The sequence below is a fragment of the Oncorhynchus gorbuscha genome, linkage group LG02, assembly GCF_021184085.1.
Source record: "Oncorhynchus gorbuscha isolate QuinsamMale2020 ecotype Even-year linkage group LG02, OgorEven_v1.0, whole genome shotgun sequence".
Lineage (NCBI taxonomy): Eukaryota > Metazoa > Chordata > Actinopteri > Salmoniformes > Salmonidae > Oncorhynchus > Oncorhynchus gorbuscha.
This window is the reverse complement of record NC_060174.1, coordinates 103,378,064-103,450,152: the sequence shown is the minus strand read 5'-3', so window position 1 is coordinate 103,450,152 and position 72,089 is coordinate 103,378,064. Positions and strand designations below refer to the sequence as shown.

Sequence of the window (72,089 nt, the reverse complement as noted above, 5' to 3'; positions counted from 1 at the left end):
GCAACAGCAAAGGGGGAAGATAATGGAGCACAATGCCCAATATCAGTAATGCCTTGGATAGTGCTCACCTGACCACAAACATATCCCAATGAATATCTGACGAAAAACTGAGTATTGCAAAGTGAATCGACAAGTGGCTGTTTATGCCTTGTCCTTATCCAGGGAGCTACTTATTTGAGTTTTTAACTGAAATAACATGCCCATGCAACCAATCCAAGACATGTTCTGATATTTATATAGTTCTCCTACCTAGAATCCTTGGTCTTGCTTGGTAAAATCTGTCATGGTTTAGCCATGAAGTATTATTTTTATATACAGAACTAGAAACAAATTTTTTTAATTTTACAGTGGCAGGCACATTATTAGTAGCCTTATTTTTGTATGAATTTTGTATGAATTATTCTGATAGCAGTACCTCCTTTTTGTTATTTAGCCTTCTGCCACACCGTATCACATCTCCATAAATGCTGACCAGTATTATTCTATTATCATTTCAAGAAACCCAGTAAACTTGGCAGTGTTAAAACTGAACGAGCAGGGCCTGTTGGACAAATTGAAAAACAAATGGTGGTACGACAAGGGGGAGTGCGGCAGCGGAGGAGGTGACTCCAAGGTCAGCCCCAGTATGAGAAACCTAGTGGGTAACCACGACGATGGGGGGTAACCGGCAACCAACCTTAAAAAAAAAAAAAAAAAAAACACATCGGCTGCAATACCACAAATCCCCCTTCGTCCTTGTTGACGTTAGTTGGTGTAAGATTACAACTATATCGTATGAGGAATTCAAAAAACGTGCCGTTTCCTTTCAAATTAGTAGCATTAGCAATCGCCCCCCCCCCAACAAAAAAAAAATTTGCAGAGTTTCCTGTATGTTTTCTCAAGTACTGTCTTGTTAAAGCAACAATAATTGACAGGTTTGCATATCCGAGTGTTTACATTTTGCCGGTTACCCAAAGTGATATAGTAATACACATCTTGCAGTAGGGAAAAAGGACACAAAGCTAGATGGAGTATTAATGCATATCACTTTGGCAGTGACAGTTTCAAGTTGTGATTTGTGTTTTTTTTTCTTGTTTTTGTTTTTATCTGTCTAGACATGTACGTAGAACATATCTAGACATAATAATGGGTGTCTGTTTACTATGTACTGAATAACATAAGATAACATGGGTGATGTTATTTATGTCATTTCCTGGTTGAAGAATCCCCGTAAACCTAGCGGTGTTGAAACTCAATGAGCAAGCCATCTTAGACAAACTAAAGAACAAATGGTGGTACGATAAGGGAGAGTGTGGAAGCAAGGACTCCGGGAGAAAGGTCAGTCCATGTGTTGGTCCTATACTTAACACCAAGATTGAGTATTAGCAGTTCTGTACGGTCCCTCGTCCCCCCCCCCCCTCCCTAGCACTCAGCACTCTTTCTCTCCAATCTGCCATTTACACAAACTGGTGTCCTTATAACTGTGATTCATGTCAGCCCTGGAACTCAGACACCTTTAGTGATTAGTGATAATTGCTGTGTCCTCACATGCTATGGATGAGTCAGTGGCCCGTAATTAGATCTTGGTAAATGCTTGTTTCGTCTAAACCAAAAAAGTAGACCTAGGGTTGTATTCTATTCTCCAAAATGTGTGTAGCTAATGATGATGAACCAATTACAAGGATAACAATTGAAACTGTATAGTGTAGGAATAACACAGTTACTGTCAGTGATAATACCCTTTTGTTCCCTGTGTCTGGGATATTCTACAGACATCTACAGGCAAAGTATTCACAGTTTTCTGAATGAATAGAATTTAGATGTATTTGTGATTTTAACTTTCAAAGTCAAATGAAGAGACACGGGTAAATGACAGCGTGGAGAGAAAGGCCCTTTATACAAGACCTCCTCCAGAACTGGGATCTCCTCTCCTTTAGTGCTGTTTTCCTTGTCTCTGTCTTTAGACAGTGTGCATGCTATTGGTTGAGACCCAAGACACGGCCAATCTGCCACCAAACCAAGACTACGCATGTCACAGATGTGCGCAGCCCCTCTTGTGATGTCACGGCAACCACGGCTTGTCGAATCAATTGCCCTTCCCTTATCCGGTGCATTTGCTTAAAAATCTAATTATATTTTATAAAGATACCCCTACCCTATGACGTAAACCTAAAATAAAAGTTGACCTTTCCCTCTTGCATGGTTCAACTCTATAAAAAATTCAGTCTTGGGAATGTTTTAGAATGCACAACACCAACTACATAGCATTCTGATAGTGTGAAACGCTCTCCCTTGAAAAAGAGATTCTCATCTCAAGGGACTTCATGGTTTAGTAAATGATCAACAACACAACAAAAAAAACAGCGAAACGATATAGAATGGAATTAATGTAAGTGTTTTAATGCATATTTGATTTTGAATGACTGGACATTATGTCTGGTATAAAAGACACGTGTTAGCTGTAAGTGCACATTAGTCAGCTACTTTCTAAAGATATATTCACCCAAAACCTGTTACATGTGCATGACTCTGCATGTTTCTGTCAGGCTTAGATATGTACTGTATCAAGTATGTTGTTGATAGTACTCAGTTAAATTAGAAAGATATGTCAGGACCTCTCTAGGAGATATACAATGACCTGTTGATTTATCATTAAGGTACACTTACCAGTATGTGTCGTGTAAATTCGCTAGGACAGTAGTGAGACCAGTAGTTGAATGGTTAATTACACTATCTTTATCCTATAGAGACCAGTAGTTGAATGGTTAATTACACTATCTTTATCCTATAGAGACCAGTAGTTGAATGGTTAATTACACTATCTTTATCCTATAGAGACCAGTAGTTGAATGGTTAATTACACTATCTTTATCCTATAGAGACCAGTAGTTGAATGGTTAATTACACTATCTTTATCCTATAGAGACCAGTAGTTGAATGGTTAATTACACTATCTTTATCCTATAGAGACCAGTAGTTGAATGGTTAATTACACTATCTTTATCCTATAGAGACCAGTAGTTGAATGGTTAATTACACTATCTTTATCCTAGTGTGGTGTGTCTCTTGGACATGGTCCAGTGCGTCTCACCCTGTGTCTTTGTGTCTGTAGGACAAGACCAGCGCTCTGAGCCTCAGCAATGTGGCTGGGGTGTTCTACATCCTGATTGGAGGGCTGGGGCTGGCCATGCTCGTGGCCTTGGTCGAGTTCTGTTACAAGTCCAGGATCGAGTCGAGGAGGATGAAGGTTAGTTAAGTGGAGGACGGCAGGCCGCGACCCCGACTCTCCAAATGTGTCTCAGGGGGAGTTGTGGGGAAAAAATATGTTCTTATTAATTATTTAACACACTTGTACAGATGTAGGTTCTTAATTTGATCTCTCTTTTGTTGATGAGAATTTTCCTGCACAGCAGGAAATGCAAGCTAGTGTAATCAAGATTTGAAAAGGCTTCTAAAGTTTGTAAGTTACACATAAAAAAATCTGATTTGATTTCTCCTAACATAAAATGTATCAACCCTTACAAGAAAAGTCCATTCATTATAATCTGTAGCAAATTGGTTCAAATTAAGATCCTACATCTGTACATGTGTGAACTAAAACAAATATAAGCACCCTCTTAATTATTATTTTTTATATTATTTTAACTTTGAAGCAATGACGAAGGCTCTATAATATACAGTGGGGCAAAAAAAGTATTTAGTCAGCCACCAATTGTGCAAGTTCTCCCACTTAAAAAGATGAGAGAGGCCTGTAATTTTCATCATAGGTACACTTCAACTATGACAGACAAAATGAGAAAAAAAATCCAGAAAATCACATTGTAGGATTTTTAATGAATTGATTTGCAACTTATGGTGGTCTCCATTTTGGTTTGGTTAGGGTGTGATTTGGGTGGGCATTCTATGTTCTATTTTCTATGTTTTGGTATTTCTATGTTTTGGCCGGGTAGGGTTCTCAATCAGGGACAGCTGTCTATCCTTGTCTCTGATTGGGAACCATACTTACGTAGCCCTTTTTCCCCACCTGTCTTTGTGGGAAGTTCACTTTGTTTGTGGCACGTAGCCCGTAAGCTTCACGGTTGTTTTGTATTGTTTATTGTTTTTGTCTGCATCATTTCTCAATAAAAGGAACATGTACACTCACCACGCTGCGCTTTGGTCTAGTTCATTCGATGGGTGTGACAGAACTTCCCACCATCAAAGGACCAAGCAGCGTGGTAAGGAGGAATGGACGTGGGAGGACATTTTGAATGGCAAGGGATCCTGGATGTGGGAGGAGATCAATGACGGAAAGGATCACCTGCCGTAGGAGCAGGTAGAAGCAGAGAAGAAGGCGAAGGCAGCTGGTAAAGGGGCCCAGCGTTATGAGGGAACACAGCTAGCAACATTTTGGGGGAGGCACACGGAGAGTTTGACTGAGTCAGGTTGGAGACCTGAGCCAACTCCCCGTGCTTACCGTGGCGAGCGTCGTACTGGTCAGGCATTATGCGGTGGAGCACGGTGTCTCCAGTGCGCATTCACAGCCCGGTGCGCTACATCCCAACTCCCCGCATCTGCCGGGCTAGGGTGAGCATCCAGCCAGGACCGATGGTGCCGGCTCGGCGTGCCTGGTCTCCAGCGCGTCTCTTCGCCCCAGGATATCCTGTGCCAGCTCTGCACACTGTGTCTCCGGTACGTCTGCACAGCCCAGTGCGTCCTCTGCCAGCGCCCCACATTTGCAGGGCGACGATAACCACCCAGCCAAGACGGGTTGTGCAGGCTCTAAGCTCGAGAACTCCAGAGCGCCTCCACGGCCCAGTGTATCCGGTGCCTCTGCCAAGGACAAAGCCTCCTGTATGTCTCTCCAGCCTGGTGAGTCCTGTGCCTGCGCCCAGAACTAAGCCTCCAGTGATGATCCATGGCAAGAAGCCTCCAGTGATGATCCATGGCACGAGGCCTCCAGTGAATGTCCATGGCACGAAGCCTCCAGTGATGATCCATGGCACGAAGCCTCCAGTGATGATCCATGACAAGAAGCCTCCAGTGATGATCCATGGCATGAAGCCTCCAGTGAGGAGTCATGCACGAAGCCTCCAACGACGGCCTCCAGTCCGGAGCCTCCAGCGACGGCCTCCAGTCCGGAGCCTCCAGCGACGGCCTCCAGTCCGAAGCCTCCAGCGATGGACTCCAGTCCCGAGCATCCAACGAGGTTGCCCAGTCCAGGGCCCGAAGCGAGGGTACCCAGTCCGGGGCCCAAAGCGAGGGTCCCCAGTCCGGAGCCCACAGCGAGGGTCCCCATTCCGGGGCCAGCAACGAGGGTCCCTAGTCCGCGCTACCAAAGTGGGGTGAGCCAGAGGTGGAGCAGGGTCTACGTCCCGCACCAGAGCCGCCACCGCAGATAGATGCCCACCCAGACCCTCCCCTATAGGTTCAGGTTTTGCAGCCGGAGTCCTCATCCTTTGGGGGGGGGGGGGGACTGTCATGCCCTGACCTTATGAGAGCTTTTTATGTCTCTATTTTGGTTTGGTCAGGTGATTTGGGTGGGCATTCTATGTTCTATTTTCTATGTTTTGGTATTTCTTTGTTTTGGTTGGGTATGGTTGTCAATCAGGACAGCTGTATATCGTTGTCTCTGATTGGGAATCATACTTAGGTAGCCCTTTTTCCCTCCTTTCAGTGTGGGTAGTTGTCTTTGTTAGGGGCACTATATCCTTTGTAAGCTTCACGGTCGTTTTTGTTATTTCTTGTTTTTGTTGGCGACATTACAAATAAAAGAAAATGTACGCCCACCACGCTGCACCTTGGTCTCAATCCGGTGATGACCGTGACAAAACCCCTGAACTACAGAGCTACTGTTAAATCCCCTGAACTACAGAGCTACTGTTAAATCCCCTGAACTACAGAGCTACTGTTAAATCCCCTGAACTACAGAGATACTGTTAAATCCCCTGAACTACAGAAATACTGGTCATCCCCCTGAACCATCGGACAGAAGACTAAAGCACTTTGTCAGGCACAGAGCTGTTTCAATGAAGGGTCCATTTGTTCAGCTATTGACCCTACAGCTACTAGATTTTTATTTTATTTTACCTTTATTTTACTAGGCAAGTCAGTTAATTAAGAACAAATTCTTATTTTCAATGACGGCCTAGGAACAGTGGGTTAACTGCCTGTTCAGGGGCAGAACGACAGATTTGTACCTTGTCAAACTACGAACTTGCAACCTTTCGGTTACTAGTCCAACGCTCTAACCACTAGGCTACCCTGCCGCCCCGGGAGGGGGCACAGATGAGTTATGTGTGTAAGAAGAATATGTCACACTACGTCTTAGTTATACAGTATTTATTATTCTGTTGGGTACTGTATCGTCTGAGGTGTAAAGACCCCTGGCTTTTGTTTGTCATCTCCATCTTTGATGACGTGGGTTTGATTGAAAACAATGGCATACTAGCTGCCAGATGCATGTGATCATGCGTCACTATACAATAAGTTCCTATTTAGATCAAAGTTGTGTGTATCTTTTCATCTTATCAGATAATTAGTTACGATTTGTGTATGACTTTCATTTGCAACTTCTCATTAACCTCATGAAATTAATGCTTAATATTTCTTTTTCAATGTATCTATTTATTTATGATACATTTTCAAAAAAATGAATGTCCAAATATCAGTCGATTGCAATTAGACATGAAACCAGGGACTTTCTTTGCATATGTGCAACAGAAGTGATTTAATGTCCTGATGATATGTTAATGTGTTTAGAATACATCCCAGCTGTACAGTACACGTTTAGCTCCATCATAAACAGCCATTTTGTTGACAATGTTTACATGTCATGTCGACAGTGGAAGCACATAAGTCCTGTGTTTAAAGTATCTCAGCCACATATCGCTGCTGTGAGTAGACCAATTAGTCTGCATCAGCCGAAGAGCATAATCCTCGGGATCTATTGAAGTGTACTTGATTTAAATCATTTATACACTGAGGATGTACAAGCCAACATCCAGATCATTAGCTCCAGTTTCAAGCCTACGGGTGTTTCATTATGTTAAGCTAATGCACAAGAGAGTAGGCTGGGAGCTAGTGCCGCACGGTTCTGCTTGCGTTATTGTTACGGGGGTTCGGTCTCATATTTTGCATGGTACACTTATTGGCTCTCCACTGTGAGATAACCAGAGAGAAATGAGCAGAGCGAACGAGTGTCATCTTTCACAAGAGTTTACCGAGGAAGAAAATACATTGCGTGACTCATAGCACAGAAGTCAGGATTGTCTGTTTGCAAATTCCTGTTTTATACCAAGTAACTGAACCAATAATGACTTAATGGCTGTTTCAAGTACATTTTTGGTTATTATCTCAGGAGAGTTTAGTAGATTAACTCAGTAAAATTCAGCAGATTAACTCAGTAGAGTTCAGTAGATTAACTCAGTAGAGTTCAGTATATTCACTTGGTAGAGTTCGATAGATTAACTCGGTAGAGTTCAGTAGATTAACTCGGTAGAGTTCAGTAGATTAACTCGGTAGAGTTCAGTAAATTAACTCTGTATAGTAGATTAACTCTGTAAATTAACTCGATAGTGTTCAGTAGATTAACTCGATAGTGTTCAGTAGATTAACTCGATAGTGTTCAGTAGATTAACTCGATAGTGTTCAGTAGATTAACTCGATAGTGTTCAGTAGATTAACTCGATAGTGTTCAGTAGATTAACTCGATAGTGTTCAGTAGATTAACTCGATAGTGTTCAGTAGATTAACTCGATAGTGTTCAGTAGATTAACTCAGTAGAGTTCAGTGGATTAACTCAGTGGAGTTCAGTAGATTAACTCGATAGTGTTCAGTAGATTAACTCAGTAGAGTTCAGTAGATTAACTCGATAGTGTTCAGTAGATTAACTCGATAGTGTTCAGTAGATTAACTCGATAGTGTTCAGTAGATTAACTCAGTAGAGTTCAGTGGATTAACTCGATAGTGTTCAGTAGATTAACTCGATAGTGTTCAGTAGATTAACTCGATAGTGTTCAGTAGATTAACTCAGTAGAGTTCAGTGGATTAACTCAGTGGAGTTCAGTAAAATTAATGGGTGACTATCATGTATTGTTGTTGTGTAACTCTTTGTGTTATCCCATGCAGCAAATCATCGATGCAGCCATGCTGAGTTCCACCCTGAACCGCATGACCAGGACAGGGAGCGGGGGCGAGAATGGACGAGTGGTCGCCCATGACTTCCCCAAAGCGTCACAGACTCTCCCCTGCATGAGCCAGGCCGCGGGCATGTGATGGGGCAGTCCTTCCTCTGCACAGACCCCACCAAAAAGAGAAATGGAAAAGAGGAGGCCAATAGGATTCACTGACTACTGCCAATAGGATTCACTGACTGCTGCCAATAGGATTCACTGACTACAGCCAATAGGATTCACTGACTACAGCCAATAGGATTCACTGACTACAGCCAATAGGATTCACTGACTACTGCCAATAGGATTCACTGACTACAGCCAATAGGATTCACTGACTACAGCCAATAGGATTCACTGACTGCAGCCAATAGGATTCACTGACTACAGCCAATAGGATTCACTGACTACAGCCAATAGGATTCACTGACTACAGCCAATAGGATTCACTGACTACAGCCAATAGGATTCACTGACTACAGCCAATAGGATTCACTGACTGCTGCCAATAGGATTCACTGACTGCTGCCAATAGGATTCACTGACTACTGCCAATAGGATTCACTGACTACAGCCAATAGGATTCACTGACTGCAGCCAATAGGATTCACTGACTGCTGCCAATAGGATTCACTGACTACAGCCAATAGGATTCACTGACTACAGCCAATAGGATTCACTGACTACAGCCAATAGGATTCACTGACTACAGCCAATAGGATTCACTGACTGCTGCCAATAGGATTCACTGACTGCTGCCAATAGGATTCACTGACTACAGCCAATAGGATTCACTGACTACAGCCAATAGGATTCACTGACTACAGCCAATAAGATTCACTGACTACAGCCAATAGGATTCACTGACTGCTGCCAATAGGATTCACTGGCTACTGCCAATAGGATTCACTGACTACAGCCAATAGGATTCACTGACTGCAGCCAATAGGATTCACTGACTACAGCCAATAGGATTCACTGACTACAGCCAATAGGATTCACTGTCTACAGCCAATAGGATTCACTGACTGCAGCCAATAGGATTCACTGACTACGGCCAATAGGATTCACTGACTGCTCACTCTGAAGATAGTTGTTTCTAACAAAATCACTTTTGTAAAGAGACGGTATATTTGGATCTTTTCTGCTGCAATAAAGATGGCCGTCTTGGACTTTAATAGATGACATACTTTTGTGTATCAAAAAGAAAAGAAAAAGAGAAGTTCTTCCCCAACCCAATTAATAGTGACACTTTTTGCACTATGTCAGTTTTTCTGGTCGCAAATTCATTTTTTCTTGTCTACTACTATCATTAACAGTCATGAACAGCTACAGTGGAGCCTGAAATAATTGAACCCCTTGATAAAGATGAGCAATAATGTATCAAATAAAGAATTCAAATACTAAGCTATATTGTATGCAACAAAAATAATGAGGAAATTATATTATTTTACACTAATATCTTGGAGAAAGAGATTCTGTTTGATAAATTAACTACTTTTTTCCTCAGAAAAGGGAAGATTCTTATAAATAAAGTAGTAAAAAGCGTAGTATTTAGTTCCATATTCCCGGCACGCAATGACTACATCAAGCTTGTGACTCTACAAACTTGTTGGATGCATTTGCAGTTTGTTTTGGTTGTGTTTTAAATTATTTTTGGCCCAATATAAATGAATGGTAAATAATGTATTGTGTCATTTTGGTGTCATTTTTTAAATTAGAAATAAGTATAGAATATATTTCTAAACACTTTTACATTCATGTGGATGTTACCATGATTACAGATAATCCTGAATGAATCGTGAATAATGATTTGTGTGAAAGTTAGAGGGTCAAAGATCATTCGCCAAAGTCATGAGTTTAGCATGTTTTAGGGGTATGACCTTTTGAGTAAACAATATAGCTCAGCATTTCAATAATGTATATTATACTGTCATTAATGCTTAGCTGTATCAAGGGTGTCAATCATTTTGCCTTATACTGAACAGTGATTTTGTTTCTTGTGACACAAAAATGTCCAATTCCAAAACATTTGACTTTCAACCTATCTATAGGTGCATACAGTATGTTGAATAAAACTACTGCTGAATGTTTTCACACATCACATAGGAATGGATGATTTCTGTAATGTTTCTCACATGAGCCACTTGGTCAACGTCACTGCATTGCAATTTCAGTCCGACTTACAGATTTCCTCTCTAATATATATATATATATATATATATATATATATATAATTAGAGAGGAAATCTGGTGGTTTATAACATATTTACACAACAAGGGAACACAGTAGTAATTTCAAAATGTAAATTAATTATCCATGTCAGGTGTTGGGCAGGAAATATATATATATATATATATATATATATATATATATTTCCTGCCCAACACCTGACATGGAGAATTAATTTACATTTTGAAATTACTACTGTGTTCCCTTGTTGTGTAAATATGTTATAAACCACCAGTTTGTAGGTCATTACCATTTAGAGGAGTGAGTCATTTAACAGACACTCTTATCCAGAGCCACTACAGTAGTGAGTCATTTAACAGACTCTCTGATCCAGAGCCACTACAGTAGTGAGTCATTTAACAGACTCTCTGATCCAGAGCCACTACAGTAGTGAATCATTTAACAGACTCTCTGATCCAGAGCCACTACAGTAGTGAGTCATTTAACAGACTCTCTGATCCAGAGCCACTACAGTAGTGAGTCATTTAACAGACTCTCTGATCCAGGACCACTACAGTAGTGAGTCATTTAACACTCTCTGATCCACTACAGTAGTGAGTCATTTAACAGACTCTCTGATCCAGAGCCACTACAGTAGTGAGTCATTTAACAGACTCTCTGATCCAGGACCACTACAGTAGTGAGTCATTTAGCAGACTCTCTGATCCACTACAGTAGTGAGTCATTTAGCAGACTCTCTGATCCAGAGCCACTACAGTAGTGAGTCATTTAACAGACTCTCTGATCCAGGACCACTACAGTAGTGAGTCATTTAGCAGACTCTCTGATCCACTACAGTAGTGATTCATTTAACAGACTCTCTGATCCAGGACCACTACAGTAGTGAGTCATTTAGCAGACTCTCTGATCCACTACAGTAGTGATTCATTTAACAGACTCTCTGATCCAGAGCCACTACAGTAGTGAGTCATTTAGCAGACTCTCTGATCCAGAGTCACTACAGTAGTGAGTCATTTAACAGACTCTCTGATCCAGAGCCACTACAGTAGTGAGTCATTTAGCAGACTCTCTGATCCAGAGCCACTACAGTAGTGAGTCATTTAACAGACTCTCTGATCCAGAGTCACTACAGTAGTGAGTCATTTAACAGACTCTCTGATCCAGAGCCACTACAGTAGTGAGTCATTTAACAGACTCTCTGATCCAGAGTCACTACAGTAGTGAGTCATTTAGCAGACGTCCTTATTCAGAGATACTACAGTAGTGAGTCATTTAGCACATACTCTTATCCTTACAGTAGTGAGTGCATTTTTGTACTGTTTTTCATACTGGTCCGCAGTGGGAATCGAACCCACAACCCTGGCGTTGCAAGCGCCATGCTCTACCAAGTGAGGATTTAAAGGATTTAACAGAGTACAGATAGAACAGACAATATCATTTCTACCTGCTGTTTCATTCCGCATGTGTCCATTAATATCTCAGAGATGGCGTATGAGTCATTGATAAAGATAGGAACATGTTCCAATGGCACTAGAACATCTAGTGGTATAAAATCTTTGATTTTTTTTTTTTTTTTTTTTAAACCTTTATTTAACTAGGCAAGTTAAGAACAAATTCTTATTTACAATGATGGCCTACCAAAAGGCAAAAAGGCCTCCTGCAGGGGAAGGGGGCTGGGATTGAGAAATACAGGACATGAATGAGATGACTAATCGAGTGGCTTTAGCGTTGGAAATGAGATGGTATGAGAGGATGACACAATTAGCCCACAAATTAGGGTGTGCCATTTTCATTTTACTCTACAAATCCACTGATGATTCAGGCTTGTTAACCTACCAATGACCTAACCTACCAATGACCTAACCTACCAATGACCTAACCTACCAATGACCTAACCTACCAATGACCTAACCTACCAATGACCTAACCTACATCACCTAACCTCAGCTACCTAACCTACATCACCTAACCTACATCACCTAACCTACATCACCTAACCTACCAATGACCTAACCTACATCACCTAACCTCAGCTACCTAACCTACATCACCTAACCTACATCACCTAACCTACATCACCTAACCTACATCACCTAACCTACATCACCTAACCTCAGCTACCTAACCTACATCACCTAACCTACATCACCTAACCTACATCACCTAACCTACCAATGACCTAACCTCAGCTACCTATCTTCATGTGGACATGTGGATGGTGTTTCTGAAAAACAAAACAAAAAAGGCATATGATTTAAGACAACTGTACAATTTCACAACTTTTTTTTAGATCTACAGTACAAAGACAGTACAAGCACAAGAACACGCTTAAAATGTACACTGTACGGTGGTATTTGTACTGTAACGTGTTATTGTACTGTGAGGGACAGCATCTCATGGTCTGTTGAGCAGCCATCCATTGTATGTCACTATCCCAACACCCAATATGTTACTGTACGACTCAGAGGGTCATTCGTCTTCTATTCATTTTCTCCCTATTTGTTATCCTCTTTGGCATAGCACAGTGTCACACAACTAAAACTTATTTTGGTTTTCTACTGTACTTTAATCAATTTGTTTAAAAAAATATATAATAATAATAATAATATCCACATTTGTATGGTGAGAAATGTAATGTAAGAGACCTGGTGTTGAAATGATGTTCCATTCAGTTGAACAGGTGCAGATAGTTTTGTTCCAAGCTTTTCTCAGTCCAATATATTTTGTGCGTTTATAGTGAGATTACATTTATATTGTCCTTTTAAATAATATTTTGATCTGGCACTACTTTGTTTAATTTACTTCTCGAGGTGCAAGAGAAAATCTACCTTATGTCTTTGTGTGTTCACCTCTGTCTCAAGCGATATCTTTCGGAAAAAGACTAATGGACAATTTGGATTTCAATAGGTGGGGAGAGAACTTTGTTGAGTAACAGTGATCTCAATAAATTCCAAACTTTTGTAACCACGTGCTCTGGTTCTCTTTTTTTCTTATTCAGCGCTCTGCTTGGTCTGGAGAGAATAGGATGGTGAGACGAAGGAGTGAGAATAGTCCCGGGGAGATGGAGAGACAGAGAGAAAGAGAGGCTCCCCTTGTGTTTATTTCTACTGTGTCATTAAATCCGTGAACTGAAGAAGGATAATTGTTTGAAGATTGCCTTTTAGAATGTTCACAAATCATGCCTTGATGGAGTCTCTTGTATTGGGAGTTATCAAGTGGATCCATTACTTCGTAGAGTAAAACTTTGTCGTGACTCTTTTCTCCTCATTTCCCTCCTTTGATTTCCGCCTGTATGAGCCACTTTACAATTCCCACCGGGTGGGTTAACCCTATTGGCGTGATGCGTAGAGTGTTTGGCTAGGTATTCATCCCTGCCCCACAACCACCTTTCACTGCAATAGATACAGTATCCTCATGGTCTTCTTTTCACATGCTGTGAGTCTTGCTGTTGAACCAGAGTGGGGTTAGGGGACAAAGGGGTTAGTTGAACCAACCCTCGTTTCTAGGAAACCATTAACAAAAATAATCATGTGACCAAATATTTAGCAAGAGGTCATCATTTTATGGAGTCTCTCTGAGGGAAGAAACTACATGAAAAGTAGTAAGTCAGGTCCAAAAAGCTGATTTTCACCAGGTTTTGACAGAGTAGCAGAGACACCAGGTCTTATCTGATGACATAGAGTCTCAGCTTGATAAAGAGAGGTTATGACAGAGTAGCAGAGACACACCAGGTCTTATCTGATGACATGGAGTCTCAGCTTGATAAAGAGAGGTTATGACAGAGTAACAGAGACACCAGGTCTTATCTGATGACATGGAGTCTCAGCTTGATAAAGAGATGCTATGACAGAGTAACAGAGACACACCGGGTCTTATCTGATGACCTGGAGTCTCAGCTTGATAAAGAGAGGCTATGACAGAGTAGCAGAGACACACCAGGTCTTATCTGATGACATGGAGTCTCAGCTTGATAAAGAGAGGTTATGACAGAGTAGCAGAGACACACCAGGTCTTATCTGATGACATGGAGTCTCAGCTTGATAAAGAGAGGTTATGACAGAGTAGCAGAGACACACCAGGTCTTATCTGATGACATGGAGTCTCAGCTTGATAAAGAGAGGTTATGACAGAGTAGCAGAGACACACCAGGTCTTATCTGATGACATGGAGTCTCAGCTTGATAAAGAGAGGTTATGACAGAGTAGCAGAGACACACCAGGTCTTATCTGATGACATGGAGTCTCAGCTTGATAAAGAGAGGCTATGACAGAGTCTCAGCTTGATAAAGAGAGGTTAGCAGAGTAACAGAGACACCAGGTCTTATCTGATGACATGGAGTCTCAGCTTGATAAAGAGAGGCTATGACAGAGTAGCAGAGACACACCAGGTCCTATCTGATGACATGGAGTCTCAGCTTGTTAAACATATTTTGCTGGCCAGTTTCACGGGATTAGTAGCCTCAAATCCAAAGATCTTACCTAGGAATTGGCACATCGAAACATCAACCCTGTCCCAGAAAACTGGGAAAGAAATGGAACGGTAAGATATATAACAGAGATATCTACACTGAGTGTACAAAATATTAAGGACACCTTCCTAATATTGAGTTTGCATCCCTCTAAGGAGGCTTCCAAGAGACTACTTTTTCTTTAGACAAGCTATGTTTTCAAAAATGTTATGTTTTTATAAATTCTGATTATTTCCAGGGATACACAACATCCTGAAATGTATTTATATATCATTGTTAGAAAGAATACTAGATTTCCCTTGACGTAGGGACGCTGAACGTTTAAAAAAGAAAGGTACCCCATTCTTCCCCATTGTTCACAATAAATACCAAACACAGGAAATATCCTGAGGGATTCTTATGGTTTTAAAATGAGAGAAAAGGGTTCAGAGTCACAATGCAATCTTAGGGCTACCTAGAATCTAGACGGGTTCTTCAGTTGTCCCCATAGGAGAACCCTTTGAGGAACCTGTTTTGGTTCCAGCCCTTTTGGGCTCCCCTTTTGGGAACCCTTTCCACAGAGGGTTCTACATTGGACCCAAAAGGGTTCTCCCTGGAACCAAAAGGGATTCTGCTATGGGGATAGCCGAAGAGCCCCTTTGTCAGTGTCACGCTGGTATGAATGATTCAGGAGACAGGCGCAGGAATGCGTAATAAGGTTTTTTATTCAGGCCAAATTACGGCGTGCCGTGTAAAGGCACGGGGACGAAGATCAAACAGACACGTGTACAAAAACACAGGTTTGAAACCCAAACAGAAGAGTGAGGAGTACCTCAAATAAATACACACACGCACAATGATACCACACGGGTCGAGACCCGTAATCATCTGCACAATGATACCACACGGGTCAAGACCCGTAATCATCTGCACAATGATACCACACGGGTCAAGACCCGTAATCATCTGCACAATGATACCACATGGGTCAAGACCCGTAATCATCTGCACAATGATACCACACGGGTCGAGACCCGTAATCATCTGCACAATGATACCACACGGGTCAAGACCCGTAATCAGCTGCACAATGATACCACACGGGTCAAGACCCGTAATCATCTGCACAATGATACCACACGGGTCGAGACCCGTAATCATTTGCACAATGATACAACACGGGACGAGACCCGTAATCATTTGCACAATGATACAACACGGTTCGAGACCCGTAATCATCTGCACAATGATACCACACGGGTCGAGACCCGTAATCATTTGCACAATGATACAACACGGGACGAGACCCGTAATCATTTGCACAATGATACAACACGGTTCGAGACCCGTAATCATTTGCACAATGATACCACACGGGTCGAGACCCGTAATCATCTGCACAATGATACCACACGGGTCGAGACCCGTAATCATTTGCACAATGATACCACACGGGTCGAGACCCGTAATCATTTGCACAATGATACCACACGGGTCGAGACCCGTAATCATCTGCACAATCCGCAAGGGCACGAAAGCCCAAAACACACAGCACAGGTACTCACACGCACCAACGGACAATTGTAACAATAATAGACAAGACCACGGAAATCAAAGGGCACATATATACAGTAAACATACTAATCTGTGGGAATGGAGGACAGGTGTGCGTGATGAAAGTTCCCGGAAAAATCCGTGACAGGCAGGCTGTTTTAGAATTTCTCTCTCGGTGTTTGGTTCTTTCTGTTCTGTTTTCTGTGTGAGAGTTTTTACTCTTGAAACAAAATAAATAAACAAATTTGCCATATGCCTCAAAAAAAATGGCTGACCTTTGTTCTTTTTTTTTGTGAACTGTGGGCATCATAGAGCGTAACACATCATTAATCCCTGCACTAGCATCAGGTGGAGAGACACTAAAAAGGAGCTGGCAATTAGTTAAGAAGCCCCTAATTATGAATTATCGGCTCATTACATTACATAGTTACCTCATTAAAAGTCTTGTTGTGTCACAGGGCTAAGTCACTGGTTCAATCTGCTCTTGGCACTTAAATATTTTAATTAGATTGTCTGCTAATTTAGATTGTATTATTATCACGAGTTCTCTATTGAGTGAGGATGTTGCTTCATTCCTTGGTTCATTAGTGAAATCATCACCATTTATAGTATCTAAAAAGTAGTCTCTCTGGGGCGGCAGGTAGCCTAGTGGTTAGAGTGTAGGGGCTGCAGGTAGCCTAGTGGTTAGATTGTAGGGGCTGCAGGTAGCCTATTGGTTAGAGTGTATGGGCGGCAGGTAGCCTAGTGGTTAGAGTGTAGGGGCTGCAGGTAGCCTAGTGGTTAGAGTGTAGGGGCGGCAGGTAGCCTAGTGGTTAGAGTGTAGGGGTGGCAGGTAGCCTAGTGGTTAGAGTGTAGGGGTGGCAGGTAGCCTAGTGGTTACAGTGTAGGGGCGGCAGGTAGCCTAGTGGTTAGAGTGTAGGGGGGTGGCAGGTAGCCTAGTGGTTAGAGTGTGGGGGGGCAGGTAGCCTTGTGGTTAGAGTGTATGGGCGGCAGGTAGCCTAGTGGTTAGAGTGTAGGGGTGGCAGGTAGCCTAGTGGTTAGAGTGTAGGAGCGGTAGGTAGCCTAGTGGTTAGAGTGTAGGGGTGGCAGGTAGCCTAGTGGTTAGAGTGTAGGGGTGGCAGGTAGCCTAGTGGTTACAGTGTAGGGGTGGCAGGTAGCCTAGTGGTTACAGTGTAGGGGCGGCAGGTAGCCTAGTGGTTAGAGTGTAGGGGTGGCAGGTAGCCTAGTGGTTACAGTGTAGGGGCGGCAGGTAGCCTAGTGGTTAGAGTGTAGGGGGTGGCAGGTAGCCTAGTGGTTAGAGTGTGGGGGGCAGGTAGTCTAGTGGTTAGAGTGTGAGGGGGGCAGGTAGCCTAGTTGTTAGAGTGTAGGGGCGGCAGGTAGCCTAGTGGTTAGAGTGTAGGGGTGGCAGGTAGCCTAGTGGTTAGAGTGTAGGGGCGGCAGGTAGCCTAGTGGTTAGAGTGTAGGGGGGTGGCAGGTAGCCTAGTGGTTAGAGTGTGGGGGGGCAGGTAGTCTAGTGGTTAGAGTGTGAGGGGGGGGCAGGTAGCCTAGTGGTTAGAGTATAGGGAAGGGGGCAGGTAGCCTAGTGGTTAGAGCGTTGTGCCAGTAACCAAAAGGTTGCTGGATTGAATCCTTGAACTGACAAGGTAATCTGTTGTTCTGCCCCTGAACGAGGCAGTTAACCCACTGTTCCCCGGTAGGCCGTCATTGTAAGCAAGAATTTGTTCTTAATTAACTGACTTGCCTAGTTAAATAAAGGTTGCTTTTTCTTTTATTTTTAAGAATAATAATCAAATGCAACCTCTTAACTGTAAATAGTTTAGTTTCCTGCATGTCAGTGTTTCTTAGGCTTACTAGATAGGGTATTGTCTATCTACTCCACTCTGTGGAGAGAAAATAAATGCTACTAAATATAATTCAATGAGCCTGCAGTGTCTCTGCACACAGATAACGTACGTACCGGCTACACTGTCTGTATTGCTGCACTACATTATGAAAAGGTTTCTAAAATAGCCTCATCACATCTGAGGGAGAAATAGACAAAAATGGAAGGGTTTCAAATGAAACCATAGGAGATATATTGACCCTCCCAAGATGTTTCAGAAGATGAACGCTGATAACGCACTTCATCATCAGTATTGTAGATTCACCCAGATTCATATCTACCTGCCAGTGTGAAGAAGCGCCTGTATCCATGGCTACGGGATCAACCAATGTGCATTACAGATAGACTGGTGTCATCTAATGCACTAGGTCTAACATTAAATATTTTTCATTGACCTCACGTCAGAACACCTCAGATTAGATACACAGCATGTCATGATTCCTAATTTTAAATGGTATTTTTAATTAGGCAAGTCAGTTAAGACCAAATTCTTATTTACAATGACAGCCTAGGAACAGTGGGTTTAGCTGCCTTGTTCAAAGGGCAGAGAGACAGATTTTTACTTTGTCAGTTCGGGGATTTGATCCAGCAACCTTTCAGTTACTGGCCCAGTGCTTTAACCACTAGGCTAGCTGCCGCCCCATTATGGTATATAGTAGCAGCAGTTTTGTAACACAGGTGGCCTTAATACACACTGTAACCTACAAGGTTCCATGGTTCCTTGAGTGTATATAGTCATTGGGCTCCGTAGCCACGCCCATAGTCAATTCTTATGCTCCATTCATAACCAATTGGGAAGGAGGCCCATAGTCAATTCTTATGCTGCTTTCGTAACCAAGTGGGAAAGTGGTAATTACCAAATGTAAAGTCATAAATACCAGTTGAATGCATTCACATGTTTTGGCCAACAAGCTGTCGTCAACCATAAACTAAAAGTACAGCTATCATGTTTGTAAACGATGATGTCACCACTGCCCTTGACTCCAAGCACTGTTGTGCTGCTATCTTTACTGACTCGGACAAGTTTTCGATACGGTAGACCATTCCATTCTTGTAGGCCGGCTAAGGAGTTTTGGTGTCTCTAAGGGGTCTTCGGCCTGGTTTGCCAACGATCTCTCTCTGTCACATCCCCGGCTTGTCACTGGAAGGGAGGGGGCTTAAGGGTAGGCTTAGTCAAGGTGGGGCTTTACTTTGGCAATGTTGCGGAGGTGGAAGAATGAGGATTTGACAGTCTGTCTTATGTGGTGGTCAATAGAGAGCGTGGAGTCCAGGACCAAATCAAATCTAATTGTATTTGTCACATGCACCAAATGCAACCTTACCGTCAAATCCTTACTTACAAGTCCTTAACCAACAACGCACTTCAAGAAATAGAGTTAAGGAAATATTTACTAAATAAACGGAATACCTTATGGCCGGATGCCAAGCAGTTGCCATACCAGGCGGTGATGCAATCAGTCAAGATGCTCTAGATGGTGCAGCTGTAGAACTTTTTGAGGATCTGGGGAGCCATGCCAAATCTTCTCCTGAGGGGGAAAAGATGCTGTCGTGCCCTCTTCACAACTGCCTTGGTGTGTTTGGACCATGATAGTTTGTTGGTGATGTTGACACCAGGGAGCTTGAAACTCTCTACCAGCTTCACTACAGCCCCTGTCGATGTGAATGGGGGCGTGTTCAACCCTCCTTTTCCTGTAGTCCACGATCAGCTGTCAGCTGTTCACATTAAGGGAGAGGTTATTGTCCTGGCACCACACTGCCAGGTCGCTGACCTACTCTCTATGTGCTGTCTCATCGTTGTCGGTGATCAGGCCTACCACTGTTGTGTCATCAGCAAACTTAATGATGGTGTTTGAGTCGTGCCTGGCCATGCAGTCGTGGGTGAACAGGGAATACAGGAAGGGAATAAGCACACACCACTGAGGGGCCCCAGTGTTGAGGATCAGCATGGCGGATGTGTTGTTGCCTACCCTCACCACCTGGGGGCGGCCTGTCAGGAAATCCAGGGTCCAGTTGCAGAGGGAGGTGTGTAGTCCCAGGGTCCTTAGGTTATTGATGAGCTTTGTGGGCACTATGGTGTTGAACGCTGAGCTGTAGTTAATGAACAGCATCCTCACATACAGTAGGTGTTCCTTTTGTGCAGGTGGGAAAGGACAGTGTGGAGTGTGATTGACATTGCATCATCTGTGAATCTGTTGGGGCGCTATGCAAATTGGAGTGGGTCTAGAGTTTCCCGGAGGATGGTGTTGATGTGAGCCATGGCCAGCCTTTCAAAGAACTTCATGGCTACCGATGTGAGTGCTACATGGCGGTAGTCATTTAGGCAGGTTACCTTCACTTTCTTGGGCACAGGGACTATTGTGGTTTGCTTGAAACATGTTGATATTACATACTCGGTCAGTGTTACTTGCCTCAAAGCAAGCATAAAAGGCATTTAGCTCGTCTGGTAGGCTCACTTCACTGGGCAGCTTGCGGCATGGTTTCCCTTTGTAGTCCGTAATATATTGCAAGCCCTGCCACATCCGACGAGCTTCAGAGTCGGTGTAGTAGGATTTAATCCTGTATTGACGCTTTGTCTGTTTGATGGTTCATCTGAGTGCAGGATTTCTTATAAACGTCCGGATTAGTGTCCCACTCCTTGAAAGCGACAGCCTTTAGCTCAGTGCAGATGTTGCCTGTAATCCATGGCTTCTGGTTGGGATATGTACGTACGGTCTCTGTGGGGATGACGTCGTCGATACACTTATTGATGAAGCCGGTGACTGAGGTGGTATACTCCTCAATGCCATTGGATGAATCCCGGAACATATTCCAGTCATAGCTAGCAAAACAGTCCTGTAGAGTAGCGAGTTCTGTGCATGGAGGGAGAGAGAGACAGTGGTGTTGTCAATGGTGAGGGTGGGGTTGCCAGCTTTGGTGAGGGTGGATTTGGTGCCTATGAGGAGGAGTTCTGTTTTATCACTGTTGAGCTTGAGGAAGTTGTATTCATCCAAGTTTTTATTGTAGAGATGCAAGATTCAATGTGGGTCAGAGGTGGGTTGAGGAGGGATTTGGTGCCGAGGTAGATCTGTATGTCATCGGGATAGCAGTGGAAGTCAAGGTTGAAGTGACGGAGGATCTGACCATGGGGGAGGATGTAGATGATGAAGAGTAAGGGACCCAGCACAGAGCCCTGGGAGACACCCTGTATAACTGCAGTTGAGGTGTGGCCATTGAGGGAGATGTAATGGGTCTGGTTTGTGCACCCTGCCCTTTAAATACGTCTCTCATAGTTTCAAGCCACACTCCGCCACATTCACCAAATGGAGCAAAGGTATCTCAAAGTCTTTTCGAACGTTTTGAAGAAGAACGTTTTGGGGAACGTGTCGTTCAGTACAAACCGTCATGCAACGTGGCAAACGTTGAAGCGAAATGAACTCATCCCAGGTTTGAGGTGATATAGCAGGGCCGTTCAATTCTGGTCCCGCAGAAACACTTATTCTTTTTTTTCAATAAAAAAATTAATACTTTAACACGTTTTACTCCCCAATTTTGTAATATCCAATTGGTAGTAATGATCTTGTCTCATCACTGCAACTCCCCAATGGGCTCGGGAAGGCGAAGGTCAAGTCATGCATCCTCCCCGAAACAAGACCTGCCAAGCCGCGCTGCTTCTTTAACACCTGCCTGCTTAACCGCGGAAGCCAGCCGTACCAAAGTGTCGGAAAAAACACTGTTCACTGATGAATGAAGTCAGCTTGCAGGCACCCGGCCCGCCACCAGGAGCCACTAGAGCGCGATGAGCCAAGGAAAGCCCCCGGCCAAACCCTCCCTTTACCAATTACCAATCACTGGGACAATTTTGTGCGGCCCTATGGGACTCCCGGTCATGGCCGGCAGTGCCTTAGACTGCTAAGCCACTCGGGGGGCCTCGGACATAAACACTTCCGTTACTTGCTTCTATCTGGTAGTTAATTGCACTCTCCTGGTGTACTCATGTCTGAATCAATCCCTGATTAGAAGGAGAGGATGAAAATCAGAAGCGATTTGACCATCCAGGACCGCAACAGCCCTGTGATATAGGCAGTGCAGTAGCTGTGTTTGGTAATGGCCATTTTGACCACATGAGTAGATAAGAAATGTTTGTGACCATGCAATTTGTTAGTTTGAAGGCCTTGATTTTCTCCTGCCGTACAAGTGAGAATTCTTCTCTGAATTTTATTGAGCATGAAGAGAAGTTTCCTTTTGTGGAATTCTTCTGACCTCTGAGTATCACCGTTTTGGAAGGCAATTTCTATTTCTATAGCCTACTTATATATTTTGGGGTTCTGCTCTGTGGACTAATTCCTTTGGATTATTACACTGAACAGGTAAAATCAATCCTTTGTTTAATTTCTCCCATCTGGATCAATTGAATTTTGGCATTATGGAACTGAATTGAACATTTACTTTCGCTGAAGGACAAAGACATGGTTGGCTGACTAAAGCGGATACTTTATTTAGCATTGTGATCCCATACTGTTATGAGGTGTGATTTATTTGTGACATATTTCGTTACAGGATGTTTGTGCACTGTATTTCTATTAGATGGTGTTGGCTCTAGTGTACTGCAGAACCCAATGGGGCATATAGCCACAGTGTAGCTCTCCAGAACCCAATGTTCATACAGCCACAGTGTAGCTCTCCAGAACCCAATGGGGCATACAGCCACAGTGTAGCTCTCCAGAACCCAATGTTCGTACAGCCACAGTGTAGCTCTCCAGAACCCAATGGGGCATATAGCCACAGTGTAGCTCTCCAGAACCCAATGTTCATACATCCACAGTATACCTCTCCAGAACCCAATGTTCATACAGCCACAGTGTAGCTCTCCAGAACCCAATGGGGCATATAGTCACAGTGTAGCTCTCCAGAACCCAATGGGGCATATAGCCACAGTGTAGCTCTCCAGAACCCAATGGGGCATATAGTCACAATGTAGCTCTCCAGAACCCAATGGGGTATATAGTCACAGTGTAGCTCTCCAGAACCCAATGGGGCATATAGTCACAGTGTAGCTCTCCAGAACCCAATGGGGCATACAGCCACAGTGTAGCTCTCCAGAACCCAATGTTCATACAGCCACAGTGTAGCTCTCCAGAACCCAACGGGGCATACAGCCACAGTGTAGCTCTCCAGAACCCAATGGGGCATACAGCCATCACTCTTGGGTTCCCGTCGTAGACATCAACGTCTTGCTTCCAGACAAATTAAACAACTTCTTTGCTTGCTTTCAGGACAATGCAGTGCACCGACGCGGCCTGCTACCAAAGACTGTGGGATCTCTTTCTCCGTGGCCGATGTGAGTAAAACATTTAAATGTGTTTACCCTCGCAAGGCTGTCGGCCCAGACGACATCCCTAGCCGTGTCCTCATAGCATGCGCAGACCAGCTGGCTGGTGTGTTTACGGACATATTCAATCAATCCCTATCCCAGTCTGCTGTTTCCACATGCTTCAAGATCACTATCACACTGCACACTGCCCCATCCCATCTGGACAAGAGGAATACGTATGTAAGAATGCTGTTCAATGGCTACAGCTCAGCATTCAAAACCATTGTACTCTCCAAACCCATCATTAAACTTGAGACCCTGGGTCTCGATCCCGCCCTGTGCAACTGGGTCCTGGACTTCCTGATGGGCCGCCCCCAGGTGGTGAAGGTAGGAAATAACATCTCCACTCCGGCTGATCCTCAACACTGGGGTCCCACAAAGGTGTGTTCTCAGCCCCCTCCTGTACTCCCTTTTCACCCACGACTGCATGGCCATGCACACCTCCAACTAAATCATCAAGTTTGCAGACGACACTACAGTGGTAGGCTTGATTACCAACAACGATGAGACAGGGAGGAGGTGAGGGCCCTCGGATTGTGGTGTCAGGAAAATAACCTCTCACTCAATGACAGCAAAAGAAAAGAGATGATTGTGGACTTCAGGAAACAGCAAAGGGAGCACCCCTCACCCATATGAAATGGACAGCAGTAGAGAAGGTGGAAAGTTTTAAGTTCCTCAGTGTACATATCACTGACAAATTTAAATGGTCCATACACACAAACAGTGTGGTGAAGAAGACACAACAGCGCCTCTTCAAGCTCAGGAGGCTGAAAAAAATGTGGCTTGTCCACGAAAACCCTCACTAACTTTTACAGGTGCACAATTGAGAGCATACTGCCGGGCTGTATCACCGCCTGGTACGGCAACTGCACCGCCCACAACCGCAACACATCACTGGGGGCAAACTACCTGCCCTCCTGGACACCTACAACACCCAATGTCACAAGAAGGCAAAAGAAGATCATCAAGGACAATAACCACTCGAGCCACTGCCTGTTCACCCCGCTTCCATCCAGAAGGTGAGGTCAGTACAGGTGCATCAAAACTGGGACAGAGAGATTAAAGAACAGCTTCTATCACAAGGCCATCACATTGTTAAACAGCCACCACTAGCACAGAGAGGCGGCTGCCTACCTACAGACTTGATATCATTGACCACTTTAATAAATGGAACACTAGTCACTTCAGTAATGCCACTTCAAGTGTGTTTACATATCTCGCTTTACTCATCTCATATGTATACACTGTATACTGTATCCTTCACTATCTATTCTTTACTACCTATTGCATCTTAGCCGCTCTGTCACTGCTCATCCATATATTTTATACTTATATATTCTTGTCCCCTTCCTTTACTAGATTATGTGTATTAGGTTTTGTTGTGGAATTGTTAGATATTACCTGTTCGATGCTGCTGCGCTGTCGGATCAAGAAGTTTAAGCATTTTGCTTCCCTCACAATAACATCTGCTCACCATGAGTATGTGACCAATAAAATTTGATTTGATTTTGATTTGAAAGTATGGACCACAGCTGGCTCAATGTGAACTACTTGGTACTTGGTCCTTCTGTAGCTCAGTTGGTAGAGCATGGCGCTTGTAACGCCAGGGTAGTGGGTTCGATCCCCGGGACCACCCATACGTAGAATGTATGCACACATGACTGTAAGTCGCTTTGGATAAAAGCGTCTGCTAAATGGCATTATTTTTTTATTTATTTTATTTTAACTACAATCTCGACACTCTGGTTTGACATTTAGAAACGTTAATAATCATCACTTGTGGTACAGTTTTTGTAAACAATAGGAACTCAACTTTCACATCAGCGATAAATACTTTTTCAAATACAAAAGATAACGTTACTGTATGCTGATTTAGATCCACCCGATTGTGTTTTGGAAGAACTCAAGCCTTCAGTAGGCGACATACAGTACCACAATCCCTCCCACCTTGCTCACACGTTTCCATTGGAACCCAACTGGGGAGGAAGATATGGTATTCAAAACATAGCCGTAGGCAACTGTGCTAAAACTGCATACAGTCAGTGTATCTTTTGCATTTGAAAAAGTATTTATCGCTGATGTGAAAGTTGAAGTTTATGTTCCAAATGTTTCCAAAACCATAAAGGGAGAGTGGGGAAAGTTGAACCAAAGGGTTAATTGAGCCACCCCTTGTTTCTAGGAAACCATACACAAACTTAATCATGTGACCAGATATTTAGGAAAAGGTCCTAATTTAATGGAAGCTAAAGGAAGAAATCACATGGGAAAAGTGGTAAGTAAAGTTAGGTCCATAAAACAGATTTTCACCTAGTCTAATTAATTTATTGTGTTATTGGATTCAGGATGCTTTTACTTAAACCAAAGTAGATCAATTTAAGAGTGTTTTATACATCAGTTGGAGTCTCTATAAGCTACAATATGGTCACAGTAATATAGTATGTTGTCCCTCCCTTATCATTCTACTTGTACAGATGTAGGATCTTAATTTGAGCCAGTTTTAAAAATAATCCTGCAGCAACAGCACATTTCAATTAATTTGTGGATTATAATACATTGACATTTTGTTAGGGGTTGATACATTTTTCGTAGGGGAAAAGTCTGAAATTTCAAAGTGGAGTTTTTAAACCTCAAATACACTACAAGTTTTACATGAAAGTGCATCCTTGTAGCTGTGTGGACTAACATAGGCAAAAGGTTTGCCAATGGCCATGGGGTAAAGTTGAGCCAATTGCCACATTCAAATTATGATTACAGTTGGTCAGTTTTACGCATAATATGCATAATATTTTTGCAATGTGTCATGCCTCAATATAGTGTATTTTCATTGTTACAGAGCAGACATCATCATGCCCCGTGTATACAAACATAAAACAGGCTCTGGAGAGCAGCCAAGGAAATGAGAGAAGGGATGAAGTCCATTTGAACAGCAGCAAGGGATGAACAAATAGACTGAATGACACTGAAGAGGTACATTAACAAAAAAGACTATTAACATGTATCTGTGTGAAAGAGAGGCTATGACAGAGTAGCAGAGACACACCAGGTCCTATCTGATGACATGGAGTCTCAGCTTGATAAAGAGAGGCTATGACAGAGTAGCAGAGACACACCAGGTCCTATCTGATGACATGGAGTCTCAGCTTGATAAAGAGAGGCTATGACAGAGTAGCAGAGACACACCAGGTCCTATCTGATGACATGGAGTCTCAGCTTGATAAAGAGAGGCTATGACAGAGTAGCAGAGACACACCAGGTCCTATCTGATGACATGGAGTCTCAGCTTGATAAAGAGAGGCTATGACAGAGTAGCAGAGACACACCAGGTCCTATCTGATGACATGGAGTCTCAGCTTGATAAAGAGAGGCTATGACAGAGTAGCAGAGACACACCAGGTCTTATCTGATGACATGGAGTCTCAGCTTGATAAAGAGAGGCTATGACAGAGTAGCAGAGACACACCAGGTCTTATCTGATGACATGGAGTCTCAGCTTGATAAAGAGAGGCTATGACAGAGTAGCAGAGACACACCAGGTCCTATCTGATGACATGGAGTCTCAGCTTGATAAGGAGAGGCTATGACAGAGTAGCAGAGACACACCAGGTCCTATCTGATGACATGGAGTCTCAGCTTGATTAACATATCAAGAATTTCACAGACCAGTTTCGTGGGCTTAAGGACAGACGGGAGACTCTGGCAGCTCAGGACAGACAGGAGACTCTGGCAGCTCAGGACAGATGGGAGACTCTGACAGCGCTGGGCAGGAGGAAGACTGGCAGCACTGGACAAGCGGGAGCACCTGTAGGAAGGAGACGGAGAGACAGCCTGGTGCGGGGGGCTGCCACCGGAGGGCTGGTGTGTGGAGGTGGCACCGGATAGACCGGAACGTGAAGGCGCACTGGAGGTCTCAAACACTGAGCCTGCCCAACCTTACCTGGCTGAATGCTCCACGTAGCCAGGCTAGTGCGGCGAGGTGGAATCGCCGGCACTGGGCTGTGCTGGCAAACCGGGGACACCATGCGTAGGGCTGGTGCCATGCACCCCGGCCCGAGGAGGCACACTGGATACAAGATGCGCTGAGCCGGCTTCATGGCACCTTGGCTCGATGCCCACTCTAGCCCGGCCGATACGAGGCGCTGCAATGTACTGCACCGGGCTATGCACACGCACCGGGGACACAGTGTGCCTCACGACATAACACAGTGTTTGCCCGGTCCCTCTCTCTACATGGTAAGCACGGGGTGTTGGCGCAGGTCTCCTACCTGACCTCACCACACTCCCCGTGTGCCTCCCACAAGACATTTTTGAGGCTACCTCTCGGGCTTCCAGCCGTGCTGCCTTGCTGCCTCCTCATACCACCGCCGCTCAGCTTTCACTGCCTCCAGCTCTGCCTTGGGGCGGCGATACTCTCCCGGCTGTGCCCAGGGTCCTTTGCCGTCCAGGATCTCCTCCCATGTCCAGGAGTCCTGAGATCGCTGCAGCTGCCCGTTACCACGCTGCTTGGTCCTTTGGTGGTGTGTGATTCTGTAACGGTCTTCGTCCTCCTCTTCTGAGGAGGAGTGGTAAGAAGGATCGGAGGACCAATGCGCAGCGTAATAAGTGTCCATATTGGATTTATTATATGAACACAAAACAAAAACAACGAGAACGAAACGAAACAGTCCCGAATGGTGAAATACAAAAACACAGAACAGAAAATAATCACCCACGAAACACAGGTGAAAAAAGGTTACCTAAGTATGATTCTCAATCAGAGACAACTAATGACACCTGCCTCTGATTGAGAACCATACCAGGCCAAACGCAAAATACAACATAGAAAAACAAACATAGACTGCCCACCCCAACTCACACCCTGACCATACTAAAACAAAGACCAAACAAAGGAGCTAAGGTCAGAACGTGACACAAACTCTCCATCAGATTCCAAACTCTCCACCATGGCCAAGACCAAAGAGCTCTCCAAGGATGTCAGGGACAAGATTGTAGACCTACACAAGGCTGGACTGGGCTACAAGACCATCGCCAAGCAGCTTGGTGAGAAAGTGACAACAGTTGGTGCGATTATTCGCAAAGAAACACAAAATAACTGTCAATCTCCCTCTGTCTGGGGATCCATGCAAGATCTCACCTCGTGGAGTTGCAATGATCATGAGAACGGTGAGGACAGTGAGGAATCAGCCCAGAGCTACACGGGAGGATCTTGTCAATGATCTTAAGGCAGCTGGGACCATAGTCACCAAGACACCAAGAAAACAATTGGTAACATACTGTGCCGTGAAGGACTGAGATCCTGCAGCACCCGCAAGGTCCCCCTGCTCAAGAAAGCACATATACATGCCCGTCTGAAGTTTGCCAATGAACATCTGAATGATTCAGAGGACAACTGGGTGAAAGTGTTGTGGCCAGATGAGACCAAAATGGAGCTCTTTGGCATCAACTCAACTCGCCGTGTTTGGAGGAGGAGGAATGCTGCCTATGACCCCAAGAACACCATCCCCACCGTCAAACATGGTGGAAGGTGGAAACATTATGCTTTGGGGGTTTTTTTCTGCTAAGGGGACAGGACAACTTCACCGCATCAAAGGGACGATGGACGGGGCCATGTACCGTCAAATCTTGGTTGAGAACCTCCTTCCCTCAGCCAGGGCATTGAAAATGGGTCGTAGATGGGTATTGCAGCATGACGATGACCCAAAACACATGGCCAAGGCAACAAAGAAGTGGCTCAAGTAGAAGCACATTACAGTTTTTTCCAACTGCTTGCACACAAAATATTTTCATGTCACACGATTTTTGAAACCTCTCACTCAAAGTGCAAAACTACACACCAAATATCCAAAACCATAAGCTATTTCTCAGCCTTCGACTCAGTTGTCAATTTTTTTCAAAACACTACACACAATCATCTACCTAAAACACAAAAATCGAACAGGAAGTGACTTGCTTTCCTTTTCCAAACACAACCAATCAAAATACTACACTTATTCACCAGGTCACACACACACTCCTCACATGTGCAAACACTAATAGCTTAACTGATCACTAACCAATCACTGCTTTACTGTAGTATAGGCCTATAAATAGGTCAAATGTCATATTACCTGTTTTGAACTATGGATGCCAACAATGGACAGAGAGCAAGAGGAGTAGGAGGAAGAGGAAGAGGACGAGGGCAAAGAAGAGAAGGAAGGAGAGCCATCTCTAATGAAATTAGGGCAAACTTTGTTGATCATGTGATCAACCACGGTTTGACCATGAGAGAGGCTGGACTGAGAGTCCAGCCCAACTTGAGTCGATTTACAGTGGCGTCCATAATTCGAACCTTCAGAAATGAGAACAGGTATGCAACTATCTAATGACTATTTTAGCATGACCGTAATGTACTGTAAAATACGTACGACTGCATAGTATTGCATAAACATTTGTAACTCTAAGCCATCCATTTACTGCACTGCATTGAATGAATGAGGCCGGTTATCATACTGTACTACATTTTTTTGTACATTGTTTACAGTTCCTGAACACATACTGTGTTTGAATTCTGTACAGAGTGGAAAGGCAAAGACATCATGGAGGACGAGGACGCTTGTTTACAGATGTACAAGAGACTGCAATTATAAATATGGTCTATGTGGGGACATAGAGGTTGCCTCTGTCCAAGGTTGGATATGCCATGCTAGGAGATACTTCCCTCGATGTTTGGCAAGGGAAAACGTATCCTGTGATGTGGACGAAGTATTGTGGCCAGACTCAGGCCGCTGGTGACTACCCCCCCCCCCTACCAATTCCTGGACTGACCCCCCGGGACCCCACACACACAATTGTGTTCTTTACTGTATTCTAAAGACTATACTTTTGGTTTACATATGTTTATGGTTTTGTTGTATGCTACTGTATACAACAGTAATGTTTGGCCTAATAAATATTTTCTGTTTCTACATTGCATTGGTGTTTACAGTATACTTGTTACCCCTCTCAGCAGATTACTTTCACTGTAGAACATTGTATTGAAATATAGATATAAGCCTATGAAAGACTAAAGAGCTTTAGATTAAGAACAACAGTGTTTACATGGTATATCCAAAAATGTACTATTATGAAAGCAGTGTTTTCTCATTTAATGCAAATGCTTCATTCTGACATGTGTTTATGGCATTTTGAATGCAGTGTTACATTTTGAAGGAGATGTGAGGCATTTTGCATTTTGTGTGTGCAGTTTTGAGAATTGTGTGTAGAGTTTTCAAAAAAAGGAGAAAAAAATTGTAAGGTCCTGGAGTGGCCTAGCTCTCCAGACCTTAATCCCATAGAAAATCTGTGGAGGGAGCTTGTAGTTGGCCACCAGGTTTGCACACATCTCAGGAGGGATTTTGTCCCACTCCTCTTTGCAGATCTTCTCCAAATCATTAAGGTTTCGAGGCTGACGTTTGGCAACTCGAACCCTTAATGATTTGGAGAAGATCTGCAAAGAGGAGTGGGACAAAATCCCTCCTGAGATGTGTGCAAACCTGGTGGCCAACTACAAGAAACGTCTGACCTCTGTGGTTGCCAACAAAGGCCAACAAAAGTCATGTTTTGCAGAGGGGCCAAATACTTATTTCCTTCTTTAAAATGCAAATCAATTCATAACATTTTTGACATTAGTTTTTCTGGATTGTTTTGTTGTTATTCAGTCTCTCACTGTTCAAATAAACCTACCATTCAAATTATTATAATTTCTTTGTCAGTGGGCAAACGTACAAAATCAGCAGAGGATCAAATACTTTTTTTCCTCACTGTATCTACAGTACTAAATCCATGTGTATGTATAGTGCATCTGTTATCGTGTGTGTGTGTGTGTGTGTGTGTGTGTGTGTGTGTGTGTGTGTGTGCATGGGCGTGCTTACACTATACTTGCGTATATATATATATATATATATGGTTGGTTTTATATATATATATATATATGTGTCTGTGCCAATGTTTGTGTTGCTTCACAGTCCCCTCTGTTCCATAAGGTGTTTTCTTTCTGTTTTTTTAAATCTAATTTTACTGCTTGTGTCAGTTACTTGATGTGGAATAGAGTTCCATGTAGTCATGGCTCTAGGTAGTACTGTGTGCCTCCCATAGTCTGTTGGGGACTGTGAAGAGACCTCTTGTGGCATGTCTTGTGGGATATGCATGGGTGTCCGTGCTGTGTGCCAGTAGTTTAGACAGACAGCTCGGTTTATTCAACATGTCAATACCCGTTGAATAAACCGTGATGAAGTTAATCTCTCCTCCACTTTCAGCCATGCGTATTATTAATATTAGCTCTCTGTGTACATCCAAGGGCCAGCCGTGAGCCAATTGCAATTTTCCTAATTCCTTTTTTTGTGGCACCTGACCACACGACTGAACAGTAGTTCAGTTACAACAAACTAGAGCCTGTAGGACCTGCCTTGATGATAGTGTTGTTTTTGATTTATTTATTTCACCTTTATTTAACCAGGTAGGCAAGTTGAGAACAAGTTCTCATTTACAATTGCGACCTGGCCAAGATAAAGCAAAGCAGTTCGACAGATACAACAACACAGAGTTACACATGGAGTAAAACAAACATACAGTCAAAAATACAGAATAAATAAGTCTATATACAATGTGAGCAAATTAGGTGAGAAGGGAGGTAAAGGCAAAAAAGGCCATGGTGGCAAAGTAAATACAATATAGCAAGTAAAACACTGGAATGGTAGTTTTGCAATGGAAGAATGTGCAAAGTAGAAATAAAAAATAATGGGGTGCAAAGGAGCAAAATAAATAAATTAATTAAATACTGTTGGGAAAGAGGTAGTTGTTTGGGCTAAATTATAGTTGGGCTATGTACAGGTGCAGTAATCTGTGAGATGCTCTGACAGTTGGTGCTTAAAGCTAGTGAGGGAGATAAGTGTTTCCAGTTTCAGAGATTTTTGTAGTTCGTTCCAGTCATTGGCAGCAGATAACTGGAAGGAGAGGCGGCCAAAGAAAGAATTGGTTTTGGGGGTGACTAGACAGATATACCTGCTGGAGCGTGTTCTACAGGTGGGAGATGCTATGGTGACCAGCGAGCTGAGATAAGGGGGGACTTTACCTAGCAGGGTCTTGTAGATGACATGGAGCCAGTGGGTTTGGCGACGAGTATGAAGCGAGGGCCAGCCAACGAGAGCGTACAGGTCGCAATGGTGGGTAGTATATGGGGCTTTGGTGACAAAACGGATTGCACTGTAATAAGTTTTGTTAAGAAGGCAGAGCAGAGCTTTATTATAGACAGACTTCTCTCCATCTTAGCTACTACTGCATCAATAAGTTTTGACAATGAAAGTTTAGAATCTAGTTACTCCAAGCAGTTTAGGCACCTCGGGGCGGCAGGGTAGCCTAGTGGTTAGAGCGTTGGGCTAGTAACCGAAAGTTCGAATCCCCGAGCTGACAAGGTACAAATATGTTGTTCTGCCCCTGAACAAGGCAGTTAACCCACTGTTCCTAGGCCGTCATTGAAAATAGGAATTTGTTCTTAACTGACTTGCCTAGTTAAATAAATATTAAAATAAACCTCAACTTGCTCAATTTCCACGTTTTACTACAAGATTTAGTTGAGGTTTAGGGTTTAGTGAGAGTTTTGTTCCAAATACAATGCTTTTAGTTTTATAAATATTTAAGGCTAACTTATTCCTTGCCACCCACTCTTAAACTAACTGCAGCTCTTTGTTGATTGTTGCAGTCATTTCAGTCGCTGTAGTAGCTGACATGTATAGTGTTGAGTCATCCACATACATAGAAACTCTGGCTTTACTCAAAGTCAGTGGCATGTCATTAGTAAAAATTGAAAAAAGCAATGGACCTAAACAGCTACCCTGGGGAATTCCTGATTCTAACTGGATTATATTTGATAGGCTTCCATTAAAGAACACCCTCTGTGTTCTGTTAGACAGCTAAATCTTTATCCACATTATAGCAGGGGATGTAAAGCCATAACACATACGTTTTTCCAGCAGCAGACTATGATCAATAATGTCAAAAGCTGCACTGAAGTTTAACAAGACAGCACCCACAATCATTTTATCATAAATTTCTCTCGGCCAATCATCAGTCATTTGTGTAAGCGCTGTGCTTGTTGAGTGTCTTTCCCTATAAGCCTGCTGACATTCTGTTGTCAATTTGTTTACTGTAAAATAGCATTGTATCTGGTCAAACATAATTTTTTCCAGAAGTCTACTAAGGGTTGGTAACTGGCTGATTGGTTGGCTATTTGAGCCAGTAAAGGGGGCTTTACTATTCTTGTTTAGCGGAATGACTTTAGCCTCCCTCCAGGTCTGAGGGCACATGCTCTCTAGTAGGCTTAAATTGAAAATGTGGCAAATAGGAGTGGCAATATCATCTGCTATTATCCTCAGTAATTTTCTATCTAGATTGTCAGACCCCGGTGGCTTGTCATTGTTGATAGACAGCAATCATTGTTTCACCTCTTCCACACTGACTTTACAGAATTCAGAAGTACAATTCTTGTCTTTCATAATTTGGTCCGATATACTTGGATGTGTAGTGTCAGCGTTTGTTGCTGGCATGCCATCCCTAAGTTTGCTTATCTTGAAAATGAAAAAGTAATTAAAGTAGTTTGCGATATCAGTGGGCTTTGTGATGAATGAGCCATCTGATTCAATGAATGAAGGAGCCGAGTTGCTTTCCCCCCCCAAAATGTAATTTAAGGTGCCCCAAAGCGTTTTACTATCATTCTTTATATCATTTATCTTTGTTTCATGGTGTAGTTTCTTTTTATTTTTCTTTAGTTTAGTCACATGATTTTTAAATTTGCAGTACGTTTGCCAATCAGTTGGGCTGCCAGACTTAATTGCCATACATTTAGCCTCATCCCTCTCAACTGTACAATTTTTAAATTCCTCATCAATCCACGGGGATTTAACATTTTTTTACAGTCATTTTCTTAATGGGTGCGTGCTTATTAGTAACTGGAATAAGTAGGATCATAAATGGGTCAAGTGCAGCGTCTGGTTGATCCTCATTATATACCACATCATCAACATATGAATCACTATAAAACTTATTGTATGACCTCCTAAACACTATATCTGGCCCAGCCTCTGGAACTTTGGTTTTCCTAGACATGGCTATTATATTGTGATCACTACATCCTATGGATTTGGATACTGCTTTAAAGCACATATCTGCAGCGTTAGTAAAAGTGTGATCAATACATGTTGATGATTTCAATTCCTCTGCTGTTTGTAACTACCCTGGTAGGTTGACTGACAACCTGAACCAGGTTGCAGGCACTGGTTACAGTTTGAAGTTTTTTCCTGAGTGGGCAGCTTGATGAAAGCCAGTCGATATTTAAATCACAGAAAATACGCTTCTCTGTGTCACGCTGGTATAAATGATTCGGGAGACAGGCAGGAATGCGGGAAGCACAAGCAGCCTCGAGGATGATCACAGGAATGCAGTGCGGGCCGTTCAGGACCCGATTCAGCTGCCGATGTTGCGTCGTCGTCGGACGGGCCAGTTGCCGCTGCCGAGGTTGCGGCGATGGCGGGAATACTAGTAGCAGTGATGTCGGACGGGCCAGTTGTGGCTGCCGGGGTTGCGGCGGTAGCTGGGAATACTAGTAGCAGTGATGTCGGACGGGCCAGTTGTGGCTGCCGGGGTTGCGGCGGTAGCTGGGAATACTAGTAGCAGTGATGTCGGACGGGCCAGTGATGTCGGACGGGCCAGTTGTGGCTGCCGGGGTTGCGGCGGTAGCTGGGAATACTAGTAGCAGTGATGTCGGACGGGCCAGTTGTGGCTGCCGGGGTTGCGGTGGCGTCGGACAGGCCATTCCCGCTGTCTCCCTTAATGCTCGATTATTCTGATTTTGTTGGTAACAATGATTCGGGAAACAGGCGCAGGAACGCGAAATAGTTTTTTTATTATACCCGTGGCGAAGACCAAACAAACACTATACAAAAACACAGGGTTGAAACCCAAACAAAAGAGTGAGGAGTACCTCGAATAAATACACACTCGCACAATGATACCACACGGGACAGGACCCGTAATCATCTGTGTAATCCACAAGGGCACGAATGCCCGAAACACACAGCACAGGTACGCACACGCACCCACGGATATTGTAACAAATGTCAACAGACAACGGAAACCAAAGGGCACACTTATACAAGTACTAACCAGTGGAAATAGGCACACTGTTGATATCACATACATTATCAAGCATTTCACACATATTAAATAAAATCAAAGTGTATTTGTCACGTGCGTCGAATACAACAGGTGTAGCAAATAGCAACAGTGAAATTACAGGCTCTAACCAATGGTGCGGAGAGAAAAAAAAGTGTGTGTGTGTGTGTGTGTGTGTGTGTGTGTGTGTGTGTGTGTGTGTGTGTGTGTGTGTGTGTGTGTGTGTGTGTGTGTGTGTGTGTGTGTGTGTGTGTGTGTGTGTGTGTGTGTGTGTGTGTGTGTGTGTGTGTGTGTGTGCAAGTAAAGAAATAAAACAATAGTAAAAAGGCTATATACAGACACCTGTTAGTCAGGCTGATTGAGGTATTATGTACATGTAGATATGGTTAAAGTGACTATGCATATATGATGAACAGAGAGCAGCAGAAGCGTAAAAAGAGGGATGGAGGGTGGTGGGACACAATGCAGATAGCCCGGTTAGCCAATGTGCGGGAGCACTGGTTGGTCAGGCCAATTGAGGTAGTATGTACATGAATGTATAGTTAAAGTGACTATGCATATAAGATAAACAGAGAGTAGCAGCAGCGTAAAAGGGGGGTTGGGTGGGGCACACAATGCAAATAGTCCAGTTCAGGAGGAGTCTTATGGCTTGGGGGTAAAAACTGTTGAGAAGCCTTTTTTTCCTAGACTTGGCACTCCGGTACCGCTTGCCTTGCGGTAGTAGAGAGAACAGTCTATGACTGGGGTGGCTGGGGTCTTTTTCGGGGCCTTCCTCTGACACCGCCTGGTGTAGAGGTCCTGGATGGCAGGCAGCTTTGTCCCAGTGATGTACTGGGCCGTATGCACTACCTCCTGAAGTGCTTGCGGTCGGAGGCCGAGCAATTGCCGTACCAGGCAGTGATGCAACCGGTCTCGATGTTGGAGCTGTAGAACCTTTTGAGGATCTCAGGACCCATGCCAAATCTTTTTAGTTCCCTGAGGGGAATAGGCTTTGTCGTGCCCTCTTCATGACTGTCTTGGTGTGTTTGAACCATTCTAGTTTGTTGTTGATGTGGACAGCAAGGAATTTGAAACTCTCAACCTGCTCCACTACAGCCCCATCGATGGAAATGGGGACGTGCTCGATGCTCCTTTTCCTGTAGTCCACAATCATCTCCTTAGTCTTGGTTACGTTGAGGGATAGGTTGTTATTCTGGCACCACCCGGCCAGGTCTCTGACCTCCTCCCTATAGGCTGTCTCGTCGTTGTCGGTGATCAGGCCTACCACTGTTGTGTCTTCAGCAAACTTAATGATGGTGTTGGAGTCGTGCCTGGCCATGCAGTCGTGAGTGAACAGGGAGTACAGGAGGGGACTGAGCACGCACCCCTGAGGGGTCCCTGTGTTGAGGATCAGTGTGGCTTATGTGTTGCTACCTACTCTCACCACCTGGGGGCAGCCCGTCAGGAAGTCCAGGATCCAGTTGCAGAGGGAGGTGTTTAGTCCCAGGTTCCTTAGCTTAGTGATGAGCTTTGAGGGTACTATGGTGTTGAACGCTGAGCTGTAGTCAATGAATAGCATTCTCATGTAGGTGTTCCTTTTGTCCAGGTGGGAAAGGGCAGTGTGGAGTGCAATAGAGATTGCATCATCTGTGGATCTGTTGTGGCGTTATGCAAATTGGAGTGGGTCTAGGGTTTCTGGGATAATGTTGTTGATGTGAGCCATTACCAGCCTTTCAAAGCACTTCATGACTACGGACGTGAGTGTCACGGGTCTGTAGTCATTTAGGCAGGTTGCCTTTGTGTTCTTGGGCACAGGGACTATGGTGGTCTGCTTGAAGCATGTTGGTATTACAGACTCAATCAGGGACATGTTGAAAATATCAGTGAAGACACCTGCCAGTTGGTCAGCGCATGCCCGGAGCACACGTCCTGGTAATCTATCTGGCCTCGCAGCCTTGTGAATGTTGACCTAATTAAACCTCTTACTCACATCGGTTGCGGAGAGCGTGATCACACAGTCGTCCGGAACAGCTGATACTCTCATGCATGCCTCAGTGTTGCTTGCCTCGAAGCGAGCATAGAAGTGATTTTGCTCATCTGGTAGGCTCGTGTCACTGGGCAGCTCGCGGCTGTGCTTCCCCTTGTAGCCTGTAATATTTTGCAAGCCCTGCCACATCCGACGAGCGTTGGAGCTGGTGTAGTATGACTCAATCTTAGCCCTGTATTAACGCTTTGCCTGTTTGATGGTTCATCGCAGGGCATAGCGGGATTTCTTGTAAGCTTCCGGGTTAGAGTCCCGCACCTTGAAAGCGGCAGCTCTACCCTTTAGCTCAGTGCAAATGTTGCATGTAATCCATGGCTTCTGGTTGGGGTATGTATGTATAGTCACTGTGGGGACGACGTCCTCAATGCACTTATTGATAAAGCCAGTGACTGATGTGGTGTATTCCTCAATGTTATCGGAGGAATCCCGGAACACGTTCCAGTCTGTGATAGCAAAGCAGTCCTGTAGTTTAGCATCTGCTTCATCTGACCACTTTTTTTTATAGATCGAGTCACTGGTGCTTCCTGCTTTAATTTTTGCTTGTAAGCAGGAATCAGGAAGATAGAGTTGTGGTCGGATTTATCAAATGGAGGGCGAGGGAGAGCTCTATACGCATCTCTGTGTGTGGAGTACAGGTGATCTATAATTTTTTCCACCTCTGGTTGCACGTTTAACATTTAACATGTTGTCCAGATACTGACTGTTAGCACTCGGTGGTCTATAGCAGCTTCCCACAATAATGGGCTTTAGGTGAGGCAGATGAACCTGTAGCCATATTACTTCAACAGTATTTAACATGTTGTCCAGATACTGACTGTTAGCACTTGGTGGTCTATAGCAGCTTCCCAACAGAATGGGCTTTAGGTGAGGCAGATGAACCTGTAGCCATATTACTTCAACAGTATTTAACATGTTGTCCAGATACTGACTGTTAGCACTCGGTGGTCTATAGCAGCTTCCCACAAGAATGGGCTTTAGGTGAGGCAGATGAACCTGTAGCCATATTACTTCAACAGTATTTAACATGTTGTCCAGATACTGACTGTTAGCACTTGGTGGTCTATAGCAGCTTCCCAACAGAATGGGCTTTAGGTGAGGCAGATGAACCTGTAGCCATATTACTTCAACAGTATTTAACATTAGATCGTCTCTAAGCTTTACAGGAATGTGGTTCTGAATATATAGACTGCAACAACGCCTCCGTTGCCATTTCTGTCTTTTTGGTAGATATTATAACCATGTATTAATACCACTGTATCATCAAAGATATTATCTAAGTGAGTTTCAGAGATAGTCAGAATATGAATGTCATCTTTTACAAGCAAGTTTTTGACTTCATGGACCTTTTCTTAGGCTACAAATGTTAATAAGGGCTATTCTTAGCACTTTTCTAGGTTGCTTAATTGTTTTTTAATGCTTTAGTGGGAAGCTTATCAGAGGTAGACTTACTCATGTTATTTACATTGGAGCTGATAGTCTTCCTACTATTGCACACCGCCTCAGTGCTAACAGTGTAACTCTGGTTAATAGGCTCATGATTACAGCATACAACAGCTGTAGGATAAACAGATGTATTCGGTGCAATTAGGGGTACATAAATTAAATTACTTACATTGTGTTTGCCAATGCCACTAAGATCATGTACATTTGATGCAGCATTATGCAACATTGTCACAATGGTAGGGATTAACTGAGCTGGTCTTGGATCATTTACTAGTCATTGTTTCAACGCAGCCTTGAAATGCAAGGAGCAAAGATGTCCAGGAGCCAAGATGTCCAGGAGCCAAGATGATTTGGATGGACTCCGTCATTCCTGTAGAGTATCTTCTGTTTCCAGAAGGTGTCAAAGTTATTAATAAAAGTGACTCCAGCAGAGCTACAGTAGTTTTTTAACCAGATGTGTAATGCACCCGCAGGACAATTAACACCCACTTACCCCAAGGAAGCTTCCAAGAGACCATTTTTTTCGGGGTCAAGCTATGTTTTCAAAAAATCTTATGCTTACATGAATTCTGATTATCTTCAGGGATACACATTCTGAAATATATTTAGAGATCTTTGTTAGAAAGAATACTATATTTCCCTTGACGTTGTCACGACTCCTACCGAAGGTGGCTCCCCTTCCTGTTCGGGTGGCACTCGGCGCTCGTCGTCACCGGCCTACTAGCTGCCACTGATCCTTTTTCCCCCCTTGTCTGTTTATTAGTTACCTGTGTTTAGTTAGGTTAATTAGTTAGGTTAATTAGTTAGGTTAATTGGTTGGGCTTTATTCACCAACCTGCCCACCTGCTGGTTTTGCGGGATTATTTTCAGTGTACGATTGTACACGACTGTAAGTCACGGTTGTCTGTGTGTGTGTGTGTGTGTGTGTGTGTGTGTGTGTGTGTGTGTGTGTGTGTGTGTGTGTGTGTGTGTGTGTGTGTGTGTGTGTGTGTGTGTGTGTGTGTGTGTGTGTGTGTGTGTGTGTGTGTGTGTGTGTGTGTGTGTGTGTGTGTGTGTGATTTTGCTGAACTGTTTTAGTTCCCCGTGTTTTGGGGCATTTGTTTGGGTGACCTCGTTTTCACCAGTGTGGTGTATTAAGAGTATCGCTACCCTGAACTCTCTGCTTCCTGCGCCTGACTTCTTCCTCCACTTCACCCTGGGCGTTACAGGTAGGCTGCGTACAATTTTTTAATTCATCATCAATCCAAAGGGAATTGCCCAGGCCTCTACATGAGGAGAGAATTACAGACTAGTGATGCTGAATGTAAAAAATAATAATAATAATGGCTCAATTTACCCCCTTCTTCACTATTGATCACAATATATAATTTTACTAACTGACAGTAATCTCCCAGTTTCAAGCAATAGAGATCTTCTAAAGCACTTAAAATGTTCAGCTTTAGAGAGCGAAATTGATCTCCATCACCCTCCAAAGAAAACCTTATCTCCAGTCACCCTCACTGCCAACCTCTGAATATGAATGAACTGGCTTTTACACGGACCGACCGCCTATTGAGTTATAAATCTTCACATAGGTAGTAAAGTGACTTGAAATGAAGGCACTTTGTGAGGAAAATAAGTTTGTGAATACACTATGGGGCTATAATAACACTGGAATAATTTTGTCCCACTCTTATCTCTTCCACCCACCTTTGCGTCTGAAAAGGTTTGTAGCTGCAATCCCATATTCACTATTCCAGAGGAAGCTGGCTGATTCTTGACACCATAATCTCATATGAAAAGGTGCCTATCAGGAATATGTGCAGGTATTTATCAAATAAGAATGACGCCATTTGTGATATACCATCCAATAATAACAGAACAATCACTTTATTTTTCCTTGCTTTCTCCATCACACTTCCAGATGAATAAGTCCCTGAGTGGAAAACTTTATAGGGAGCATTGTTACAGCTGATAAGGGGAATCTGATTGGAGGAGAAGGAACTGAGAGATCTGTTGTTGTTTACTTCACACAAATGTTTTCTCTCTTGTGCCATTTCCAATGCTTTAAAGGTGCTTGCCTTCTAAACCAGAGCATCTCCACTTGGCTTTCTCACCATAAAACAATGACTCTAAATGTGTTGTCAACCTCTGGCGATGACAGTGCTCACAACAAATGAACAAAAGCTTGTGCCTTCAGAGTGGCCTGAGCCCTGCCTGGGGCCCAGGGCTAAATGAAGCTAAAGCCGTAGATCTCCCAGAGGCCAAAGTGTTGTAGGACTAGAGAGAGTAACCTTCTGGTATCAAGTCAACTGTCTGTCGCTGGTAGAACAACACTGCACCGAACATCATAAATAGATGTAAAATCGCACGACTAAGGTCCTTTCGGGCAAAAAAAACGTCAAAATTAATGACAGATTTCTGGAGCTATCTTTGATTAATTCTGACCATTTAGAGGAAGTGTATACTGGCTATGGCGTCACAAAATGAACAAACAGTACTATTGCCCATTTTTCCTAATTTTCTTTAAGGGAGTATAGAGAACACTCGTTCTGGTCGGCTAGCCGAGTTCCTAGGCGCCGAACCGATGCCTGCCGAACCGATGCTTGCCGAACCGATGCCTGCTGACGCCTGAAGGCTACAATGTCAAAGGGCCAAGTCAGCACTGCAGTATCTTTACACACTAAAGGAGAACGGCATTGTTCAAAGTGTAAAAGCTCTGCCTCTCCGTTTTCAGTCCCCCCCCCCAAAAAAAGGTTGCCATGCCAACCTTTCAATTCTACCGACATGACTTGAGCCTCTGAATGTGCCAGTTAGCTGCAGAGGCAGTAGTGTTTCTCTGTTTTTTTTTAAAAATCAAGGCTGACGGTGTTTCACAATGGTACACTTCAACCCAATGTGCTTAGATGGTAATATTATGAAATGTATTCAAACCGAGTGTTAAACTGTATGGTAGCAAACGTGCCATAAGGCATTTCTCCTCTCCATCAGATTGAATCTTTGCACAAGAAATGAGAAGACATTATATTTCACATAGTCAGCAGACTTCCTAACAGCAGGTAGCCTAAAGTTGGTCCGTGTCCATAAAGTGTGCATAAACAACATCCTTTCAAACTGTTGCCTCCCGTCGGCAGCTTAGACACGGACGTGTGTGCACATTGACTTTATCACACATAAGCAAACTGAAGTCTCTATAATGCCCCTTCCTTGTGCATTTAGGATGACAGCTACGCAACGGGCTAATTCCTTTTCGATGTATTTGGAGAGGGAAACGCAGGAAGCAAAGAGTGAGTGAATTAGATTATAGTGGCATTGGCCACTTGCATCTGGAGATAAGCCTTTTGTTAACGTGTAATTGAGTTGTGAAGCTTGCCAAGCCTTTCTAGCATATACATGTTATAACATCCACAAAGGCTCAATATAACATGCGTTAAAACGAACATTGCTGCCTCGTATCATTATATAGTAGCTACATGCACGCATTATGAGTATATTGCATTGATTTCTCCACTTGGTACCATCTAGCTAGAGGCAGACAACCGGTTTAGTTGAAAATGTAGTGTCTTTGCATCCTTCATTTGCGTGGAAGGCAGCTGAAATCCAGTATTAACACAACACACAATGAGCGATGAACAAATAGGAAATGGGAACATATTTATGAAGGCCTATGCATTTAATTATTTGCCACTTCACGTTAATAACATGTTTTCGTCACCGCGTACAGGTGTAGGATCTTAATTTGATCACCCTCTATTAGGATAACTTTTATGCAACGCAGGAAATGTAAAACTTGTAGTGTATTTGAGGTATAAAAAGACTTCTGAAGTTTTTAATTATAAGTAACATTGCCTGTTGCTGCAGGATTATTTTCTTGCTGTAGCAAACTGGCACAAAATAAGATCCTACATATGTACAAATAGAATGATCGGGAAGGGAGGGAGGCACAACATACTATATTACTGTGACCAAAATGTTGTTTCAAGTTGAGTGGCAGCGAGACAAATTCCCTGAGACAAGATTAGGGATTTAAATGACCATCAAAGGCAGAAACCAACTGGTTGATAAACAACGAGGAGGAAACAGGATATGATGAGCCCACCAACGCACTGGCAGATGAATGACTGAGACTAATCAACTTCATCAACGCTACATTATGGCCAATGAAGCAAACACTGCTGCAACAACAACTATATTTCTCTTCTCTATAACAGAACAGAGTTCAGACCGAGTAAAAAAAAGAAAAGAAGAAGTAATTTAACCTTTATTTAATTAGGAAAGTCAGTTAAGAACAAATTCTTATTTACAATGACAGCCTACCCCGGCCAAACCCTCCCCTAACCTGGCCAAACCCTCCCCCTAACCCAGCCAAACCCTCCCCTACCCCGGCCAAACCCGGATGACGCTAGGCCTATTGTGCACTGCCCTATGGGACTCCCAATCACGTCTAGTTGTGATACAGCCTGGAATTGAACCAGGGTCTGTAGTGACACCATCACTAAGATTCAGTGCCTTAGATCACTGTGCCACCCGGGAGCCAAAAACAGATGCATCCCCACAACCCTGACCTTTGACTCATGCATACCAAGAACCCCGACCTTTGACTCATGCATCCCCACAACCCTGAACTTTTGACTGATATTGACTGGTTCACAATGTCACTAATGTGTAGACTACTAATGTATCTAAGTATGATGGTACAATAGCAGGTACAATAGTCCCTGACACACCCTAAGTAGACATTTATCTTAACCTCCAGAGTCTACAACATTTTTGTATGATATCTACTAATCTAGCTAACATATCTGTTATTCTGCATACAGCTATTGTGTTCCTGTCGTCTATGGTAGTATGGATGATAAGTAGCCTAAAACCAGAGGAGTAATGGTTACTGCTCTATGAATGGGAGCATATCGCCATCTAGTGGACATATTGTGTACTGCTTGTTCCATTATTATGTCTCATTGTGTCTGGAGCTGTGATAACTCAGCTATCAATCTAGCTGAATTTCCTACTGTGTGCTTTACATTAAATACACAATGTGAACATTAACCATAATTGTTGCACACCTCCAAGGAATTTAATAGATTGTCTTTTAAAATGTTGTCATTATAATGGCATACAATACATGTGAAAAACAGATCATAACCACAAGTGTTTCAGCAAATTGTTGGTGGTAATTATTTTTAATCATGATGAGGATTTTTTTCTAAGGAAACAGGGATTGTAGGGCGAGGGCTGGAGAAAGGCGCTCTCCTCTCCATGTTGCACCTTGTTGAGACTGGGTTAGTGATAGGCTAAAGAAAGAAACCACATCCTCTCTTCATTTCACCTTGTTGAGACTGGGTTAGTGATAGGCTAAAGAAAGAAACCACACCCTCTCTTCATTGCACCTTGTTGAGACTGGGTTAGTGATAGGCTAAAGAAAGAAACCACACCCTCTCTTCATTGCACCTTGTTGAGACTGGGTTAGTGATAGGCTAAAGAAAGAAACCACACCCTCTCTTCATTTCACCTTGTTGAGACTGGGTTAGTGATAGGCTAAAGAAAGAAACCACCCTCTCTTCATTTCACCTATAGGATCAAGCCCTTAGTAACACCAGCCTGCCTAGTAACCCTAACATGACCTGTGGGTGATCGCAACCAGAACTGGGATAACTATAATTTTAACTATGCTTTGTTGAAAGTAACTATTTTCGAGGGGGAACAAATAGCTACTTTGGAGGTACCACTTTTTAAAACTATTGGAATACAGATCACACACAAAAAGTACCACTTTTTAAAACTATTTGAATACAGATCACACAAAAAAAGTACCACTTTTTAAAACTATTTGAATACAGATCACACAAAAAAAAGTACCACTTTTTAAAACTATTGGAATACAGATCTCAGGAAGTGACTGTTATTGGATTGGCTGCCTTCAACAACGCCAGGGTTGTAAAAAAGAAAAGTCCCTTTTTCAGGATCCTGTCTTTCAAAGATAGTTCGTAAAAATTAATATAACTTCACAGATCTTCATTGTGAAGGGTTTAAACACTGTTTCCCATGCTTGTTCAATGAACCATCAACAATTAAATGAACATGCACCCGTGGAACGGTCGTTAAGACACTAACAGCTTATAGACGGTAGGCAATTAAGGTCACAGTTAGGAAAACTTAGGACACTAAAGAGACCTTTCTACTGACTCTGAAAAACACTAAAAGAAAGATGCCCAGGTTTCCTGCTCATCTGCCTGAACGTGCCTCAGGCATGCTGCAAGGAGGCATGAGGACTGCAGATGTGGCCAGGGCAATAAATTGCAATGTCCGTACTGTGAGATGCCTAAGACAGCGCTACAGAGAGACATAACGGACAGCTAATCGTCCTCGCAGTGGCAGACCACTTGTAACAACACCTGCACAGGATCGGTACATCCAAACATCACACCTGCGGGACAGGTACATGATGGAAACAACAACTGCCCGAGTTACACCATCAGTGCTCAGACTGTCCACAATAGGCTGAGAGAGGCTGGACTGGGGGCTTGTAGGCCTGTGGTAAGGCAGGTCCTCACCAGACATCGCAGGCAACAACGTCGCTTATGGGCACAAACCCACCGTCGCTGGACCAGACAGGACTGGCAAAAAGTGCTCTTCACTGACGAGTCGCGGTTTGTCTCACCAGGGTGGATGGTCGGATTTGCGTTTATCGTCAAAGGAATGAGCGTTACACCGTGCATGATTTCCTGCAAGACAGGAATGCCAGTGTTCTGCCATGGCCAGCAAAGATCCCAGATCTCAATCCCATTGAGCACGTCTGGGACCTGTTGGATCGGAGGGTGAGGGCTAGGCCAGAAATGTCCAGGAACTTGCAGGTGTCTTGGTGGAAGAGCATGAACTGGGAAATCTGGTGCAGTCCATGAGGAGGAGATGCACTGCAGTACTTAATGCAACTGGTGCCCACACCAGATACTGACTGTTACTTTCGAATTTGGAAAAATAATTTGGAATTTGGAATCTGGAACTGCATGGATAGAACACTTAACCTCTGTAGAAAGCTGAGTATCTTGGCTATTGATCTGTGTCTTTAAATCTTTTGTGTGAGTTACTACCATATATGGGCATGCGAGTGTATAAGGGCAGGTTGAGAGCCGATTACCTCATTTCAAGATGGCTGCTGCCTACGTTCCGGTTGGTGGTGTGAAGCATAAACAAAATAAACCAGGAATACATTGATTCACACCAAAAGCCGGGACTCCACACATCATGAGGAGGTCTTATTTGTCTGGCTGTGACCTACTGTTATTGATCACCAGCCCTGAGAGTCAAAATGTTTATTTTATACAACATTTTCACCGAACATATATATTTGTTAAATTTTACCCCCTTTTCATGGTATCCAATTGCTAGTTACAGTCCTGTGACATCGCTGCAAATCCCGTACAGACTTGGGAGAGGCGAAGGTCAAGAGCCGTGCATCCTCCAAAACACAACTCAGCCAAGCCACACTGCTGAAACACCATACACCTGACGACCATGTCAGCATGCAGTGCACCCAGCCCACCACTGGAGTCACTAGTGCACAAAGGGACAGGAACATCCCTGCCGGCCAAACCCTCCCCTAACCCAGACGACGCTGGGCCAATTCATCGCCACACCATGGGTCTCCCGGTCGCAGCCAGCCGCAACAGAGCCTGGACTCAAACCCAGGATCTCTAGTGGCACATTGCAATGCAGTGCCTTAGACCACTGCGCCACTGAGGAGGTCAGCAGCAAATGTTTAACATGGTAAGCTTCCTTTTGGTCTGTGTTTGAGCTGTAGCTACATGAGGGTTATGACATTAATCCTTAGGTTGGTGGGAACAAATCTAGCCTATTGACAATGTTATCCAATGATGTATGACTTAATGGCAACATCGAATGTCCACCGAGTGACTATATCTTTGTGTATCAAAAATATGATGTTGCCTGGTTACGTGCTGTAGGCATCCATTACACAGGGGATTGGCTACTATGACACGTTGACAGCCTTGTAGCCAATGAGATAAGCTTTCCAGGGATATGCAGTTGACCTGGGTGGGACAAAGCAAGGCCTAGAACCTTTTATGCGTAATGGAAACTATTGCTTCCTGGCTCAGAGACTTGGAAACTTCCCGTGACCACACCTGACACCACTGACTTAAACATCTTCCCATTTCTAGTTGTTAGGTCTATCAATCCAATTTCTAAGAGCAATTGGAGGCCACGGAAGGAGAGTTGTATGGCATTGAAACTTGCCTGAGGGTTGTTAACACAGTGTCCAAAGCCAATTTCTAGAGGTGGATCAGTTGTTAGGTCGATCAATCCCATTTCTAGTTGTTAGGTCTATCAATCCCATTTCTAGTTGTTAGGTCTATCAATCCCATTTCTAGTTGTTAGGTCTATCAATCCCATTTCTAGTTGTTAGGTCTATCAATCCCATTTCTAGTTGTTAGGTCTATCAATCCCATTTCTAGTTGTTAGGTCTATCAATCGCATTTCTAGTTGTTAGGTCTATCAATCCCATTTCTAGTTGTTAGGTCTATCAATCCCATTTCTAGTTGTTAGGTCTATCAATCCCATTTCTAGTTGTTAGGTCTATCAATCCCATTTCTAGTTGTTAGGTCTATCAATCCCATTTCTAGTTGTTAGGTCTATCAATCTCATTTCTAGTTGTTAGGTCTATCAATCCCATTTCTAGTTGTTAGGTCTATCAATCCCATTTCTAGTTGTTAGGTCTATCAATCCCATTTCTAGTTGTTAGGTCTATCAATCCCATTTCTAGTTGTTAGGTCTATCAATCCCAATTTCTAGTTGTTAGGTCTATCAATCCCATTTCTAGTTGTTAGGTCTATCAATCCCATTTCTAGTTGTTAGGTCTATCAATCCCATTTCTAGTTGTTAGGTCTATCAATCCCATTTCTAGTTGTTAGGTCTATCAATCCCATTTCTAGTTGTTAGGTCTATCAATCCCATTTCTAGTTGTTAGGTCAATATCACATTTTTTCTGATATTGTTCACATGTGGAAGCCATCTGATGTGTTTCCAGCTCTAGTCATCAATAATTCACTTATAACTTGTAAATAACGGTTATCTTTGTGTGTGCTTGATCTTGTATATTCTGAACCATGTAACTCCTATCTATCTTCTGATAATTTCCTCATCATCTCCCAGATGTCTTCTTTCCAAATATGCCAAGTTTTGGCATGTCAGAATCATGTAATTACACGTGAATAGCAGTTAGTTTTGAGTATGTCTATTAAAGCGGAAATCTACATTTTGCCATGACATTTAACTGGTGAAAACTGTTCTCGTACCTGTGTAATAAAACTGCAATTTTATTTTCATGTTTTTTTTACATAATATTTTGGTAATCGCATTTTAGTGCTTCTACACCTGCATTGTTTGGAATGTGTTTACCAAGCCTGATTATTTGACCATGCTGGTCATTTATGAACATTTGAACATCTTGGCCATGTTCTGTTATAATCTCCACGCGGCACAGCCAGAAGAGGACTGGTCACCCCTCATAGTCTGGTTCCTCTCTAGGTTTCTTCCTAGGTTTTGGCCTTTCTAGGGAGTTTTTCCTAGCCACCGTGCTTCTACACCTGCATTGCTTGCTGTTTGGGTTTTTAGGCTGGGTTTCTGTACAGCACTTTGAGATATCAACTGATGTACGAAGGGCTATATAAATACATTTGATTTAATTGCATAAGTAATGAGTTGAGAGTTTTTGTAACTAAAAAAGTTACAAGTTTCTTCCTTATTTCACTCCATTATTATGCAAATGTTTAATTATAATTAAATTATTATATAGCAATTTAAAAACGTCCCATGTAAACAATGTTGCTATTGTAATATTCACAAAGTTACTACACGTAAGAACTTGATGTAAAGTGCTACTGTATTACCTCATGTCACTAATTATAGAAATATAATTTATTAGAAGCTGCAAAAAGTGGTCTAGTCTAATGTTGAGGGGATTCCATGTCCCTCATTCATTTAATTATAGGTTATAGGCTATATTAATATTCATATCTAAGAGACCTCTAAACCGTGTACTAATAATATAATATATTAATATAATATATTTAGACTAGCTAAACTATCTGCTGTAGTTTTTGGTTATTAATAAGATATTTGTCAGCCATCAAAAAAAAAAAATGTTTTCAAATAACTTGAAATACCTCCAAATATTATTTGGTTTTCTGGGACCAGTATTTGAATATCAAAGAAGATTAGTAGCCTTTTAGTTGAAACTCTATGAAAACTATATATGACCATCCTCGAGTATTTGAAAAGTTAGTATTTTCGAATCAACTACAAAACATAACTATTTGGTCTGATAACTAGATTAGGTAGGGTGTAGGTAGGGTGTAGGTAGGGTGTAGACACACTAAAACCTTCATCCGTTGATAATTACTTTAGTCTGTTACCTTTCTGAGGCTCTATAGCAACCTGTCCCTGGGCTCTGTCTGAGACAGCAAAGTCTCTCTCTCTCTCCCTGTCTCTCCCTGTCTCTCCCTGTCTCTCCCTGTCTCTCTCTCTCTCTCCCTCTCTCTCTCTCTCTCTCTCTCTCTCTCTCTCTCTCTCTCTCTCTCTCTCTCTCTCTCTCTCAGTCTCCGTCTCTCTCTCTCCCTGTCTCTCTCTCTCACTGTCTCTGTCTCTCCCTCTCTCCTCTCTCTCTCTCTCTCTCTCTCTCTCTCTCTCTCAGTTCAGCAGTTAATTAGCAACCCACATAATTAGTCTGCTCTGCTCCTGACAAAGCTCAGTGGTGCAGACACCTGACACATCTTTGTTGACTGAGACCAGTGAGCACACTTCATCCCTAGGAAAGAAAAAAAAAGCAGGGGAACCTGTTTGTCTCAGAGGATATAGTTGGGAAGCCAGAACAAGCACACTGAATAATTTACTGAGTACAAATTCATAACTGCACTGATACTGTTTCAGGGGTTCTGTGTTGGTGTTCAATTAATGGGCCTGTAATAATGAGCCTTGCTGCTATAGGTTAATTACTTCCTATTCCAGTAATTATTTGACTGTTAAATTGTAATGGATCCTGTAGGTATAGAGGAATATCATAGTGTTCATAACAAAATTATTAGATCCCACATACTGTGGATCGAACTATTACACCCCAGTTCATAAACCACACACACACACACACACACAAAATGAGGTGACTCAGGCAATAAAATGCCTCCACAACAGTGAAACTCCACTCCTCACAGTTAGTCATCTCTCAGCCTTCCCACACCGTCAATTAGTGAAACCAACCTTAGCATGATTCCCAGGCCATGACCAATAGGGAACGGAATACTACACTATACTATATCAAATATCAAGACCTCAGCATGATTCCCAGGCCATGACCAATAGGGAACGGAATACTACACTATACTATATCAAATATCAAGACCTCAGCATGATTCCCAGGCCATGACCAATAGGGAACGGAATAATACACTATACTATATCAAATATCAAGATTGAGGTTTCCCAAGTTCAAAGTTTACAATGTGTAAAGCTATTCATAATTATGAATGTCTTAATATATATATTTTTTAAATGGTGTAACTGTCTTCAAACTGCAGTTTGATTGGTTGTGCTACATTTCTTCCAGAGCAATTTTCAAATATGTCAACGGTCAGGGGACACGAACAATCTCATTCACATCATGTAGCAGATCGCTTCAAGCAAATCCGTGTACTGTGTGGCCACACAGCGTGTCTCTGCACGCTGGTATTAGGCTACAATGGGCCTATTGAAGAGAGCTTGACAGTTTTTTTGGGTGTGGCAGTTAAGTAAATGTGTACTCCTGCAACAGCTGCCATGGTTTGAGTTTTGAGACTTTAGCTTGGATCTTAATCTCTATGTTATCATTTAAGGTTGTATGGTTCTTACTGAGTATTGATGTAAACATCTCAATCCCCAACCTGGGCTCAACTGTAAGAGCTGCGGCAACAATACTTCCTCATCTCTCCACTGAAATGGGCACAAAATAGAAAATGTTTATTGAAATGAGTGACAGGCAACAGAAATATGAAATGTAGTCAACATCTTAAAATGCAAAGTATATATATATATATATCTATATAAAAAATATCCCTTTTTAAAATGCCTTGATGAATCACAAACATTGGTCTTCAGCAGCAGTCTACATAGCCTGCTGCGTCATCAGCAACCCATATGATCATTAACTGAGGTTAAAAAACACCCACAAGTATAAACAACTATATAAAATGTCATCTCTTCTCTGGTACCTTCATAGACAAAGGTCCTCAGTAGCTATTTAGCATCCTGGAGCATCATAGACATAGTCAACAACAGCTCTGGTCACAAATCTACATAAAACTACCAATAAAAAGACTAACAAATACATATTTACATAAGTGATTGTGCTAAGAGTTCTCTCAGGTGCCAGTCTCTGATGATGAAGATCCTGAGTGCCAGTCTCTCAGCTGATGATGAAGATCCTGAGTGCCAGTCTCTCAGCTGATGATGAAGATCCTGGGTGCCAGTCTCTCAGCTGATGATGAAGATCCTGGGTGCCAGTCTCTCAGCTGATGATGAAGATCCTGAGTGCCAGTCTCTCAGCTGATGATGAAGATCCTGAGTGCCAGTCTCTCAGCTGATGATGAAGACTCTGGGTGCGTCTTCTCTCATGGGAGGCAGGCTCTCCATATTCTCAATGAGGATGTGTTTGTCCTCCCGTTTCACCTCCAGCGGCTGACACATTCTGCTGGCCAGGCCCTCCAGGGTGACGTGGATGTCTTTGAACAGGTGCAGCATGGCTACCCCCAAGATGATGACCAGGAAGCCCCCCACGGTGCCCACCACATCCACACCAGACATGGTCCCCCACTCTTTAAACAGGATGATGGAGGTGGTGAGCACCACGGTGGTGAAGCACACGTAGTAGATTGGGTAGACCAGCAGCGTGTTGAAAGTGTCCAGAGACTTGTTCAGGTAGTTGACCTGGACCACGATGGAACTGACCAGTGACACCAGAAGGATCCAGGTGAGCGGGTGACGCACCACGGCTGGGTCAGAGGTCACTGTGCGGATGGCGATGCCCAGGCCCTTGACGGAGGAGACGGTGAAGGCTCCCAGCAGGGAACAGATGCCGATGTAGACCAGGATGTTGGTCTGGCCCACACGGGGGGAGAAGTAGAAGATAAGCAGCAAGCAGGCCACCAGCAGGATACTGGCAAACACAAGGAAGCCTAGAGACACAAAGCGGATACACAGGAGCCATTGAAGTGAGGCTTGACACAGAGGAGAGAGGGAGATAAGTGTTTCTCTAGGGTGTGGTGGGAGGTAGTGAGGGAACAGACAGGTGTTATTCCCTGGTGCATATGTACCGTCTGTCCTTCTGTCTACATATTTGCTCAATAATGACGATAGCATCTTCGAAGTTTCTCTACTCTAAATTACATGTTCATTACCTCATTGTTGCTCTGCCCTTAATAAAAAATAATTGCTGTGTGAATAATTCCTATGTCAATGAATATAAACGATGTACCTGGGTCAAGCAATTTGTCAGTCATCTGCTGTAGGGTAGTGACTTCCTCTTCTTCAGGTGCATGGATCACCATGAGAGTGCTGCCCAGTATGCTGAGCACACAGCCCAGCTTCCCCAACAGATTCAGTGTCTCCCCCAACAGGTAAGAGGACAGCACTGCACTGTGTCCAGAGAGAAGCCACAATGACAGTCATTTGAATATTAATGCAAAACCTGTAGAACAATGACTTCGATGTGAGGATACACAGTATCAACACGAACACAAAACACACAACAGCTCCTGAAAGTTCAAATAAGTTCCCACGTACACCAAAATAAAGGGTGCAAAAATGACAACAACGGTGTGAGATTTGACACAGTCATGGAAAACGAGAAACCAGAGAAAGTAGAAGTACCTGTATGTGAAGGCTGTGTGTTAATAGACAACAGAGGAGTAAGGGTACCTGATAAGGACACTCAGGGCGCCCAGAGGAGTCACCACAGTAGCTGGAGCAAACATGTACGCTGCAAAGTTGGCAACCTCACCGGCACCCACTGTGAGAGACAGACCATAATGCAAAACCATTGATGTCGTCCTAATCCTTTTGGTTCTTTGAGACGGTTTCTTGGCTGTCCAGCTCGCTAATGATCACTAAACAGTCAGGGATCATCGAAAATTCCCAAAACAATGGCTAGAGGAGAAATGTTTACTAATTTTTGACAGCAAGGAAATCTAAAAAAATATATATTTTTTAAAATCAGTACGGCCCTCCGGAACTCAGTGAAGACCGAATTCGGCCCCAGGGGACAAAATGAGTTCAACACCCCTGGGATAAGCCTTATAGTTCTACTAGCTACCCAACAGAACTATGATAAAACTACTGGTATTCCCACTTCACATTATAGTGCTTGTGACAAACATTGAGGATAGATTTAACAACAACAACAACAAAACTCACTGGTTAGAAGTCCACTCCACCATAGCCAGTCCTTTAAATATCCATGACCACCTTCACCTGCACAGAACACAGCAAACAAGGCATTCATTAGAATTAGAAGACAAAACAAATCAATAACATCAATCAATAACAAATAAAGTTGTTTCTTGTCCTCAGGAAACCCTGATATTCAGGACAGTTTGTTTAATCAAACGTTATATAACTGACAGAGGACGAGTCCTTTATTAGACTGTGTTTCATCGTTTCGGTCAGGGTTCATGTCCAGTATTTAGATACTACAACAACCTTTAAACAGGAACTGGATGTACTATTTGCTATCGATACGGAGAGCTGAAATATCATACTGTTGGGTCATAGTCAAATCAAATCCAGGTTTCTTGGTCGCCTACACAGGTTTACAGGATGTTATCGCGTTCTAGCTCCTACAATACAGGAATATCTAGCAATACAATAACAATGCACACAAAAATCTAAAAGTTTAAAAAAAAAAATGTTTTAAAAAATGAAGACCTAACAGAATGATAAATATCAGTCATAAATAAATATATATGTATGTGAATGGTATGTATAGACAGTATCTGTATGTAATAGCAGTAGTTATGATTAGAATGCAGTATATACACTGAGTGTACAAAACATTCTGAACATGCACCATGACATAGACTGCAACTCAATATTAGGAAGGTGTTCTTAATGTTTTGTACACTCAATGTACATATAAAGTGGTAAAACAGTATGTTAACAGTATTAAAGCGACCAGTGTTCAATGACTATGTAAATAGGGCAGCAGTCTCTAAGTAGCAGGGTAGAGTACTGGGTGGTAGTCGGCTAGAAGGGTGTGTAAGATTCAGGACGTGGTACTGGGTGGAGTTTGGCTAGAAGGGTGTGTAAGATTCAGGACGTGGTACTGGGTGGAATTTGGCTAGTGATGACGTAAATAAAACAACTGTCAGTAGATACCCAACAGAACTTGATTCTATATAAAACATTGATCAAAATAAGGACAACGCCCTCAAGTGGTGTAATGTCACGTCTTTGTGTTTTTCCACATCCTTAAACAGTGAAGACCCCCCACCTGCTCTGGTCTGTCCATTATTGGCTAGGCGAAGCAGGGCCTTCTTCTTCAGCATCACACTTCCTCCAATCAGGAAGGCCGACAGCACCGCCAAGGTCAAACCAGTCCAGAAGTTATAGTTGGTCCAGTTGTTGCCGACGGCTGACAGCCCTGTCTCAGTGGCATTGTGATTGTCAGTGAAGGAGGTGTTGAGGAGGTTTGCCTCCCCGTTGACTATACACACCGCAGTCTGAGATGGACACAGTAGCCTTATTATGGAACCTGGAAAAACAAGCAGAGTGAAATCACTTTTACCATTATAGCTTCATATGAACTGAGTGGCTGGAGCCCTGAATGCTGATTGGCTGACAGCCGTGGTATATCAGACCGTATACCACCGGGTTTCACAAAACATTTATTGGGGCGGCAGGGTAGCCTAGTGGTTAGAGCGTTGGACTATTGACCGGAAGGTTGCAAGTTCAAACCCCTGAGCTGACAAGGTACAAATCTGTTGTTCTGCCCCTGAACAGCCACTGTTCCTAGGCCGTCATTGAAAATAAGAATTTGTTCTTAACTGACTTGCCTGGATAAATGAAACATAATTTTTACTGCTCTAATTACGTTGGTAACCCGTTTATAATAGCAATGACACCTTGGGGGTTTGTGGTATATGGCCAATATACCACGGCTAAGGGCTGTTTCCAGGCACCCGCTCGGGCCTAATAGCTTTATGAAAGCTATTATGCTCTTATTTTGTGATTACCATGTTATTTCTAAGTAAATACCTGGACATTTATGTACAATAAAGTATAAACACTATTAGAACATCTGGTGAAGAGAAACCAGTCCAAAACACACAGCGGTAATGGCCTACATAGCAGATTGCTTAACCAGGTCATGTGTTGACTGATTACTATTATGTCACGATAGTAATATCCATGGCAGTTATCAGAATGATACCAGTGTATTCACGTTGTATGTTATCAACACTAACCTATCTACACATAAGCCCAATTAAAGATTGGAATGGTCAAATAAAATTAGGCTCAATTTCTTTGGGTTTCATTGGGACAGAAAATATAAGAAGATTAGATAGTCTACTTTAGAAATCCACATGACATTTCATGTTTAGTGAGACTGGCAGATTCAATACATGACCTCACCATTTGAACAATGCCCCCGCATTGGCATGGTGCAGTGACATGTTCTCTCTGTCAACAAAGGTGTTCTATTCACACACAACGGAGATTACAATTCTCATGAGCGTAGAAATCATCAATTATATGGACATTTCAAATGGAATGACCTGAAAAACTGGCTTTGGAAATCAGCCCATTTAAAAGTAGTTCAAAGACATGAACAACCCCACTTGATATTCTAAAATATTTTCAAACAATTGCTTTTAAAATCAAACATTTAAAAACTGGCTTTGTGTTTTGCTCCAGATGAAGACGTTTAGAAAATAATTTCTGACAATATCATTTTTGTCTATTAAGTGTATTTACGGATGCCAACCCATGGGTAATTATTGTCTGTAAATTCTGCCAATACGCCCTTCGTGAATAAGCCTACTGTTGCTATATCACAAACATTCAAAAAATATTGTAGGCCCCCATTTCCCATTAAATAGCGTAGCCTACAATAATATGATGACATTGAAGTATTAGCCTATAAACGTACCGTTTCGGCATGAATCCTTAGATAAATGAACATATTGCATTGTGTTGATTTAGGCTAATATCCAATAAATCTCGAAGTAGCCGAAAAAGTAGAACTTGGTTTAAAAAGAGACCGGTAAAAGTATCCGTTCCCAATGTGATCGTTCTTAATTCCACGCATAAAAAAACAACGTTCTCAGAAACGAATCGATCCGCCAGATTATTCACAGGGGGCGTGGGCACACACATCAAGTCACCCTGACCTGCTCAGGTGTACGTCTGGCCCGCCCATTACCTCCGTCAGCAGCTCTCTCATTGGCCTCGAATAGAGCAGGCGACGACGCTGCGCTTTCACCACTGATCAAGGGCACGTCCCTCTGCTCAGACGTTGCTGACGCCGATCAGATCTTACAACGTCTGGATAGATAATTTACCTATCAACTAGCTAACCAGTGGTAGACGTGTCCATCGAATGAGCAAGGGAGAATGTTAAAAGCAATCTGGGCTGCTTTCAGTGCGTTTTTACATTCTGGAACATTCAATTGAACTGAAACGGTGCTAATTACTGAAGGCTCAGTCGAAAAAAACCGGGGAGGGGGTTTGGGGACTCTGGCAGCATGGCAATCACACTTTAAAAACGACACTTATATTGCGTCAAGCCACACGTCGCCACACCCACCAAACGGGAGCAAACGTACCTCAAAGTCTGTTCAAGAACGTACAAGAAAGTTGTGGATGTTACATTGCGATAACATTTACAGATGTTAATCGCAATGCACCAAACGTTCAGGCGAAATGAACGCACCTCCGAACACCTGCACAGTCGATGACGTTACCACAACCATTGGTTAATGCATAGGAGAACTGCCCTATACTTTGCAGGGTAGCCTAGTGGTTAGAGTGTTGGACTAGTAAACCGGTAAATTAGCAAGTTCAAACCCCCGAGCTGACAAGGTACAAATCTGTCGTTCTTCCCCTGAACAGGCAGTTAACCCACTGTTCCCAGGCTGTCATTAAAAATAAGAATTTGTTCTTAACTGACTTGACTAGTTAAATAAAGGTCAAATAAAGAAAAAGATTAGTTATGTTTACAACATTTTAGGTTGTTAATATAATGTAATCATATTGATCTAAATGAACTGTACTGTATATAAGTAAATTAAAATTTATACATGAAGTGTGTAAAAAGTATTGTTGTTGTCTCTCGGTGTCTTGACAATATGTGATTCTTATCTTATTCACATTTTTTTATGTACTATTATCTTATTTTGTTGTCTGTAAATGTTGTGTATTTTGTCACGTGTTTTGATGTGGACCCCAGGAAGAGTAGCTGCTGCGTGCGCAACAGCTAATGGACATCCTATAATCTAAACTATACTCAACTAAAACCTCTCGATTCATTCCATTCTTTTTTTTTGATGTGATCATCATCTCTGTCTTATAGCTCTGTAAATCGGTGGGAAGAGTGACCCCCAGTGTCCACTTTGAGAAGCGCAGCTCTGTAGGACTTCATCATACAACACAATGTGTATGCAAGAAAGACATTATATTATCCTCCTAAAACCAAACAATTCGTTTTTGCCCAATCTAATGGATATTAGGTGCTGTGGGATTATTTAAGATATTCTTTGAAGAGGTAGGGTTTCAGATGTCTTTGGAAGGTGAGCAGGGACTCTGCTGTCCTAGCTTCAGGGGGAAGCTGGTTCCTCCATAGGGGTGTCAGGACGGAGAAGAGCTTGGACTGGGCTGAGCGGGAGCTGCCCTCCCATAGTGGTAGGAGAGCCAAAAGACCAGAGGTGGCAGAATGGAGACCCCGAGTTGAGGTTTAGGGTTTGGGCATAGCCTGAAGGTAGGGAGGGGTTTGCTGCTCCATTGGCAAGTACCACGGTCTTGTAGTGGATGCTAGCTTTGACTGGACGCTAGTGGAGTGTGCAGAGGAGCAGGGTGAAAGGGTTAATTCATTCTCCCAACCTGCTACAAAAAAAGTCACTTCCAGGCGAAACTCTTTCGAAGTGGCGTGAGAAGAGTGTTTCTCGTGGCCATTTTGTCTGCATTACAATATACATGTACAATAGTTTGGTTTCAACCCAGGATAATGAGAAAATCCGAACCACACATTGAACAGAAGTCATAGTAGCCTACTCCGAACATAAGGCCCATTTACAAAAGGAAAACAAAGTGCTTGCTCATTTCATAGAACTTTATTTTCTAGGAAAAATAAAACATGTCTATGCCATTTCTTGTCTGCACTTGAAGCTTTTCTTTGAGACGGGGATGATGACGGGGATGATGCCTCTGCACATTGGAGAGTGGCAGAGAGAAGAGAGGAGCAGGCTTAGCGGTGAGACAGGCCTCAGTTGCAGTAGTTCTGCAGGTCGAAGATGTTGCAAGGCTTGTGACAGCACTGCTCTACAATACCTCTCTTTACTATCATGTCCATCTGGTCTTTGAACGGGTACTCGGCAACTTCGTTCTCCTGGGACGATTTTGGAAAGAGAAACCCTGCAAGAGGAGAGAAGCACATTGAGTGAGTGCTACCTCATAACATCAAGCAGCATATTGTATGGACTACTGTCCTTTTCTGTGTTTCATCATTGCCTTCACATTCAGTTTCATATTTGTAGATTCTTCTAAGTGACCATGCGTTTTCTAAATGTCATTACGACACACATACACACAAAAACAGGAAAGTAACTTGTGGTCTTAGATCAAGTTGAGTTGTCGAAATGAAGTCTTTTGAATTCAGACAGTGCTAGAGGTGTCTTACCTGTTAGGGGATCCACATCTCTCTTTGGGTTGTAAAAGAATCCTTTCTCTCCACACACCAGATAGAGGGCATCCACCAGATGAGAGCCACACAGGTGTTGGGCAGCTGCAGCGTCTGCCCCAGGGTAGAGGGCCAGCAGCACCAGCAGAGATGCAGTTTGGAGCCAGAGGGCCATGTTGATGATGGGCTGGAGGAGAGAAAGACACAACGAAACAGGTATGTTAACACTGTGGGAGTTTCATGCAGTGCACGAGAAACATCTCTATTCTTCTAGGAGGGACATTACTCCTTCTGTGTAATGCTGACGACACGACACATATTCTGGTGTAATATTGTCATTCAGCATGTTCTAAAAGAAACCATAGCCTTACATCAACAAAACAACTATTTCCATAAGCACTCATACGGGAATAGCTCACTAGATGCAGTAAAATACAGTTGTTACTGACCGAAATACATTTGTTCAACAAAAACAGTAAGAGTTCCAAGGTTGTTTTCAGATTCTAGTGACATCTACATCCCCAAGATCCGCCACCCTAACCCAACTGTGGTTCCCAACCCTCCAGTGAAACACAAAGAGACCCCCGGCTCGTACCTGTGGAGGTGGTGGTGAAGAAGCTCTGTAGAAGAGTAGCAGAAATGCTGAGGGAAAAGTTGGTTGAGGCAGAACACCAGATTCTCCCCCCATTTTATACCCCTGGAGCAGGGCAGGCAGGCAGGCAGGCAGGCAGACAGGCAGGCAGACAGGCAGGCAGGCAGGCAGGCAGGCAGGCAGGCAGGCAGGCCTCGGGAACAAGGGTCTGTGGTCTTTGCTAGTGTCAGCGGAAAAGAGAAGTTGCTCAGTGAAATGTAGCGGTAAAGTGGCAATCCAATTGTTCGCCTCGTTAGGCATGTGTTTGTTTTACTAAGTGACATCAGTGGTCCAAGCGGAGGGCCGGTGAATCGGACATAACTGATGTGACCTGTGTCTGAGATGTACAGAGGATTCCAGGGATTGTAGGCTCGCGTTTGACCCACCTGTTCCTGCTTCAGACACACTAAAGAGTATAGTAGCTGCTTGTTTAAAGAAGGTAGCTAGTGAGAGACGGCTTGTGGCTCAATGAGTGTCCTGAGCAACAGTTTTTGGTGTTGAAGGTACTTACCGTGTCCTGGTGTGATATTAGTGGGATGTTTCATGTTGACACATTAGCCATTAGCTGACCTTCGATGGAAAGAGTCAACTTTTTATTTGTGTGACAACTTCTTCCATGACGCACTTATGTGTTGTGATGGTAAAGGCAATGCTATAGAAATGCTCTTTGATCAGTTACTGTGACGTGAGATTAACGTTCCATAACTACATTTTGTTAGTACTAATGAAGCAACAGCAATATTGACCCCACAGATCCCCTCTAGTATTACTGCTTTATCCAGATCCCCTCTATTAGTACTACTGTATCTGGATCCCCTCTAGTAGTACTACTGAATCCAGATCCCCTCTAGTAGTACTACTGTATCCAGATCCCCTCTAGTAGTACTATTGTATCCAGATCCCCTCTAGTAGTACTACTGTATCCAGATCCCCTCTAGTAGTACTACTGTATCTGGATCCCCTCTAGTAGTACTACTGTATTCAGATCCCCTCTAATAGTACTACTGTATCCAGATCCCCTCTAGTAGTACTACTATATCTGGATCCCCTCTAGTAGTACTACTGTATCCAGATCCCCTCTAGTAGTACTACTGTATCCAGATCCTCTCTAGTAGTACTACTGAATCCAGATCCCCTCTAGTAGTACTACTGAATCCAGATCCCCTCTAGTAGTACTACTGTATCCAGATCCCCTTTAGTAGTACTACTGTATCCGGATCCCCTCTAGTAGTACTACTGTATCCAGATCCCCTCTAGTAGTACTACTGTATCCATATCCCCTCTAGTAGTACTACTGTATCCAGATCCCCTCTAGTAGTACTACTGTATCTGGATCCCCTCTAGTAGTACTACTGTATCTGGATCCCCTCTAGTAGTACTACTGTATCCAGATCCCCTCTAGTAGTACTACTGTATCCGGATCCCCTCTAGTAGTACTACTGTATCTGGATCCCCTCTAGTAGTACTACTGAATCTGGATCCTCTCTAGTAGTACTACTGTATCTGGATCCCCTCTAGTAGTACTACTGTATCTGGATCCCCTCTAGTAGTACTACTGTATCCAGATCCCCTCTAGTAGTACTACTGTATCCAGATCCCCTCTAGTAGTACTACTGTATCCAGATCCCCTCTAGTAGTACTACTGTATCCAGATCCCCTCTAGTAGTACTACTGTATCTGGATCCCCTCTAGTAGTACTACTGTATCCAGATCCCCTCTAGTAGTACTGCTGTATCTGGATCCCCTCTAGTAGTACTACTGTATCCAGATCCCCTCTAGTAGTACTACTGTATCCGGATCCCCTCTAGTAGTACTACTGTATCCAGATCCCCTCTAGTAGTACTACTGTATCCAGATCCCCTCTAGTAGTACTACTGTATCCGGATCCCCTCTAGTAGTACTACTGAATCTGGATCCCCTCTAGTAGTACTTCTGAATCCGGATCCCCTCTAGTAGTACTACTGTATCCAGATCCCCTCTAGTAGTACTACTGTATCCAGATCCCCTCTAGTAGTACTGCTGTATCTGGATCCCCTGTAGTAGTACTACTGTATCCAGATCCCCTCTAGTAGTACTACTGTATCCGGATCCCCTCTAGTAGTACTACTGTATCCAGATCCCCTCTAGTAGTACTACTGTATCCAGATCCCCTCTAGTAGTACTACTGTATCCAGATCCCCTCTAGTAGTACTACTGAATCTGGATCCCCTCTAGTAGTACTTCTGAATCCGGATCCCCTCTAGTAGTACTACTGTATCCAGATCCCCTCTAGTATTACTACTGTATCCAGATCCCCTCTAGTAGTACTACTATATCCGGATCCCCTCCAAGTGTATTTATAAAGCCCTTCTTACATCAGCAAAGTGCCGTAAAGAAACCCAGCTTAAAACCCCAGTAGTACTGATAAATAGTACCAGTAGGGTTTAACACTTGTCTCACATAACACAACCTTTGACTTCACTCCTCTCATCTCTTAAGACGTAGGAAATGTCCTCATTGAGCCTGACATGCCAGGACTATGGGCTCTCCTTTATTCCTCTTTCAAGTCTGCTATCAGTAGCTAGAAATGATGCATAAACCATCATAGTCAGGTTTGTGCTCACTTATTTCCGGACAGACACCTATGTGAATTAAAGGACAATAAAGTCCATTAGGTTGTCTCTTTCAGCTTTTCCAAAGGGCTCAGACTTTACCGAAGCCGTTAAGGGAGAACGAAAAGTAGACTTTTGCTATAAGTTTCAAAAGTGATGTCTGACATACCAATGGGCATGATTCATATCATTTGCTCTTTAAAGTGCTGGGCGTCTTATGAACAGCGTACTGGAAAGAGGACAGATCCATAAATGTTATTCTGCAAGAAAAATGTGCTTGATAATCACCCGGGTTGATTAAGTACATAGGCTCATCTTTAATGTTTCTTTTTTTTTTATCTTGAAAGGTCAAACTGAGCAGTGCCTGTAATTTAGCACCACTCCTGTGATGTATGGCTGATTTAGTGTGTGGGCATGATGCCATGTAAAATAAAAGAGAAGAGTGGAGATCAATTGGGAGCATGCCTATTATACTGTAATGAAACAGGCAGGGAGTGTAGCTCCACGCCCCAACCTTCTGGCCCTCAGCACTTCCCATGGAACGCCGTTTGGGTCTTTGCACGTAAAAATAAAAATAAAAAGATACACGTCAAAAAACACTATTTGACGTGTCAAATAAGCTTGTTGACCAATCAGGACCTGAATACGTCACATAATCATTTAACACGTTCATACATTTAAAAAAAACTTAGTTATTACACATTGATTACTCGTATTCCACAGTGATTCGCCGCTACGTATGCTATGATGCTGGTAAACGCTCCGCTCCGTAGACACGCTTCCCCAAGCTCTAGTCTGGGACAGTGCTGGTCATATAAAAAGCTAGCTAGCTGAGGGATGCAAACAATGTTCTTCCCCACAAACATAGCAAAACAACACCTATTTCAGTAGCTATAGTTAGCTAGAAAACGATCTAGCTTGGTCAACTAAAATACCCCTAAATTATAAGACAGGTCTTATTTGATTAATAATGTTCAGACCTACCTGTGTGAAGCTAATCACAATTTTATTGTTTTATTTATTTTACCTTTATTTAACCAGGCAAGTCAGTTAAGAACACATTCTTATTTTCAATGACGGCCTGGTAACAGTGGGTTAACTGCCTGTTCAGGGGCAGAACTACAGATTTGTACATAGTCAGCTCGGGGATTTGAACTCACAACCTTCCGGTTACTAGTCCAACGCTCTAACCACTAGGCTACTAGGCTGCAATAAGGATGAGCCACAGTAGTGGAATTTGCAGTTCGCATTCAAAATAAAAGTATCTAATTGAAAGTGATGCAAATAGTGAGATCATTCCATAATGGAATAGATCATGCTAAACGAGGTTGGAATGTTGTTATATAAATTCAACTAAAGACAATAATATGTTAATTTGACACAAATCTGATAACAGAGGACTTTGGGGGGAAAAAGTACTTTGCTACTGAGTAGGCTGATACCCCATTTCATTGATCCCCAATCCTTAGGTAAAGCTGTACAGTGCAATATGAATATCAATACGCACAATAGGCTGACTGGGGAGGTGATTTCCCACAGTCAAAGTCTCGCAATAAGAGCTACGAAGCTAATATTTGAATAAACTCTTCGCAGTTGTGTTCAGTGGGTGTCACCGAGTAGACTGATACCCTATTTCATTGCTCCACATTCCAATACTCTAACCTTGTTTAACATTATCTAGTCAAATTATGGCATGATTCCACCAATTTCAAACATTTGAATCACTTTCACCACAGGGCCTTTATTTTGAAGACGCCATCAAAGTCCACTATTGTGGCTAAACATTTTTGTGGCTAACTTCACAACACAAAACCCGGTCGGGTCAAGTCTCACTAGTCATATGAAACCAGCTGGCTGCTTAAAGTTAGCTGGCTAGGCTAGTTATATTCATGAACTGAATACACACACACACACACACACACACACACACACACACACACACACACACACACACACACACACACACACACACACACACACACACACACACACACACACACACACACACACACACACACACACACACACACACACACACACACCCGAGCCACTGCCTGTTCACCCCGCTACCATCCAGAAGGCTTGGTCAGTACAGGTGCATCAAAGCTGGGGCCGAGAGACTGAAAGGCCATCAGACTGTTAAACAGCCGGCACTAACATAGAGAAGCTGCTGCCTACATACAGACTTGAAATCATTGGCCACTATAATAAATGGATCACTAGTCACTTTAATAATGCCACTTTAATAATGTTCACATATCTTGCATTACTCATCTCATATGCATAGACTGTGTTTTATACCATCTATTGCATCTTGCAGATTTGTGTGTATTAGGTAGTTGTTGTGGAATTGTTAGATTACTTGTTAGATATTGCTGCGCTGTCGGGAACTAGAAGCACAAGCATTTCACTACACTCGCAATAACATCTGCATGTGACCAATAACATCTGCTAACCATGTGTATGTGACCAATAACATCTGCTAACCATGTGTATGTGACCAATAACATCTGCTAACCATGTGTATGTGACCAATAACATCTGCATGTGACCAATAACATCTGCTAACCATGTGTATGTGACCAATAACATCTGCTAACCATGTGTATGTGACCAATAACATCTGCTAACCATGTGTATGTGACCAATAACATCTGCTAACCATGTGTATGTGACCAATAACATCTGCTAACCATGTGTATGTGACCAATAACATCTGCATGTGACCAATAACATCTGCTAACCATGTGTATGTGACCAATAACATCTGCTAACCATGTGTATGTGACCAATAACATCTGCTAACCAGGTGTATGAGCAATAACATCTGCTAACCATCTGTATGTGACCAATAACATCTGTTAACCGTGTGTATGTGACCAATAACATCTGTTAACCGTGTGTATGTGACCAATAACATCTGTTAACCGTGTGTATGTGACCAATAACATCTGTTAACCGTGTGTATGTGACCAATAAAATTTGATTTGATTTGACACACACACACATTTTGGTTAAAGCAAGTTGCCAGACCCCTATGTGCATTAGCCCAGGACAGAACACATAAAGTCAAACTTAACCTAAAGAATATACAGTCCACCCAAGTCCTCACATACAACTCTCATGTGTAACTTTAAAACAGCAAACCAACAATAAAGAACAGCGAATGTGTGTTTTGATCTTAGTAGTTGTTCTGTAGTTAAAGTACAGTATAGTCAATGTGTGTTTTGATCTTACTAGTTGTTCTGTAGTTAAAGTACAGTATAGTCAATGTGTGTTTTGATCTTAGTAGTTGTTCTGTAGTTAAAGTACAGTATAGTCAATGTGTGTTTTGATCTTACTAGTTGTTCTGTAGTTAAAGTACAGTATAGTCAATGTGTGTTTTGATCTTAGTAGTTGTTCTGTAGTTAAAGTACAGTATAGTCAATGTATGTTTTGATCTTACTAGTTGTTCTGTAGTTAAAGTACAGTATAGTCAATGTGTGTTTTGATCTTAGTAGTTGTTCTGTAGTTAAAGTACAGTATAGTCAATGTATGTTTTGATCTTACTAGTTGTTCTGTAGTTAAAGTACAGTATAGTCAATGTGTGTTTTGATCTTAGTAGTTGTTCTGTAGTTAAAGTACAGTATAGTCAATGTATGTTTTGATCTTAGTAGTTGTTCTGTAGTTAAAGTACAGTATAGTCAATGTGTGTTTTGATCTTACTAGTTGTTCTGTAGTTAAAGTACAGTATAGTCGATGTGAGATTTGATCTTACTAGTTGTTCTGTAGTTAAAGTACAGTATAGTCAATGTGTGTTTTGATCTTAGTAGTTGTTCTGTAGTTAAAGTACAGTATAGTCAATGTATGTTTTGATCTTACTAGTTGTTCTGTAGTTAAAGTACAGTATAGTCAATGTGTGTTTTGATCTTAGTAGTTGTTCTGTAGTTAAAGTACAGTATAGTCAATGTATGTTTTGATCTTACTAGTTGTTCTGTAGTTAAAGTACAGTATAGTCAATGTGTGTTTTGATCTTAGTAGTTGTTCTGTAGTTAAAGTACAGTATAGTCAATGTATGTTTTGATCTTAGTAGTTGTTCTGTAGTTAAAGTACAGTATAGTCAATGTGTGTTTTGATCTTACTAGTTGTTCTGTAGTTAAAGTACAGTATAGTCGATGTGAGATTTGATCTTACTAGTTGTTCTGTAGTTAAAGTACAGTATAGTCAATGTGAGATTTGCTTCATCACATTTTGTTTCTCTCCCACTAATGCTATACTGAATGTATAGCTGAATGTTTTCTCCCACTAATGCTACACTGAATGTATAGCTGAATGTTTGCCTAGTTGCGCTTTGAGGCATTCTAGGAATGTACGGTTACGGAGCTAATGTACAAGGTTCTTCAGCTGCGCATGGAACAACATTCACATATAGAGAACATGTCAATCCTGAGAGATGCCATCTGGGATATTACCTTCTCCGTCACTGTTGGAGGGAAATATAACGGCCTTTACTTGGATCTCTGTGATGAAATAACGAGATGGTGAATAGTTGGGTAGGTCCTGTTACTTACAGTGGTTCATCAATGTACAGTATGGAGAGACTACACTAATGTGGATCAATTCCAACATCAATTCCAAGAATATTTGTCCTGTTTTTTTTGTTTTTTTCCCCGTATCCCAAAGATTACTGCCGAGTAGCCAATGGTGGAAAGGGTTGAGAGACAGCTCAACTCAATATCCCAAAGGAACTGTTTAATAGTTATGGGTTACATGTTGATTTAGATTAATTTGATATGGATTGAAGATTTATTTTTATTTTTATCCAATTTAATTAATTTAATGCTTGGCATAAAGCAAGAGGAAGCCCTTATTAACATTTTGGGACAAAAGAGGGACTTGAATGCATCTTGATTAATTCATTCCAGGGCAGATTGAATAAGGTTACTTACATGTTATTACTTATTGAAATGGACAGTGGCTTTTTAAAATGGGACTCACCAGATGGAGGCAGATATGTACATATCTATCATTTTAATGAAATTGTCATTTTTGACTGACTATTTCAAGCAATTATTTCAATTGAATTCTGTGATCAAACCTTTCAGTGGTTCCAAACCCATCCAGGATTCACTGGTCTTTATATACCACTTCAGAGAAATACGTCCTGAAATGAGAGAAAGGAGGTGGGATGAAATCATCTCTGATTGTATAGTTGGGTAGATTCACTGTAATAAGACACGACTTGGCCCAAGGAATCTCAAATTCCATTATGCTATTTTCTACTGTGAACTAGTCTACTGTAAATTAGCCTACTGTGAACTAGTATACTGTGAACTATTCTACTGTGAACTATTTTACTGTAAACTAGCCTACTGTGAACTAGTATACTGTGAACTAGTCTACTGTGAACTAGTCTACTGTAAACTAGCCTACTGTGAACTAGTATACTGTGAACTATTCTACTGTGAACTATTCTACTGTAAACTAGCCTACTGTGAACTAGTATACTGTGAACTAGTCTACTGTGAACTAGTCTACTGTAAACTAGTCTACTGTGAACCCATCTACCGTAAACTAGTCTACTGTGAACTAGTCTACTGTGAACTATTCTACTGTAAACTAGTCTACTGTAAACTAGTATACTGTGAACTATTCTACTGTGAACTATTCTACTGTAAACTAGCCTACTGTGAACTAGTATACTGTGAACTAGTCTACTGTGAACTAGTCTACTGTGAACTAGTCTACTGTAAATTAGCCTACTGTGAACTAGTATACTGTGAACTATTCTACTGTGAACTATTTTACTGTAAATTAGCCTACTGTGAACTAGTATACTGTGAACTAGTCTACTGTGAACTAGTCTACTGTAAACTAGCCTACTGTGAACTAGTATACTGTGAACTATTCTACTGTGAACTATTCTACTGTAAACTAGCCTACTGTGAACTAGTATACTGTGAACTAGTCTACTGTGAACTAGTCTACTGTAAACTAGCCTACTGTGAACTAGTATACTGTAAACTAGTCTACTGTGAACTAGTCTACTGTAAACTAGTCTACTGTGAACTATATGTACTGTAAACTAGTCTACTGTAAACTAGTCTACTGTAAACTAGTCTACTGTGAACTATTCTACTGTAAACTAGTCTACTGTGAACCCATCTACCGTAAATTAGTCTACTGTGAACTAGTCTACTGTGAACTATTCTACTGTAAACTAGTCTACTGTAAACTAGCCTACTGTGAACTAGTCTACTGTGAACTAGTCTACTGTAAACTAGTCTACTGAGAATTAGTCTATTGTAAACTAGTCTACTGTAAACTAGTCTACTGTGAACTATTCTACTGTAAACTAGTCTACTGTGAACCCATCTACTGTAAACTAGTCTACTGTGAACTAGTCTACTGTGAACTATTCTACTGTAAACTAGTCTACTGTAAACTAGCCTACTGTGAACTAGTCTACTGTAAACTAGTCTACTGTAAACTAGTCTACTGTAAACTAATCTACTGTAAACTAACCTACTGTGAACTAGTCTACTGTGAACTAGTCTAATGTATACTAGCCTACTGTAAACTATATTTACTGTGAACTAGTCTACTGTAAACTAGTCTACTGTAAACTAGTCTACTGTGAACTAGTCTACTATAAACTAGTCTACTGTGAACTAGTCTACTGTGAACTAGTCTACTGTAAACTATTCTACTGTGAACTAGTCTACTGTGAAATAGTCTACTGTAAACTAGTCTACTGTGAACTAGTCTACTGTAAGCTAGTCTACTGTAAACTAGTCTACTGTGAACTAGTCTACTGTGAACTATTCTATTGTAAACTAGTCTACTATGAACCCATCTACTGTAAACTAGTCTACTGTGAACTAGACTAGTGTGAACTAGTCTACTGTAAACGTGTCTAATGTGAACCCATGTACTGTAAACTAGTCTACTGTAAACTAGCCTACTGTAAACTAGATAACTGTGAACTAGTCTACTGTAAACTAGCCTACTGTGAACTAGTCTACTATGAACTAGCCTACTGTAAACTAGTCTACTGTAAACTAGTCTACTGTGAATGAGTCTACTGTAAACTAGTTTACTGTGAACTAGTCTACTGTGAACTAGTCTACTGTGAACTAGTTTACTGTAAACGGATCTACTGTAAACTAGCCTACTGTGAACTAGTCTACTGTGAACCCATCTACTGTAAACTAGTCTACTGTGAACTAGTCTACTGTGAACTAGTCTACTGTGAACTAGCCTACTGTGAACTAGTCTACTGTAAGCTAGTCTACTGTAAACTAATCTACTGTGAACTAGTCCACTGTGAACTAGTCTACTGTGAACTAGTCTACTGTGAACTAGTCTACTGTGAACTAGTCTACTGTGAACTAATCTACTGTGAACTAGTCTACTGTGAACTAGTCTACTGTAAGTTTTCCAAATTATATCCTATGGCTTTATTGTCCAGTCTTTATGTCATTTCCAATTTGCCCCTGAATTACGTGAAATGTGGCTCTAGATTACCTTCTGTGATCATGAGAACATATAGACATTTAAAATGGCAGCACTATTTGAGATAGAGAAAGAGGTGTTATCCATGCCTCTGTGTACACAGCCAGGATGCAGTGATTGATGGCCTACCCAGTCAGCTATGGCATGTTTGTAAGTGTCAGTTACTGTATGTTCAGTTAAATGTACTATAGGCCCATTTGTATTTGGAAAGTATAAAGCATTAAGTGAGTTCCAACTACCTTACATATCATGATAGAGGTACAGATATTCTTACACATCATACTGGTGGTCCAAACATGCTGACAGCCCCCCCCCCCCTCAGTTCTATTGATAAAATTAAACAATCTGAATATTTGACCATTGATAGCAGCAGATATGGCCAAAGTGACCTTGCTTTCAGAGTGTGCTGTGTCACAAGTAATTACAGACGATTACTCCATTGAAGTGGTTTCTTTCATCCATTTTGTAGTTGACAGTGTCTGCGTTAGAAGAAAATACCAAAAGGTTTCATTGCTTTTGAGAGAACGCAACGGTCGGTGCTTTGAACTGTAAAGGTTAAATAATGAAATATTAATTTTGAACTTTAGCGTAAGATAACGTAGTTTATAACAAAGCACAAGCTCAAGATGATAATGGAAGTTTGATAGAGGATAAGCCATGTTACAATGCCAGGTCAGAGAAAGTCCATTGAAACAGCAGAGCATCTAATAAGCATTCCAAATAGTATTAACTAAACGATCACTCGCACATCACACACACTAACAAAGATCTTTGAACTGTTTAATCTCATATCATTGCATCTCTCTATTTAAAGGAGTGGTATTTTCATACACAATAATTATCATTGAATTCTGCCCAGGGGTTTAACCAATAATAAAATGTTAGTTTGCCTAGAGCATAAAGACTAGAATAGGGGGGGGGGGGGTATTTTGGATGGTGTGAGGTACTCTTCCTTTAGTGTTATTCAGTCAGGAGGGGGATTCATTACTTCAGGAAATGACTTGTAGAGATGATGTTGATCATGTTATTCTACACGATAATCTTAACCCTGTGGACGAGGAGACTGTGATTGGTATTTCATCAATACCAGGAACTTGTGATGATGGCTCACTCATAAAGTATATGAGTGATAGGTTCCTGTCAACATTTCCTCCTTTTTCAAGATGTGCTGCAGTTGCGATTGAAGGTTTAAAAATATATATATACAAAACGTATAAAACAAAAAAATGACTCATAAGTTGAACTGCCTCAATTGATGAGGTCACTCAATGACCTAAGCTAAGCCAAAAGTACATGATATCAAAATCAAATCAAATTTTATTTGTCACATACACATGGTTAGCAGATGTTAATGCGAGTGTAGCGAAATGCTCGTGCTTCTAGTTCCGACAATGCAGTAATAACCAACGAGTAATCTAACCTAACAATTCCAAAACTACTACCTTATACACACAAGTGTAAAGGGATAAAGAATATGTACATAAAGATATATGAATGAGTGATGGTACAGAACGGCATAGGCAAGATGCAGTAGATGATATAGGGTACAGTATATACATATGAGATGAGTAATGTAGGGTATGTAAACATTATATTAAGTAGCATTGTTACATTAGATGCCACTGGGTTGTTGTCTCTGTAAGCCGAAACAGGCCGTGTGTTTTCTTGGTTTCATTGAATCCATTCTCAGTCCTTTGCAACCTTGAAAGTGGCAGTCTGTGTTTGGCCACGTTTGAATTCTCGAGATTCAAGTCAAATGATCAAGTGTGTGTCTATCTGAGGTTTTTTGTCAGTCTTCTGAAGCCAATAGCACTGTAATTAGTCACCGTTGACTCATAATTACCAACATGTCTTTGTCAATGCTACTTGATTATGCAACATGGCACTAATTATTAATTAGCCATCATTCCACAACTTCCACAGTGATTAGAGTTCTGCTCAAACTTGCTTGTCGAGATGTGACTAAGTAACAGAGACGTTGTTTTGACAGCCTCAAGGTTGAATGTTACGCTACGGGATCTATAGCTACTATTTCAGTTCTTCAGATTGAGACAGGAAGTCAGCGGATTTAGCAGTATCTCCAAGTTAGCGGATTTAGCAGTGTCTCACAGTAAAACAAAGCCCGCTCTGCAAGGAAGAAGCTACATCTCCAAACCCGCCATAAAAAAGCCAGACTACGGTTTGAAACTGCACATGGGGACAAAGATGGTACTTTTTGGAGAATTGTCCTCTGGTCTGATGAAACAAAAA

The 72,089-nt window shown here is 42.4% G+C and overlaps 3 protein-coding genes across 4 annotated transcripts in view; 1 reads left to right on the top strand and 2 right to left on the bottom strand.

Annotated features, from left to right (window-relative positions):
• The window catches only part of LOC124014556 (glutamate receptor 1-like), a 124,157-nt gene extending 113,833 nt beyond the window's left edge, over positions 1-10,324 (top strand). The window contains exons 14-16 of the mRNA XM_046329697.1: positions 499-613; positions 3,092-3,226; positions 8,089-10,324. Of these exons, the coding sequence (XP_046185653.1) occupies positions 499-613; positions 3,092-3,226; positions 8,089-8,235 (397 nt within the window). The 3' untranslated portion in view covers positions 8,236-10,324. The remainder of the gene's footprint in view (positions 1-498; positions 614-3,091; positions 3,227-8,088) is intronic.
• A 40,848-nt stretch (positions 10,325-51,172) lies between these two features.
• Positions 51,173-56,605, bottom strand: nipal4 (NIPA like domain containing 4). 2 transcript variants are annotated; one of them, XM_046298553.1, is made up of 7 exons: positions 56,379-56,605; positions 54,720-54,980; positions 53,645-53,701; positions 53,150-53,240; positions 52,707-52,867; positions 51,794-52,407; positions 51,173-51,691 (listed from the first exon to the last, which is right to left on the bottom strand). In XM_046298553.1, the coding sequence occupies exons 1-6, from the start codon at positions 56,416-56,418 to the stop codon at positions 51,809-51,811; spliced, it is 1,209 nt and encodes a 402-aa protein (XP_046154509.1). In that variant the 5' UTR covers positions 56,419-56,605; the 3' UTR covers positions 51,173-51,691; positions 51,794-51,808. The 2 variants fall into 2 exon arrangements, with proteins under 2 accessions (XP_046154509.1, XP_046154502.1); XM_046298546.1 differs by having other exon boundaries at positions 51,173-52,407; positions 56,379-56,604.
• Positions 56,606-58,542: 1,937 nt separating this feature from the next.
• Positions 58,543-59,818, bottom strand: LOC123995144 (insulin-like). The gene is made up of 3 exons (XM_046298533.1): positions 59,719-59,818; positions 59,124-59,310; positions 58,543-58,858 (listed from the first exon to the last, which is right to left on the bottom strand). Exons 1-3 carry the CDS (start codon positions 59,809-59,811, stop codon positions 58,710-58,712), a joined length of 429 nt encoding a protein of 142 aa, XP_046154489.1. The 5' UTR covers positions 59,812-59,818; the 3' UTR covers positions 58,543-58,709.
• Positions 59,819-72,089: the final 12,271 nt, after the last annotated feature.

Bases quoted from the DNA above. Each gene is read 5' to 3' on its own strand.
- nipal4 (XM_046298553.1), bottom strand. From the start codon at position 56,418: ATGCAATATGTTCATTTATCTAAGGATTCATGCCGAAACG. The intron at 53,702-54,719 runs GTGGGGGGTCTT...TGTTCTGTGCAG, and splicing joins TAATGGACAGACCAGAGCAG to GTGAAGGTGGTCATGGATAT. The intron at 52,408-52,706 runs GTACATCGTTTA...TTGTGTCTCTAG, and splicing joins TGACAAATTGCTTGACCCAG to GCTTCCTTGTGTTTGCCAGT.
- LOC123995144 (XM_046298533.1), bottom strand. From the start codon at position 59,811: ATGGGGGGAGAATCTGGTGTTCTGCCTCAACCAACTTTTCCCTCAGCA. The intron at 59,311-59,718 runs GTACGAGCCGGG...TCTCTCCTCCAG, and splicing joins CTTCACCACCACCTCCACAG to CCCATCATCAACATGGCCCT. The intron at 58,859-59,123 runs GTAAGACACCTC...CTCCTCTTGCAG, and splicing joins AGATGTGGATCCCCTAACAG to GGTTTCTCTTTCCAAAATCG.